The 72,089-nt window shown below is 34.3% G+C and overlaps 1 protein-coding gene across 1 annotated transcript; it reads right to left on the bottom strand.

Annotated features, from left to right (window-relative positions):
* Positions 1-38,362: 38,362 nt before the first annotated feature.
* On the bottom strand, positions 38,363-63,768 carry LOC129265593 (pleckstrin homology domain-containing family H member 2-like). The gene is made up of 23 exons (XM_064101723.1): positions 63,687-63,768; positions 60,856-60,937; positions 58,838-60,126; positions 57,964-58,042; positions 57,426-57,520; positions 55,745-55,994; positions 53,505-53,680; positions 52,753-52,869; positions 52,190-52,346; positions 51,285-51,457; positions 49,864-50,043; positions 48,466-48,696; positions 47,843-48,013; positions 46,633-46,784; positions 45,283-45,460; positions 44,678-44,833; positions 44,215-44,312; positions 43,579-43,720; positions 43,091-43,233; positions 42,469-42,598; positions 41,077-41,154; positions 40,471-40,614; positions 38,363-39,874 (listed from the first exon to the last, which is right to left on the bottom strand). The coding sequence occupies exons 3-23, from the start codon at positions 59,762-59,764 to the stop codon at positions 39,659-39,661; spliced, it is 3,993 nt and encodes a 1,330-aa protein (XP_063957793.1). The 5' UTR covers positions 59,765-60,126; positions 60,856-60,937; positions 63,687-63,768; the 3' UTR covers positions 38,363-39,658.
* Between the last annotated feature and the right edge of the window lie 8,321 nt (positions 63,769-72,089).

Genomic DNA, 72,089 nt, shown 5'->3' with positions numbered 1-72,089 from the left:
TGGCTATAAAATACATTCAATTGTGCTGCCGGAGTGATATAATAACTGAAAAAATGATTTTTGGCAAAATATTTATTGTCTTGATATTCAAAATGGCCGCCACAGATCCCTGTACAATACAAATTGGGAAAATTAATTTTCACAAATGTGAGCACTGAAATGCAAGTAATAATGATATATGAGTGAAGTAATGCCTGGAAACATGATTGCTAAAGATATATCTAATTTTGTATGTCATGTATGTGATAAATCCTGTATTTTTATATTCAAAATGGCCTCCAAAAGCCATAACACTATTATGTACAATGTGAATGGTGACAAAAAAATCACAATAGTGAGCACTAAAATGCAATTTGTTAAGATAAACAAGTAGAATACTGACTAAAAACATTATTGTTTTAAAACGAAATTTATTATTGAACACGTCATGTATGTGATAAATCCTGCATTTTGAAATTTAAAATGGCCGCCTAAGGCCCTAAAATTATGATGTACGATGTGAGCGCTAAAACGCATGTTTTTGTGGTAAATTAGTAGAATACTGTCTTAAAATATAATTTTCAACGAAATACATTATTCGGGTATCATGTTTGTGTTAAATATCGTATTTTGACTTTCAAAATGGCCGCCAAATACATTGACTGTATGATGTACAATCGATCTGGGAAACCAATTTTCACAGGAGTCAGCACCATAAAATACATATAAGTGTGATTTAAGAGTAAAATATTGTCTGAAAACATAATTTTTAACAAGATATATCATTTATTCTGCCAGGTAGGTGATAAATAATTTATTTTGAAAGTCAAAATGGCCGCTACAGGCCCTAACGGTGGACCTATTATGTACTATGTGAATGGGAACATACAATTTTAACAGAATTTGGCTTTGCCTGACTAAATGGTGTTGCATGTATGAGTGAAATATCGTCTGAAAATATGATTTCTAACGAAATAGATCATTTCTTATGTTATTTAGGTGACAAATGCTATATTCTAAAATTCAAAATGGCGGCAATATGGTTTTTTGTGGAAATTATCTTTCCCCATTAAAATTTTACATATTAAGATAAGGGTCTATGGCGGCCATTTTTCAATCTTAAAATGCAGCATTCATCACATTTTTGACACAAGCTATGATATATTTCGTTAGAAATCATTGGGTTTAGACAATACTTAACACTGACATAAAAATGAAGCAATTTTCATAGTAAGAATTGTCAAAATTATCTGTCCCCATTTACAATGTACATACTACTGTAGGCTATGGCAGCCATTTTGAATTTCAAAGTAAGGCCTTTATTACCTTCTCGACCAATATGCGATGAATTTAGTTAGAAATCATGTTCAAGACCACATTTTACCTATACATCACATAGTTATGTGCGTTTTTGGTTCTCATTCTGGTGATAATTAGTTTCCCTATACGCATGTTACATAATTTAGTAAGGGCTTGTAGCGGCCATTTTGAAAGTCAAAATACAGTATTTATCACCTACATGGGAGAGGAAATACTATATTTCATAAAAAAATCACGTTTTTAAACAATATATTCCTTATACAACAGAATTATATGGAATTCATAGTCAGGCAAATCCTAATACTTTCAAAAGTATTTGTCCCCATTTATATTGTAGATAATACTGTAATGACCCATAGGGGCCATTTTGAATTTAACAATACAGCATTTATCTCATGCATGAAAAAGGAAATGATATGTTTCGCTAGAAAACATGTTTTTAGACAATATTTCACTCGTAGATTACAATTACATTCATTTTATTGTTCTTACTCTTGTGAAAATTAGTTTCTTCATTCGCTTTATTCATAATACAGATAGGGCCTATGGCAGCCATTTTGAATGTCAAAATGCAGCATAATTACCAAAATTGCAAGGGAAATAAAATGTTTTGTTAGAAATCATTGTTGTCAGTTACACCAATATTTCGCAGTTATTGGCATTTTATAGTCAAGCAAATTCAAATATTGTGAAAATTATTTGTCCCCTTTAATATATTGAACACAGTATAAGGAGTCTATGACACCCATTTTGAATATCATAATACAGCATTTATCACATTAGATAGTATACAAATGACATAGTTTTGTTAATAATCATGTTTTCAGACAGTAGTCTACTCGTAGGTCACAATCACATGCAATAATAGTGCTCTTGTTTAAAATTTATTTTTCCCCATTCATATTCTACATAATAAAGTATACAGGGGTTATGGCGGCCATTTAGAATATCAATAAAATAAACATTTTGTCAAATATCGCTTTTCCAACGAGTATTTCACTTCTGCACAACAACTACATGCATTTTATAGTTAATGTGTGTGCAATTTTATGATTTTCATGGGTATAATTTGCATATTTTGGCGGCCATATTGGATTTTGCCAATTTGCGGAAAATGCTCAAGGTTACAAGAGTGGCATCATTCAGATTCGGAATCAGCACCCTCGAATTGACAAGAAACCATCAAAAACATTGTATATCTAAAAAAACAAGGTTCGACCCCTTCTCTATGGGGCCTATCCTGGACCTTGGGAACCTTGATTTAAGCTACGCCTACCATTGTTCTCTTCGTTCATTTCTTTCACAACATACTTAAATACAAGAGTTGCCAAAGCTGTTGTACATGTTTAATTTATCACATTATATATACGAGGGTGTGTGTGGGAGTGTGAGGATGAGGATGGATGTGTGTGCAGTGGCGGATCCAGGGGGGGGGGCACAGGGGGCGCGCGCCCCCCTAATAAAAAATAGTAAAAAAAAAGAAAAGGCGCTGCTTGAAAAATAAAAATAAAGGAAAGAAAAGAAAAGGCGCCGCTTAAAAAAATTATACACTGATATATCATAATTTTAGCAACAGTAGAGGAAAGACTATCCCCCAGCAAAGCACAATCATATCATCTTCCTTATCTTTCTTTTAACTATACCCTTTTCCCAACAACTTCGCCGGTTAAAAATAATCAGCAGTGCGCTGCCTGCATATAACTGGCGCCAATCAAGAATAATCAGCACCATCTAAATCGGCGCCGGACAAGAATAATTAGCGCCATTTGGTTATAAATCGGCGCCAGTCAAGAAAAATTGGCACTGCCAGAGTCTTAACTGGTGCCGATCAAGAATAATCAGCGCCACCTAAATCTAAATCGGCACCGGACAAGAATAATCAGCGCCATCTGGTTATAAATCGGCGCTGCCAGAGTCTTAACCGGCGCCGATCAAGAATAATCAGCTCCACCTAAATCTAAATCGGGGCTGGTCAAGAATAATCAGCGCCATCTGGTTATAAATCGGCGCTGCCAGAGTCTTAACCGGCGCCAATCAAGAATAATTAGCGCCACCTATATCTAAATCGGGGCTGGTCAAGAATAATCAGCGCCTCCTAAATCTAAATCGGCGCCGGGCAAGAATAATCGGCGCTGCCTGAGTCCTTAACCGGCGCCGATCAAGGATAATCAGCGCCACCTATATCTAAATCGGGGCTGGTCAAGAATAATCAGCGCCATCTGGTAATAAATCGGCGCTGCCAGAGTCTTAACCGGCGCCAATCAAGAATAATCAGCGCCACCTATATCTAAATCGGGGCTGGTCAAGAATAATCAGCGCCTCCTGGTTCTAAATCGGCGCCAGTCGATTTTGAATTGCCGCTGCCTGAATCTTACGTGACGTCGGTAAAAATAATCAGCACTACTTGTTCTAAATCGGCGCCGGTCAAGACAAATCGGCGCTGCCTTTGTCTCAACCGGCGCCACCTAAATTTAAATCGGCGCCGGTCAAGAATAATCAGCGTCCCCTGGTTCCAATAAATAGGCGCCGGTAGAATAATGAAGAAGGGCCTATTGCCAACCAAATCTAGATCGGCGCCGGTCAAGAATGATCAGCGGCACCTGGTTATACATTTTATTGTTGAATTGTCATAACAAAGCTTATCGCATGCCCTTACAGAGTGGACTGGGGCGGGGCAGTTGCCCACAGATGTCATGAAATCTTTAATTTGTTATTTAAAAAATCCCAAAATCATACAAAAGCGTAGAGCAAATTCTTTAATTTTGATCTTATTTTCCAATGCTTTAATAAAAAAAAGGTCAGTCACTTTTCTTCTTTACACATTCCACATTGTGCCACCTCTATGGCCTTTAGTGTAAGACAGCTACTATCATGACTATAGTGTTTTATGAAGATGATTCGATATTTTAGTCCATAACTTTGCTAAAACCCGTTGCTAATACCGGGAGTGTATAATTACGCAACCAGACGTATATGAGTTAGACCTTAAACCACTAACTATCATTTTCAATGTATAAATACAGTTTGTCAATACCTTTTTTTAACGTTTAAATGTTTACGCCACAAAATTTGATTTATTTTCATCTTCCATAAAGTTAAATATTATTCATCTGATCACTCAGGAAGAAGTTAAAAACAAATATAACGATACCTGTAAAACTGGAGAACTATTTCCAAAGCTCTGTCTTGAAGGATCTCTTTCTGAATTCAGGTCATAAGCATCATATCCAGTTTCATCAAAGTAACTACAAATTGCATTAGATTTAGTGAAAAGCATCACAATATATACCAAATTCTGTATATAGGCCTATTATAATACATCATGTACATGAAAATTGAATGATAATATATAAACCTGGATTGGTGATATATTCCGAATGATTCATGATGTAGTATCATTGTATATACAGAGGCGTCGATCCTGGGGGGGGGCAGGGGGGCGATCGCCCCACCAATGAAAATATTGGGGAGGCAAACATATCGTTTTGCCCCCCCCCCCCCAATAATTCCGCATGTGCAAAAATAAAATAAGATGGTAATGTTACAGAGAAATTAGCAAGCGAGATTGAGCTACACACTCGTCCTTTATTTAAAATCGTGCTCAAATTGTCCGCTTTTCAGATTGGAATACAAAAATTTTCAGCTCGCGCTTCGCGCTCGCATAATTTCTGTAGCAATACCCCATACTTTTCATGATTAAATAGGTGAATAGAATGTCCCGTTTTCAGTTCTAAACTTCAAAAGAACTCCCGCTTCGATTTGCAATAATCTTTTGTTGGATATAATCTTGTTCTTTATTAAAAACGTCCATTAAACTGTATTTTTTTCAGATCGAAATATCAAAATTTTAAGCTCGCGCTTCGCGCTCGCATCTATTGTTTTTTAGATACCCATCTTAATCAGTGGTACCAAAATTGCTTAGAATATCAAGCTTTCTGGTCAGAATATAAAGAAAGTTCAGCTCGCCCTCGGCACTCGCATTATCTGTGTAGTGAGATATGTATCCTCCTCATGAGTTACTACAAACAGTCCTAAACAGGCACCTTTTTCCTGTTTTCAGGTCAGTATACTAAAAAATTTCAGCTCGCGCTTCGCGCTCGCATTAATGTGTTGGTGAGATATGTGTCTCTATCTCATGAGTCATATAAATAAACATATACATATTATATATATATATATATATGCATATGTGTGTGTGCGTGTTTGTGTGTGTGAGTTTGTTTGTTTTGTGTGATCGAGCGCCTTTGGAAAGTTGATTCATGATTTTGCCCCCCCCCCATTCTTAAAAAGGATCGACGCCCCTGTGTATATATATATATATATAGTAAAAAAACACCTGTATCTCAATTAATATACAAAAGTATTGGCCTCATCGCAATAAAAGGGTTAGTACACGAGATTTTGAAATCGCACATAACATGCATAATTTGTGTTACTTTTTGCTTGTTTCTTTCTTTAATAAGTTTTTTCAATCTCTCTCTATATATGTTTTTAGAAAGATTATATGTTTAAATTGATGTATATTTTCTGTCGTAATGAGATATGTTTTAGTGGAATTTAGGGAATGGTCGTACGCAGCAAGGCGAAGGGGGGGGGGCAAAATCCCGATCAGCTGTTGTGAAAACACTTTTTTTTTTCTTAACATTTCATGAAAACTATGAAAAATGTGCAAATGTGAGATGTGCACCAAATACTTTTATTACACTTGTAAAAAAAATAATCGCCCCATTGAGCAGCTCGGTCCGTTTACTCTATCGTTTTTTTTTTTTTCAAAAATATGTTCGAGTCTTGCCCCCCCCCCCCCGGAAATATTATCTGCATGTGGTCATGCAAAATGGCACGACTGGAAATCCTACATTTTGAAAAGAGCATTTGACAGGGTCAGACTTTACCCCTTTTTCAACATTTTCTTTTATGGCGCCGGTGAAGTGCAAAAATATATGCGCCGCTCGGCAGTGCGCCCCCCCCCCCCTTTCGCCAAAAGCTGGATCCGCCTATGGTGTGTGTGTGTATTGCGTGTCTATTGCATTTTGGGCTGACACAGTGTTTGTTCAATGATGGAGTTGCGAACATTTATGGTTCAATATCATTTGGTACCAATTACACAACACCAAGAAATATCGGAAGCTCAACCCACGCATTTCTTGTAGACATTTCAAAACAGTTTAATCCATTAATCATGTGAAGTCTTGTCTTGTATAGTCCTGTGTGATTACACTTGGCCTCCCGTTCTCTCTGGGGCCTATTCCACCCATTAAGGTTTCCTATTTGGCCTTGAGGTCCATTTTATCTGTACAGCGAGGGTGGATTTAGTTCGAAAGCACTTGTCGAAGCTGTGTACGGGATAACATCTTCTAGATTCAAATACAATAAAGATTAAAGCTGGGCACTGAAATGAATATTTTTCTCTGAATGTCCATGGCTGTGAGTGATAATCCAGATCATTGATCTTGGATTCGTCTTTAATAGCATTTAATCGGATAATTGTATTCATTATGCAATGACGTATACAAAACTTGTCCACAGGGACTTATTCGGAAAAAAATTAAGTGACACATAAGGCGAAATTTCCACCATCTATCCATCAACTAAAGTCTGCAGATGAATAGTGTTAGATTGTAATTAACAAATAAGTAAAATCACTACCAGAAACCGCAGAAAATGAAATTTTATGACCTTTCATTAACAGTAATGCAGAATTTTTGTTCGGAAAAAAAGAGCAAAGGTGGATTTCTGAGACAAGTCGCAAGAATCCCAAATATCAATAACAATAAACATTTTGAAATATAACAAAATTTAGTTTGGACGCCCCAACATTTATCTATTCTATATGGGTTTTTTTTATCTGTTTTAATATGAATTATTGTAACCTCCCATTTTTAGACTTTGGATTTTTTTTGCGCATTCTGAGAATAACCTAATTGAAATTGAAATATGAGGTTGGGTCTTACTTTAAAGACTTTTTTATCCCCTCCTATATACGTGATACAATCTTTGTATTCGTTTGAAATAATTATAGATAGGACTACAGGAAACAGGTTACAGAGTGAATTACATGCACTACCAAGTGGAGTTGATTCTGTTTGTTTCAATCTTTAAAGATGTTTCAGCTTTGTTACATTCTCTTTCGTATTTAGCATGGTAATTCAATTACGGACGTTCTGAGATGTGCGTGGTGAATGGGTGTGAAACACAATTATGCAATTGTGAACCTTTATTCTTTTTTGAAAATTGCAAATCTTGACCTCATGGTGTATTATTCAATTTTAAAGATACTGTTGATTTGTGGGCAGGTTGCTCCAGTCATTTCATGGTAATTCTACAAGATTGTTTATCCAGACAAAGCTATGTAAAGCCCATTGGTGCAGTTTAATAAAATTGTTTCCACTCATTTTCTTTTCACATTTAGAAACGAAGAACGCGATTCCAATGAACTATTTGAAATCTGAGTACGCAATTCCAATGAACTCGGATATTTTTAATCGTCTCAGATCTTTTCTGTTTAATTTCAACATATCAGACATGTTTTTGATGTACATTTTACCAGTCTAGTATGAATTAGTTATTTTGTCTTCATAATATGTAACCAGCCACACTAAAACCAACAATAAGTTTGTTATTCTCCATAAATAGCCAAGAAAGTACTTTCGTCTTCAAAAGGCCAAAAATAAAATGGCTCATCTGAAAAGATTTATTCTTTCTTCATACAGTCAAAATTTCATGTTCTGAAGTCAAATAGAAAACAGGGTACAAGAGTTTCTTTGATACGCAAGTTTTGCGGAGTGCTTGAAAGTTTCATTCAGAATGCACATGGTGAATATTTCATGCTTGAGTGATTCCGGACTTCAAAAATAGTTTTTTTCCTTATCTTATAAAGCTCTCGCTGAGTTTCCTCTGCATTCAATCAAGTACTTATGTGGACTATTGTTGATCATTTTTGACAAGATTCATATATAATTTTAAAGCTCAGGATTTGACTTTTCAAACTCAATAAAAATACCAAATATCAATTTGGACGACTTATTGTTGGTATTGGGATGGCTGGTGACATATCATCATTTTCATTATCCTAATATAGTTTTTACTGTAATAATTAACTATATGATTATTTATATTATTACTTTGTTTTGTGACTATTGTAATTCTAAACTTTTTATTTTTTATCAATTCATATTCATATTTCACAAATCATTTAAGTACATTTTTCATGAAAAATCATATTTAATGGACAGAAATACAGATTTTGACACGTACCAACAATGAAAAAGCGGAAGAGCTTCTGAAAAGCAAAGCTTGTAAGATAGACTCGACCAACTTTTATATTGATAATAACTATAATACAAATGTATTATTAAAACTGGGCAAATTAAGAAAAAAAATATATAAATTTATATAGAAATAAACGCTAACGCTAATGTATTTACAAAGTTCATAATATATTGGATTAAATAAGTAAGAATTGAAAATATGTGAGTAATTTCAATCGGTTCTGAGTATAGCTGGCTCCTGTATTGCTTAAATTATTGCTGTCAGTGTTGTTATTTCAATAATATAAAAGATATAATAATAATCATCGTAATCATTTTAATGTTATTGATATCATGATCATCATTATAATCATTTTGATTATCCTGAAATACTTCATTTTCTTTACTACTATTATTAGTTGACATAACCTCAGATTTACATCTACAGTAGATGTAGACTTAGCAAGGTAACCAATACATTTAGGCCAATGCTTAGTATGGCCCTGCATCGCATATATCCAGATCCAAAATATAAATAAATTCAAAGAGACAGCTGGTTGAAACTGTTAATAATTTCCTCGTCACATTTTACTCGAACACAATTATCTCTGACCAGAATGTATTAAGGATTATTATCCCTCTTATGAATATTAATGAGTAGGCCTATTCTAGATAAACGATCGGTCAATTCATGATCATGTGACAAAGTATAATTTCAATAGGAAAAACATCGCTGCAAATTGTATCAGCCTCTGAGAAAGTATAGTTGGAAATTATTTATCCGAGGTTGGACTGGCAAGTGCTATTTTCCGCGAGGGGCGGAGCCCCGAGGGAAAATATTTATATTGCCAGTCTAACCGAGGATTGATAATTCCCACTATGCATTCGAAGAAAACGCCTGAAATATCTGTTTTATAGCCCTGTTTAACTTGTAGACCTAGTCCATGCTGATGTGTAACCAGGCTAGACCGATTCTAACGTTGCCGGACGTAGTCCTAGCCCTGTCGAGATAATGCTAACCAGGGCCCCGTCTTACAAAGATTTACGATTGATCGAATCAATCTCAAGTTTTCTCAACTGTATAGAAATCCATCCATACTATAAATTTTTCTACAGGAAATTTGCACCTTAGTAAACAAAGAGCATCACACTGATTATTCACGAGAACGATGAATGTATGAATATAGGGGGCCTACATCATTATTGGAAAAAAAATTTTTTTTTTGGATGTTGGCGTTGCTGGCCGTCCATAGTTGTGGTTGATCAATCGCAACTCTTTGTAAGACGGGCCTATTTTCTGGGAAGGCTGTGCGCGGCTCTTATCCGACTGCAATTAATGAGAAGTCTGCTGCGCTGCGCCGCTGTAGTTGCTCTCGAGTTAATTTTGTAAGCAGACTCATCTTGTTAAGAATTCAAGTATGTCTTCTATGAATGGCCATGATGGAATTATATTTTCTGCATGATAATCTACACCCAATTCCTCACTGTCGGTAAGTATTTGAGCGAGAGCTTGTATTGTATTTTATTTATTTATTTTTGCGGATATCTGTAGGCCTACGCATCTGGATCCGGTCTATTCAGGGAGCATGCGTACTTCAAATTTGAGAGAACATATCGAGCATTATATAGCATACGCAGTTCTCCCCATGAAAGTTTATCGAAAAATATACGGAGCTAGAAGAAAACTATATGGAGCTATTTACAGGGATGTGCTTTCCTACTGAAATTTTACTTTCTCACGTCACATGATCGCGAATCAACCAATAGGTTATAATTTTCGATATACTTTCATGGGGAGAACTGCGCATGTTCATGCTTTATATATGTCCTCTCTCAACGTTGAACTGCGCATGCTCCCTGACTTGACCGGATCATATCGACCCAGATCTCGATCAAATTATTTACCGACAATCTGAAAAGTCAGTGTAGAATTAGGTCTAGATTATCATGCAATAAATTATAATTCCATGACGGCCATTCATACACGACACCTAGATTGACGGTCAATTACCCTATACTAATAATGTGAGTCAAAGTCCGATACGAGAGTCTTAAAAAATAATGTTAGCCTGCGCGCTTACAAAATTATCTTGAGACTGAGTGCAACTGCAGCGGCGCAGCGTACCTCTCATTAACTGCAATCGGGTAGCTCAACAGGCCTAAGACTAGTTAGAACAAGGTCCGTACGTTAGAATTGGTCTAGATTGCTTGCAAATCAGCAAGGACTAGGTCTACAAGTTAAAGAGGGATATAAAACAAATATATCAGGCGTTCTTTCGAAAGCATAGTGGAAATTATTAATCCTCGGTTGAACTGGCAATGTCCAACCTCGTCATTTGATCTAGTCATTTTAATTAGTTTTTATAGTTTGTAAACTAACAGATTAAAAGCTACCTTAGACGTACACCTACTTGTGTACTAAACATTTCTAGTGTCTAAGCATGGTCCTGGGAAGCAGGGGTGTTGTTCAGCATCTCGAGTGTTATGTATGTTACACAATAGACAGCACCCTCTGGAAATCAGGTTGGTATCGTATGCTAAAATGTAAAAAAAAAAATACAAAAATCATTTTCAACTTCACAAGCGAAAACCTTGTTTTTTCTTGTCATACTGTTTTCCTAATCACCGTCATTTTGGAGTCATAACGTCAATTGTTTTGCTTATTTTTTTCCAATCCAGCCAAATCGTTCCCAGGCTACTGTGTCTCATTAAAACCTTGTTATGATAAAATGGGTGTGTCTTAGTGTGTCTTTTATACGCTTGTCATCTAAACTCAAATCATCATCGAGGACCGTTACCACAGAACAATTCCTAAAACTCTGATATCCACGACCGCAAAGACGTTCAGACTTTCATCTTAATGGTTATATTACCTTTATAGTTATAATAAATGGTTTTAGGAAGAAGGAAACCAGTCGTATAACAAAAATCTGTAAAATAGATTGCTCTTGCAATTAATAGAGAGGTAAATTTACTTCGATGAATTTGTGATGAAAAAGGACATGAGGATTTAACCGGTAAAATGACCAAATTTTATGGATATAGAAGTTCTAATAATGCTTGAGTAAAGGTATAACAAAAAGGGGAACATGTTTTGGTGTGTGATTTTCACCAACCATTGCAAACAAGGGTTTGGCGTATCTTACGATATTTTACCTATAACAAAAATGAATGCTCACTTTTTACTCAATAATTGAATTATTTTGGTTAAAATTTATCAAGTTATAAATTGTGATATAAACATCAAATAATGAATAGAGATATTCAAATAGCGATACCAAACACCATGAAGGCCCATCAAAGGCAGTTGGGGAAATATATATCTAAATTCACATAAATGTCAAGTTAATTCAAGCTATAGTTCTTGATTGAACCAAGGTACTTTCCAGCACAGTGTCAGTTACAAAAATGATGTTACCATTATCATTAATTCGTAAAATATAGCCGTTCTCAAGTGAATATTAGATAAAAGTAGAGAATTAAGATTTTTTAATGTAACATAATCGGATTATTTCAAGTCGGTAGGAGCTAAAAAAGGAATTCACGTAGTGACCCTAGAGATGTTGACATCTACTGTTTTCATCACTTTTTCATTTGGTATGCACACACCATACAATGACAGTCTCAATTAGCCTTCACTACACTGACACTCGTAGGGGAAGCAATCTATTTTTCGAAAAGAAGTTACGCAATATAAAAAATCTAAATTCACAATGAGGCAATCTAGAAAGGATTTAGAAAATGGTGACAAAGAAAAGGAAATGTTTATGATAAAGCTTAACGTTGAAGGGGACAACACGAAAGTAAGAGTGGTTAGTGATGATTCATGTGTTCAGACAGGTAGCAGATCAATTATGTTTTAAATCAGTAATGATTTCATTTTATCAAATTCAACCAAATATTAGGTAAGCATAGATAGAAAATAAGAGAGAAAGCATCCTATAGGTTAAAACACCAAGAGAAAAAGGGTAAAGTTAAGATGAATATTTTGGTTGAAAGCTCAATGTTATTTGATAGGCCACACGAGACGCTTTAATAGTACGACTCGGGCAACCTGCTTGATCAAATGGCGACTAAGTGCCTTTACACCATTATCAGCATTTCAGAGGAAACTATGAAGTACTTTAAGGGGAAGAACTTGTGTCCCTAGTCAATCCATTCTTTCTTCATTTCTCGTATAATTTTTGTTTCCCTAGAACTTCCGTGATCTTCTTTAAAATCTGATTGTCACCGTTCTCCATACGTTGTTACACCCCTATACCCAGGGTCTCTCTCTCTCCCACTTTCATGACTCTTTTTCCTTTCCCTCTCTCTTTCACACAGGCTGACAGACAGACATACACAAACACACATCAAACACACATACTGACGCACCCGCTCACGTGCGTCTACCCACACGCATATTCACACACACTCTTTTTTTTCTTTACCCCCCCTCCCCTCTCATTTCTAAATATTTTATTTTTTTCCATCTGTCTCTACTACACTGTCTTCTTCTATATAGATCGCATGGACTCCATACCGCCCTTATTTTTACCGGTTAATACTCATCCCAGAATATCATACCCAATCCCAACTTTTTCTCCTTCATTGTTTGAAAAGCTGTTCAACTTTTAGAAAATTAAATGAATGTGTACAACTGGTAGTGATCATGGGTATCCAATCCCTATGAATCTGATACTCTATTTGGTATATCTGTTGTCCTATTTACTCCTCTTCGTATTCCTTCCCAATCGTCTTGGCGGGAAAGTAAACCAAACTTACCACGAAAATACCTTCGATATAATATATCTTCAAAATGATGCTTTATGCTTTACATAATGACAGGGCAAATCTGGTGGATAAAAGTGAAGTGAAAATGGAATGTTTATTATATTATCGATATATGGGGAAAGAAGTTGATCATGATCTCTTCATCTTGCTGGCTGTTGGAGCTGTTTTGTTATTGTTAACACCACATTGAACATTTTAATAAAACATTAAAGGTCGGTTGTTGTCTTTTCATAAAAAAAATGAGAATACAAAAAACAAACAAAATATATCGACCGTCTGGAAGTTGCTAATATCTTCTTTTTGGGGCGTGTCAAATTTTCGAGGGGCGAATTTTTAGACCGTTTTCCCCTTGTCTTTGCTTGTCAACTTTTCGAGTAGCAAAAATTTCGACCCATTCTCCCTCCATGGTCGACCAGAGAGAACAACACTTTTACACGAAGTAACTCCCCTTAAAAATAAGCTTGATAGGAATATTACAGACATAAATTAATACTATACTAGATTTTCGACACTATTTCTCAGACATCTAGAAATATTTCACTTCATTCTCCTCTTTCTGAACTTATATAATAATTTTAAAGAAAGTGATGCATGGTATTTCTAATGCTTGAGTTTTTTCTCTCCAGGATTTCTTCCCGAGTCGTTTACCGGTTAACCGGTCGCTTTTTATTGCGAGGACATGTTTTTATCCGTCCCTTTCAGAGCCTCAATCTTTGTCACAAATTCAAGTCTGGGTACTGCTAGAACATGCACTTTGTAGAGGGTCAATAATTGCTCATTTTACGATGACGACTCATTTGCGATCACTATTCAAAGGACTCCCTAACCTGCAGACAGTATTGTCATCAATCAATCATCATTGTCAAAATGATAACTGCTGTGTAGCATCATGAGCATTATTGGCCAAATATGACCTTTTGTTACGGTATGCCTGGGTTGTATTGTGCTTGATACTTAACGAATCGGAAAAGTAGTGATACTGACAATAATCTTTGATAGGCACTTATAGAATAGCGAAAAGATTGATGAAACAATATACCCTGAAATCAATAAAAAGATTATAAATGGCTTGAATATATTTCCTTAAAAATTATCATCTTATTGAACTTATATGTAAACGGGTGAGACTAAATTTATCTGCGTGCGATAGACATCTTTAATAACAATCTAATGCAATAAAAAAGAATATTATCTTCATTTAAATTCTCAAGCACCAAACAACCATCATACCTTTCGAACCGATTAGGAAATCCATCTCTGAAAAACACGTTTTCCCCCCTTTTCCACTTCCATTCTAAAATCCTGACCTATATGTCATTCTAGCCGAGTCCTTTTCTAAAGAGAGAATGGAATACCTCATGTCCTTTTTTTCCCAACCGAATTAGTTTGCAAATGAAGACAGCAATGCGTGTTCAGCCTGTATACTCCCCTGACTCGCTCTAAACCCAATCAGAAGGGGCTGAATCAGTGGTAATTTTTCTCGACATTTTCGGCGAAATGGAAGACTTGAGTTCAATGTGAGATTGAATTACACGGTTGGGGTTCGGATTCATTAGTCCAGGGGTGACCGAATATTACTTGAACCTAGCGAGTCGAGAAGAAAGCATCAACTGAAGTAATCCATAGCAGCAGACACTGTCTTTTATGACCGGGCCCTGTCACACAAAGATATGCGTTCAAATGTAACTGTAAAATATCAACAACATTAATAAAATGCTTCCTTCTGAGCAGTTCTGCGACGTGCAACATGTACCCAGAAATCAATTTTTTTATGACTCAAGATATATCGGTTTATTCGAAATTACACAAGTTAAGTTCATTCATTTATCACAATGTGTTGCATAATATGACGATAATATATTGATACATTCTTAAACATAACTTTATATGCTTCATTTTCATCTCCTTTCAATAGGCATCTTATTTCGGTAAATATTCTGCCTGATGTCAATTGTGTTCAAATAATTAAAATTAACAACATTATGCCTGAACTGATTATGAGAAATGTAATGATTAATGTTTTGAAAGAAAATGCTTATTCATAAGGAACGGTCTTTTTTCTCTTTTCTAATTTTGGTGCTTTCCCGATTTATGCAAGTATTTTTTAATACATATTTTGCATAATTATCACAATTTGAACGATCAACAGATTATAATACCTTTTGTGCACCCAAATTACTTTTTTGCGCATAAGAATTGTACAATCAATCAAAACAATTTGTGGGAAGTTATTTTGATTTGAATGCACATTAATACCATGCACCATGGCTGTGAGCTTTACCAATACTTACCGTGAATAAATTCATTTCATTTTTGTATTGAAACGGAAGCAGAATATTGGAAACCTTTGAGTGAAATAGAGTTATTCGGGATAGATTTTCAATTCGCCATGAAATTACCGGGCTTACCATGATAACTGCTTTCCTTTATATCTTCTGTGAAATAAGGGGATTTACTTTAATTACAATCTTAATGAGTATCCTACTTGGATTTAATTGGTATGTAAAAGAAGAGCCAATAACAGAGGCATATCTGCTCACTCTCCGGGGGTTCAACATTATGTCTTCTGTATTCAGCTCTGCTCACCAAATGGTCTCCATGGTCTTTTGGGCTTAAATGTGGGACCTTTTGAGACTTATAGACTGTATAGAACTTTTATTGTGGGGGGCGGGGCATTGGGTGAGGTAGGATAGCTCTATTCGTTTTTCTTTCCTGCATTGCATCAAAATAAGTATTACTTTCATGTGTTACAATATTAATTCATTAATAGAAAATGAGCAGTTGTTGAATATCAGCTATGTTCTATTGGTCCCTTTTATAGCATTAAGTTGCATACATAAAATGTAACATTAGAAATTTTTTAAAATCCTTTAGAGTTGATAATGAAAATAAGAATTTGGAAGAAAAACTGGAATGCAGGATATAACAGGAGGTAAATGTTTGGTATGGGGGTTTATGAAAATGATAACGCTAAACTAAAAAAAAAAGAATAAATAAAGTGAAATAACAAGCGTTACACCATGGCCATAGGTCTACATTGATAATGTGTTGTCTGTATACATGTGGGAGTCGCGGGTGTGCGTCAGTATGTGCGTGCGTGTGTTTAATGTGTGAGATAATGTGGTAAGATCGAAGTTCTTTGGGTGTATGTGAGTGTGCGAGTGCGCGTGTGTTTGTAAAATATATTCTTGATATTTATTATTGGTATACAATCAACTGATAAGAAAAGTTGGGTATGCTGTTCTGTTATTCTGAAATTCCCCATGACTTTGCTTTGGTTTAACTCTTGTGCTCGTTATCCTTTTAAATCAATATGGAAGATAAGGCATGAGGATACATGAGCTTGAAGAGGATTTGGTTTGGTTAAACTAGTCATTGAGCCAAATTTTGTATTGGTTAGCATATTCATCTCAAAATGAAAAATGTAATTATTCGACACTCCATTTTAAACTTTTAGAATGAGATATGGTACTAATGATAGAGTTCATCATGCATCTTAACATTTGAAAATTGTATTTGTTTAAAGAAATCATACATGTATTTGCTTGCATAATCGCAATAAATGAATTTTTAATATAAAATGGTGAGATCTACAGGATGGAACAATGTCTTTAAAAATGTCTTGAAATATCGTTTACTCGTTAAAAGAGATTACAATTAATATTGACGGAACACCGAGAGCGATGTTATCAATATGGATGCCTGTTTTATAAAGCGTTTATAAGTTATGGATCACGTCTTTACAAACGACTTTAAATAATTGGTTTGATTAATCTCTCGGCCTCCATTACAACCATGTTAACTATGTTGATTTACATTCTTAATGTCACACATTTTTTGCGCAAAGTACTAGTATATCCTTTTGAAGAACATGGATAAAAATCAACTGTATATTATCTTCCTTATCATTAAAATGCCTTGTGTTGTATTTTATTACCAATTTCGGGCCACTATTTCATACACTGATTTGACGTGAATATACTCAATTAATACGCGCATAGCTTACTGTAAATTAAAGATACGAGGTTTTACTTGTAAAAACAGTAACATTTGTTTTTACTTACAATCACCCATCGTGTTATTGCACACTCTCAGGGGGTTACTGGGGTAAGCAAGAAAGAATTCTAACTTGGTTGTGTTACGCTCCTTCGCATACAACAACCTCTCCACTCCAGTCTTATTGCATACTTTGTTGGAATACCAAGTTTGACTGGTGAAAACAGGCAAAAAAATTACGCTCGGACGCTACGCTTCCTCGCATATTTCGGAGTTGTTTTCTCGTTATTCTTTATGATTTTACAACAACCCCAACAAAAATTAAAAAGAGAGAAAATAAGTAAAAGTGGAAGAAAAACAAAGAATAGTCTAAAGGAGAGAAGTCGGTGCCCTGTAATTATATTATTACTCCTTTTATTTAATAAAGAAAAAACGAAATGTTCGGATAGTCATGCTTCCTCCTATTAAAATACACTGGCGCTGCCCCTGTGATATATATCAAATATGTTATAAAACTGAGATGTGACAGTCACTAATAATTTGAGTTTCTTGTAGAATGGTATTTTAATGAATTATATCTCCAATGAACTCAGCTGAAATGACAAAAACGAATATCTTCATAAGATAACCTTGGTTGCTGCGAGCAAGTAACTTTGCTGAGCATGGCTTGAAGATGACATACTGAAATAACACCAAATTGATTATGCAGAAATACCAACACTGATGAAGAGAAATCACTGTATACTGCAATCGATCGCAATAGTTTTTATATTAGCTTTTTGTGTGCGTGGTGTGGGAAGTTGTGATGCTGTGTTAATATTCATACGCGGGTTCACACCTAGAAACTGTGCCTGTGTCCACACAAAATTACCAATCGATGACGGAATCTAGGTACGTGTTGGTTTAATCATCCTTTGTGCGCGTGTATATTATGATCAAGGATATTCAATGCCAGTAATTTCGAACGTCAGGAAAAGTAGTAAGCATCAGACCTGACTTATCACAACCAAGTAGTAATGGTATAATCTTTACGCTCAGCCTTGTAAGAAACCGAGACCAAAAATTGAGAAAAAAAAATCTACAACAAATGAAATATTAACTGCAACTAAGAGCTAAAACAGATACATAACCTTCTGATTTAAATGAATTTTTACGTTGAGTAGCAATTTAAAGGTGAGTATTAACGTCTAGTTGTTTTGGGCGTTTTTTAAATAATGTGAAAGTAGAATTTTGAGACGTACATATAGAAGCGAGCGATCTTAGCGACTGAAGTGATCTCTAGGCATCGTTTTGTATTTTGTAATTGAAATCGAAAAATCTGATGAACACTTTTGTCGAAATTTTGTGAACAGGTTTCTCGCTATTCATCTCTCCACCCCTTCTCTCCCTCGCTCATTCTTTCTCTTTCTTCCCCTTCTATCTTCTTCTTTATCTTAATTCATTTTTCTCTCTATATATCGTTTTGTAGAATAATGAGATGGGCCAGGTGCAGGGGCCCAAAAGGAGTAAATGAACCTCTCTATAACATAAAGTCTCAATAAAACTATTTTAACACTAAAAGGACTTCGCGCGATATTTCCAAAACGCAAAGAGATAGCGCCGCAAAATTTTGTGATTTTTTTAAGTCTTGCGCAACTTTTGAGACCAAAAACGGTATAGCATCGCGACGCCACGTGACTTTTTACGTGACAATGTCGTGCCGAAAATGGCTTATTTGTATACTCTTTGTACACAGTCTATGGGAGGTGAAATTCATAAATGGGTGATTATTTTTTCATTCTAATTGTTTTGCTTAATTAATTTAGGGTTTAATTTAGTTGTTAAATGGTCTGTAATACTTTCCATTGAAAAAGCAATGAAAAACAAAAGATGGGAAAAAAAATGAAATACATAAGAAATTCTAAAAATAAAGAAATACATTGGCTTTCGCAAGATTTCTTTGTGGAAAACTTTAAATTAGAATACAAAGATTACATCTGAAAAAAGAAAAAAATGTGAAGTGAAATTGGGTATTAAATATGCAAATTGATGATTTTAATGAATAAATTTGCATATTTTATTCATAAGAAATAAAAGATTATCATTTTGAGGATTTTTTTATACTGGCTTGTAGTTTATGTGGTAAAGAATATGCATGCCAAATTTCGGCGCGAACGACGGCTGAGATCAGAAGGGGGCTTCATGCCCCCCCCCCCCCAATTCCTCAATACATCTCAAATAGCCCAGTCCTTTTAGGGTTAAACACATAACCGCTGTTCTGATTTATCCTTTTTAGATGAAGATAAATATTTATTCATCCTCTTATGATTTTCCCACTTAGTTCTTTCTTCATCCCAATACAAAAGAAAATTGATGGGCGTTTTTAAGGTATTGGAGAGGTTAAGCAGTTGACAGTAACGCTTATTATCTTCGTAATAATCTGGTTCGAAGCACCTAAGCAGATATGAAAAAATGATTATATTCAATTAAAATAAACACAAAATAAAATCCATGTCCGCTACATGATTTGAAGTACCTTATAAAACCTCTTAGTCACAATTTTAACATGGCTAAGTACTTTGTTGTCACCTTGCATTATAACATAACTTTATTTACAGTCAATAACGTTTCTGGTATTTACTTGACCTCTCTATCCATTATGGGTCCCCACGTTTAAATTCAAGAGATGTTCATACTTTCAAATCCATTTAGTGTTTTATGAAGACGGGTGACTGGAATTCTTTTAATTTAATGTAGGAAAGGAATTGTATGAGAGAAAATGGAATCCACTGATCTTAGTTATTGCCCTTATGAAATAGATTTCATGGTCACTGTTGAAATGAGACTAAGGATCCATGTAACCTTGGCATTCCATTTAGGGAAAGGATAATGGTTGAGTCCATTTATACAGAATACCAATATTACCGAATCATTTTTAACCAGTAAGCTGGCATTAAAAATTGTATTCGAATATTGATACCTACTTGGACACTGGAATACAATCTCCCCCTCCAAAAAGGGCAGAGATTGGAAAATATAGAAAATAGTCATGTCAGAAAATAGTACTGCAGCATCGGTAATCGAATCATTGTTATCATGGCGAATAATCGGTAATCGAATATGATGGGATCGGAAGTTCACTCAATATACCCTCTCTCAAGACATGATAAGACGAGATATCAATATTTCAAATGATTCCCTTGTGGGAGAATTTAGTTCTGAAAGGGACATGATTATGAAAATCAGGATGACAAACGTGAGGCTGGAACGAGGGAAAACCTTGTTTTCATTTTCCATTTTAATGAAGAAGTGCAAAATCATGAATTAAGAGGAAAAATGCATCATTCAGTAAAGAATCCATTTATAGATAGATTTAGAATAAGAAGGGAAGGTATTTTGGCCGTTCCTGGGAGTGCAACAATATGCATGAACAATTTTTGTAAAATGTTTTTCACATATACCGTACTTGAAACACAAACATATTGAAGTTTGGTTTAGATATGTCGACAGCCCTATAAAAATGCCAAAGAGAATATGCATTATATTGAAAGTGTATCTCATTTAGGAAGAGTGAAATATTTAACATCATTAATTCGCCAATAATCTGAAAAAGCAGCATACTAAAATGCTCCGACTACTTTTTATTAGGTATTGTTTTATGTTTGTTGATGATGTAGGGTATGTGCGCGTATGTGTGTGTGGGTATATGAGTGGGTTTACGTAAGGAGTGTGTGTGGGTACGTGATGATGTATGTATGCATGATTTTGTGCCGTATTCCCCATCTTTCATGTACAAATATCATGTAGATAGTGACATGTACATAGGAACATAGGAAATCCGAAGTTCGATAATAACATTTAATCCTAAATAACATACACTCAGGGTGGATAATGGGTAGGGAATTGCACGAAAGTGTTGTCTATTGCGAAAATTGGGGTTGCCGGTTTTAGTTTTTTATTCATTCATTCATTTTCTAAACTTTACATTGTAGACTTTGAGCCTTTTCAATGTCGGCGTTTATGAAAAATTCACAAATTATATAGAAATCAAATCATAATAATCTTTATCTTTTTTAAATACATCGCCAAGACAACTTCTTTAGTGCGATATTTTTAGACTGTCATCGATTCATTTTTAACTTCTAATCGCTCCGTTCCTGGCAAAATATAAGAATAACACAAAGAAAGGAAAGAAATAAAACATGGAATATATTACATTGGATAGAGGGATTCCAAGATTAAGTACTTGATATTCCTTCGGTTTCCGACTTCTTAACACCCGGCTTTGGGGCAATTGCTCCTACTAAAACCTATCATCTTTCCTATATATACCACTTAGCGTGTCAAGGCTTGGTTATGTCTACTTCTGTCTAACAGTATTAAAGTAGTATGGGATTACAACAAACCGTAATCTAAGCTCATTTGATTAGACCGTGTCGCATCAGTCTAAGTGTTAAATATAGATGTAATAAGCTTTAGGGTCGGGATGCTTTAACAGCCCCTTGAGGCCGGATACATGGTTTACCATCGGCAGGTAACGGTATACTTGAACAAACTTTATTCTATAATGCATTTAGCAATAGAACACGTATCCTAGGCTCTGTGCATCAACATTCGCCTTGTTTTTTAATGATTTGTTTCTGGTTCTTTCATAATAATATCAAATAGGTTCGAATCTAATGTAGATGAACATAATTTGATATTCTTATGCAAAAAGAGATTTTTTTTTTAAGAACAATTATCCAGTCATCTATTTTTATATATTTTTTATACATTTATATATATTTTTCTTTTTTGTACTTAGCATACAGTACCTTTTGTTATTTTGAAGTCGATACGTATAATTTCATACCAGATGTCCAATTTATCAGCCTACTGAACGCTATAACGTTAATAAGTACGTCTATTGGTCTAGGTAACTGCCGCCAGTTGGCTTAAGTATACTGACATTGATTGGAACTTTATCTTGAAAATCTTTAATATTGACAATTTCAAGAAAAGAGTATTGAATGCAGTCTATTGTGTCCTTTATGTCTTCAAATTACCTGAAATAAACCGCCTTCTTTTCATCGTCGACAAAGGACAATACAGTGCGTCTAGCCTCTGGCCATTTTTGTCAAAGTTGAAAACTTACACTATTTCAGTTTGTTATTTAGTCCTGAAACATCGGGAACATAGATACTGTTATGATGAAACCCAATATAATGGGAAGACACTCTGCGATTCGCTTGGGATTATAGTTACATAATATATATTGGTTAATATGAAAAGTTAATGCAATAAAATCCACTATAGATACATAATATGAATTTATATCTTCGAAGTCAAAGGTAACAAATAACCTTCTATGCGATTACATTGGCTTCTGTTTGTTTTTTTTCAGTGCAATTCGAAATAAGACGTCCCCTCAATTTTACATTCTTCTAGTCGAACAAGGAATATTTCTCTCATTGTATAAACCAAAACGATTTTTATTTAAGCATTAGAGAAAATCGCATTGATTTCATTTTTGGATTATTTCAAGAGAATGATACAATCACTTGAATCTCTGCACCTCATGCTGTCTTCTATAGATATGAAATTACTATTGTCGGCTAGCACTGTGCGATTTCTTTCGCTATTGTTACGTCACATCAACACACGATTGACGAGAAAGATGTTATGAATCTTGCCAAACTTTAAGCAGAGCTAATCATTCAGACTGTCCACGATGTTTTATTCAGTTGATTCAAATGAAAAGTGATTTATTTAACAAGGGTACTCTGCAATCTGTTCGAGTTACTCAAAGAATGGACGTCCAGTCAGGACACTAAGCAAGACAAGACAAACAATTTGGATTACACGAATCAATCATTGAGGTTATTCATAACATGCATAATACAATCAAGTAGTTTGACATGAGTTAACGTCAAATATTATTTTATGGAAGCTACCACTTTGGTTGAATAGTAAAAAATTGCAAATCTTATTTTATTCCCTTTCAGATATATTATGAAAATGCAAACAAAAATATTATGATAAATCCCTTCCATGGTATATGACTTAGTTTGGAACATTTTGTGAGAGGAGACTTCCATTACGTTGATTGAAATAATACTTTTGAAAAAAAAATCAATCTGCTATCCAGGGCCCCGTCTTACAAAGAGCTGCGATTGATCTGATCAATCTCAACTATGGAAAGCCAACAACGCCCACATGTGAAATACATATTTGTTCAAAACGTTTTCTAGATATGATGTATATTACATAAATTAATTGTTTTCTTGACGATTTGGTGTGTTCCCCTTTGTTTACAACGGATATTTTGCAAATTTCATGTAGAAAAAAAATTATGACACGGCTGGATTTTCATAGAGATACGATTGATTGGCTCAAACTCTTTGTAAGACGGGGCCCTGAAATGATAGTCACTCTTCGGCACATTGTTGTGTGATAAACCATTGAAAGATGTTTGCAAAACATCGCTTACAAGAATTCATCTATTCTTTGTGTGATGCATTTATATTAGAAGCTATGCTTTTTGTTTGTAAAAAAAGCAAAATTTTACATCTGATTCACACCCACAAAACTAAATCATCGAAACCACGTCAATATCCCAAGAGCCTGCCGCTTCAAATTCCCTTATGACTACAGGATTGGCAGTAGTTCCAAAATGTCCAATAACCAAACAGATTATAAGAATTCCCCATCCTTCCATAGACGTTGTTGATCGTTAAAACACTTAGCAGGTCATTGCTAAGGGGATGCCCTCTATGCATACAGAGGATGATTTAGTCGCGGGATTTAGTAACTAAGTAGGAATGAAATCCTTTAAAGAAAAGAAAAAAAATTAAAGCATTTCCTTTCCCCACATCGGCAGGGCAAAATAAAGTGTCGATTGAAAATATTGTGAGAATAAAAAGGTCAAAAGCACTGGATGCAAGGTAGGATCTATTAGCGGCAATAGAGCCCCAAGTCGTCAAATACTTGTAGCTACCCTCGGGCTGGTATAGGCCAGGGTGTTGCATTTCCCTTGACAAGTGTTGGATAGTGAGCTACTTTACTTCATTTCCTGATCGCTGATAATTGTTGTCAACCTGAGCTTGCAATAAGGGACTAATATCATTTATTCAATTTGGATCTGTCTCGTGTCCTGCAGCACTTAATACCCTGGACTCCCTTGTCAACACTTGAGACGATCCCTAATCTTACTTCTAATCCATCCCTTTTACCTTTATTTTCCTGTGAATTCACAATCTACCCCTCCACCTTTCTCTCTCTCCCTCTCTCTCTCTCTCGCTATCTATTCTTATATCTACTATGACCCATTTTCCTTTATCTTACGCAATACAATCACAACATCTCTTTGCCTGATCTGTCATTATTGCTTTTCTATCCAACGAAAATAATATTTCAAGCACTAGACAGAAGGAATAATTTGTTACATAATTATTTTAATGCGATGGAAATAGGTGTACCTGACACCTTGCTATATAAACCTAATTAGCTTTGATTTCTATACAAGAGTTATTGAAAGTTTACATAACAAACAACTATTTTATAATTGCATTGCAATTATGAATGGATCATCGCCAATGAATATGTCCAACCAGTAGGAAACTTCAGAATTGGAATGCATGAAAGAGAATGTGAGTAATAGGAAAGGAGATCATATCACACACTCTGTTTTTACTTTGAATGAAACTATACAATCTCAACTTACTTTCTGCAACGCAATCGAAAATCAATTTAGATGGTCCTCTTGGACTGCCATTTGAAAATATCCACACACCAAGACGAATAATACTGATCCCCAATATCACTGCAAATGTGCTAATATCTTAGGTTACCATAGTAACCACTCACTAGACGACTACCGGTATGTTGATATTACCTAAAGAAAGAAATAGTGTGACTGATTTGACCTTTTTTGTCAGCGGAAATAAGTAGATAAAACACATTCCATGTCTCGAAGAATAATCTTGATGAAAACACAATGATCTCACAATGTTTCATTTTCCCCACACCACACATATGATTATTTCTATACAAAGTCTATGATGATTAATATATTACAGGATACCATATATTTTTCGGTTAAAATAGTCATTTTCGAGCTGAAGTGCGGTCGCGACGTTGTAATTAAAATTGGAGATGACTTCATTGACGGACAAAGAAAATCATCATCAGAGAAGCAGATGCGATAATAATAATAAAAAAACCTCTCAAAATAATTCCCATCATGTGATAAACTTATTTTTATTGCTAACTCAAGGGTATATGACACACATCAACCAAACTGTACGTCCAAATTTACCTGAGAAATGATTGAAGATAATTTTGACCTATTATGTCTTTCTCCCTCTCTCTCTCTGCATGTTCGTCGGTTCCTCACCCTATTTTCCTTTTAATTTATTTCTATCCTTCCATCTATTCATTTTTTAATCTTCAGAAGACGTGTGCCTATGTATTTCTTCTGGGTTTTTACTTTCTTTTACCATGAATTTTGTGCGTATACCGGTGTGTGGGTGAGAGTAAGAGTATATATTTTACAAACAAAAATTTAATATTGCAGTTTTTGGAATAACGAAAACACAAAATCAGAAAACTCCCCTTTCGAGAATTTGTTAACAGAAAAGAAGATTGAGAAATTACATTTCCCCTTTAACGTCAAAATAATGCTAGATAACAGCGGAGTTGAATATCATGAACTAATTTGTTATTGTTTGATAAAAGAAATGTACATAAAAATCAAAAAGTGAATAAATAAATACCCAATCATTCATTATGACTTTTCAATAAAAGTGCTAATCGGAACAATTTTGTCCCGTATTTGGAACTCTCGAGAAAAAGGGTTCGTGAAAAGGTTTTTCATGTGCTCAAGAACCTTAAATAGTTTCATAAAGAACCTATAGATGCTCCAAAGTGGCTGTTTAAGGTAATTTAGAACCTATAATATAGGGAACCCTTAAAAGTTTCGAATACGGGACAAGCGTCTATTTATAAGAACCATGATTCATAAGCGTGTGTAATTATAGGATTTGCAATACATTTTTTTTTGCTTTACAGGCTGTTCAATAATATTGGTCAACGTCAGGAAGTCTAGCGAAGATACCAATTATTGTATTTAATATCGTTTTTATGACAGCGTGAGTTCTTGGTATGGGAAAGAAACCCATCATTGTGATGTGGAAAAAAAGTTTGATAAATATTTGACAACCTTTATGGATTAACCGGGCTTGCAAAAAAACGTTCTTTCATCTATCACACACTCTTCTCCTCATTCTTCTTCCTCCAATGCAGGGAGAAAACGATTGTTATCTATAGCCACAGCGGCGTAATAACTCAAGGCATCTCTCACACCACTTCCCCGTCAATCTGCAATAAGAGCCCTGTGCAAAATATCGGGGACGGCACCAATGATTTTGACACGGCGCGGAAGAGATGTTCCGAAGTCGAAATAACCTTTCTCTCTGAAAATAGGGACGTTTAAACAACCCATTCGTGTTCTATTTTCGTTTTCTCCTTTAAACAAAATTGAATTTAGAAAATCGTTAGAATATGATCTCCCCTCTATGTTATTCTTCTGATTGGTGCTTTGGAAATTAATTTTATGATATCCCTTTAAATATAATTTCAAGTTTTTACTCTGTTTGAAATCACACTGCAGACAAATAAAACATACAAACAATATATATTAAATAAAAAATGTAATCCATTAAGATATTTTCCAGTAAATACGAGGAAAAACAATAAAATATGAAACTACGAGAATATAAAATCTATAACTATGAAACAGAAGAACAAAACCGGCAAAATCTCAACAGACACTTAACAGAAATGAATTCAAATTCACTGGAATTTATACTGTTCATTATTTTGAGTAAATTATAATGTAATATTGGATGCAGATAAATCAACTGATTGAGATAAAGAGAAAGAGAAATAAAGAGAAATTAATAGAAAGTGCATATTATTATATTCAATTGAATTCAAAACGATTTTATTTTCCAATTCTTTAAAACATATATACATGAATATAATTATATACAAGATTTTAAAAAATCCATAATCGCTAAAATTCATTAATGGGAAACTGCAAGGTTGGAGAGGGGGAGGGGGCTGCAGAATTAAATAGTACACTTAGTTGTCTGAGCAACTATATTAGTGATTATATCCAGAAAGTAGGATGAGTTTCATTCTATATTTGAATAAACTGAGACTATGCACGTCGTAATATTGTTTAGAGAATTCCATATTTTAAGTCCCATGATGTCTAATTAATTTTAACGATCATTCGTTAAGTATTTTTGGATAATGGAGCTAGATCGGGTATCGTAAGACTGTATATATTCATATTAAATTTGAAGAATGAGGAAATGTTTGGGGACAAATTGCAATTTTATTTTTAAACGTAATAAGGGCAATTTGTCTCAACAGATAGTAACGATGATGATGGTGGTGGTGATGGTCATGATGGTCAAAATGTAGCAATGCATATTTTCAAAATTGTGTATTCTCCTTAGAGTGAATGTAAGTTACACAAAATTATCGGTTTGTGAAATAATATGGGCGATTCCACGGTAAGTCGCATTACACTTTTACATGTCTTTTCTAATACTTGGTGCTGTCAGATTTAAAGGGGGAGATCTTTCTGTCAAGTTTATATTGCCAATTTATCTTGACATATGAGGCTTTTAAATGATACATACAAAAAGGTTATATGCTGTACATTATGGACGTCATAAAATCCCAAAGATCGGTCAGTTGCATTACACAAAAAGGACATGAAAAAAAGTGACTGATTACTTGTTAATAGTTCTTTCAAATCAAAGCACTTTTACCAATTTCAATACCTGCAAAACATGACTTAGAAGTTTCAAATAAGACACTTGAATTTGGAAAGCAAGTTAAAGTTTCTTTCTTAGATTTAAAGATTCCGGTAAGTCGCATTACACTTCATCCGGCACCACAAATTTGACATTTTATATCCCTTCCCGGAACTTATATTTGAACATTTTCTTTTTAACATGATGTAAAATTATGCCTTTCAGAATGTCCAAAAGAAAATTTTACAAAACAAACACTAGTTTTTTGTTAAATTAAAATTAAGTAATATAGTCCCATGTATAGTATGGTACGGATTTTCCTATAAAAGGAGGTGCGTAAGGAAATTTGTTGTGGCTAATTATGTTCCCCTTTTGTATATATGAAATTTCATACGAGTTTTGATAAAAAATTTTGATCCAGATTTGAAATAGAGCCAAATTTTTGGAAAATGTCCGCTTTTGCTTGGAATCGCCCATATAGTTAACCTTCTACCAACATAGTATTTGTGAATAGATAAAAATTCATTTTACCTACGTTTAGTCCATTGATTGTAGGGAAATTCGGGCATCAGGAAGCACATAAAAGAAAACGATGTCAAAATGAGAAGACAAAACTTACCCTTACATTTCAAGTATGTGGTACGTGTTCCTTAAATAATATCGTATAGTAATTCAGATTTCATTTGAATATTAGCCACGATTTGATTAATATTTTATCAAAATATATTGTGGCCTTTTAGGGTGATAGATGTTCAGTATTTAACATAAAGGAAATCTATATCTGTAATTTATATTTCGAATCTAACATCGAAATCAGGTTACCAAACGCAACGCCTCAATTTTAGTCGAATTTATGACAATAAATAATAAATAATTATTACATTGGATCAAACTTTAATCTAGTTACCGAAATACATAACTATAATACAAGAAACAGCCATTTCAATTTTTGCTTACCAGAAAGGGTAGGTAGTATTGGTAACTCATTTTATTACAATGCTATAAAACATTGGAATTCCCTTCCCAATGATATAAAGGAAATAGGAAACTTTTTGAATTTTAAGAGGAAATTGAAAGAATATCTTTCACTTGAGAGTCAAAAAGAAGATGCAAATGATATGTTGTACGGTTGATTTAGCCTGAATACTGACCTAGTTCTTTTCTCTTCTCTACTAGGTATTATTATGTATTTTACATAGTTTGATTGAAGCTTCGATATGTCCTTTCTTCTATTCTTTCTATTTATTTTATTTCTTCCTATTCTCCTCTTCTTGTTGTTATTGTCGTCACGTTTATGCTGTTGTTCTTCTCCTTATTTATTTCCCTTCGTTATCAGTTTCTTCCGTCTCCTTCTACTCCTCGTCCCCTCTCTTCTTCTGTTCCTCCTCTTCCTTCTCCTTCTTTTCTTCTTCTTCTTCGTTATATTCTTGTATATATCTTATTTATTGTCTATATATCTTATTTATTGGTAATAGTAAATTCTGATTTTTTTTCTTCATTTTTAATATGTAAATAGTATAATTTTAACATTTTATTATCTTAATTCTGTATATTGAGGACCCCACTGGAAATAAGCTTTCGAGCTTTCGTGGGTCATCATGTGCAAGCCTGTTGTTTTAATGCTACTGTATATATGTTATGGTGACTTGCCAAATAAAATCAATCAATCAATCAATCAATCAAAATATTGATCATTCGTAATGGTTTCATTGAGGCTGAAAGGAATTGCCATATTTTTCAATAATATAAATTGAACATGTAATTCATGTAATTATACGAAACATCATGTACGTAATGTTAGTCTTTTTTTTGGGGGGGGGGGTGAATGTCATGAATATGTCAGATATAGTATGACCAGACTATACGGGTCTTTGAAACTGCGTCTGTCCTTTCTATTTTAATGATTTTGTATCGAATCCTTCATATTCAATTGGGAAGTTTTAAAATGAAAGCAAAATCCAAGGTTCATGCATCTTTCCAGCCAAAAATTAAGATTCGGATTCAACTTTATAGATCACCAGGTCACGATTACCAATTTTTTAGATAAGTAATAAAGAAATAAAATGCACTCATTAGGCGGATATGAGACAAAGAAGGAACCAATATCAGTTGGTATATCAATTTCAATTGTCAAAGAGGTAGCCTATAATGCAGTTTTGAATAGATGATGATACCAAAATATTCGTGAAACAGTCCTGCACGAGTCCTACTGCTAAAGCACAATAAATAAACCTGCATGATTTACATTCATATCAATGGTTAATTATTCTATTATTACTTCTTTCATGAAATAATATCGCTAATCTGCTGACCTCAAAATTGATATTCCCCTGGCTTCGTTACTTATTGTATCTTCTGACGTCAAAATTATAGGGCCTAGAGAGGAAAGAGAAGGAAATTGGATTTTCTATTATGGTTTTATGATTATCAAAAAACCTGGATAAAGATTGTTGATATATGGGGATTTTAAACAGTCGAAATTCAGATTATTTTTTTTAGCGATCTGAAAAAGCCTAAAATGGCAATTATGAGAAAATCCATGCCTATGAAATGCGTATTTGCCTAATAATTTTGTTACAGCATTTTCACAAACCTCTGAGCTTTCCCATTACCCTTTCTCTCCTATTATTTTATGTATTTTTAACACACAAACACACACACCCCCCCACACACACACACATTCACACGAGTACATCCGTCCCACTCACACGCAGTCACACTCATCGTCACCACTCCATGATGTTGATCCACGTAAGCAAACCCACACTCGCCTCTTCCACACGCACCCTCAGTTGAACCCACACTCACACTTTATTTTCCTCTGCATGCTGTTCTTGTTCCAAACTTTCAACTTCAACAAATTTCTCTTGTTGCTATGTTGAATTTATATTTCTTCTAGAAAAGGAAAGAAATTTGTCTTTGAAAGTTTCCCTCAATGCAAAGAAATTTATTCCGGACATCTTTTTATTATTCTTTTTTTCTGCGGGAGGGGGGGGGGCAATTATCTAAAATATACTTACCTGCTTACATTGTTGTATACATGTCTGTTTTTTGTTCATTTATCTTGAGACTTATTCTGACTTATGTTAAGTCACTTATCTCAAGTTTTCGTGTTTTGAAATTTGTTAGTGATTATTTTACTGAAGCCGGTCTTCTTGACTTCACTGAGTAACCTGGAGTGGTTGTATTAATCTATTATTTTGTTCACTTCACTTATGTTTGCATTTTATTTTACAATGTATAATTCGTTAAACAAGGTTTTCGTGTCAAGTAGTTTGATGTAAGATCACTTGGATGGAATGAAACCATCGCATAGATTAAAAAAGGACTTGATAATCAAATGCATAACCTGTATGCATGTAAGAATTATGATAAATGACGTGTTTTTTTTATTTGACTGAAAATGATTGGCCTAGGATCTGACATCTGTCACTCTGCTGGCTGGTCAACTTCTGAATTGACTTTCTCGCCGTTCACAAGAAGTGCAGTGTTCTGTGATAGTCATTTTGATAAAGTATCAATGAAAAAAAGAGTGCTTCATCAGTCAGCTAAGCTTGACCGGTCAAAGCGTAGAGAATGATCGGGTATGATCAATAACAATTTTTTTTCTCTTAATATAAATAAAAGTTGCCTTTACTATTGGGTTACTTGGATATAATGGGACAATATTCATATCCACAATAAAGAGATATCCTTACAAACATTCGTCAAAACAGTTCCGTATCATGAAAACTCCAATACTTTCAACATACTTCGAGAATCAATCATGGGATATACCTAACATCCCATGAGAATTCCTCGTTTAAAGCATTATTCAGATTTTTTAAATGTTATATACACGTATGATGGAGGGAGAATGTTTCGTTTCATCTCTTCTTATTCATGTGCATTATGAACCGATCGATGTTTAATCTACCAGGCATGAAGACATTCAGCTAATACAAGACAAGATATAGAGACATCTGGCATTGAAATAATCTTCATTCATCTCTTAATTACTGGCGCGGCGGGAAAAAATAACAGTCATTATTTTGAGGGAACCAAGATGGGAAAACAAGAACTTTTTTCTGTAATAAGAGGACCAAATAAAGATAGCCGGTGGTTATGACTGTTCTGAAATCAATATCATTGTGAAGGAATATTTATGAAATATGTTGTATACAGCGATGATTTGAAATAATAAAGATTATAACAGGATAACTTCATATATGACAGAGAAAATTACAAGGTGTAGATTCAGGTGTAGATTATAGGGAAGGACACATACACGATGATTCTGAATTCATCGTATTTGTTTGAATTTTCCTTATTGCTGTTTTGTAACCATGATCCAGTGATAGGTAGGTAGTCATTTTGCAAACAAGTCTCCTGCTTAATTATTTCCAATCCCGTGCAATTTTAGTAAAAATTGTAATTCCAATATTTAACAAGAGTTAGTTATGGTGCTGACAACATGGGTTTTCAACGTGAATAGGAATCTCCAAAGTCAAGTACATGTAAAGGAAAATTAACTTTTTTTTGTATATGGAGAAAATAAAGCGAGCTTGCTATAAAGATTATTGCTGTGCATCACACATATTGCAATGGGATGAAAGACACGGGGCCTTCATTTAAATAGGAACACGCCAAAAAATCTCGCGCTCAAAAATTAGAAACAGATGACCAGAATACCGCTCGGTAGCTGCCAATCTCTAAATCTATCCAGCTTTGCTTAATCCCAAATAGAAATGTCGGATTTACAAAACGGGCCGTTTGGTATTAGTGAGATTGGACCCTACGTTGGAAAATTGATTCTTGAATATAGACTCCACTCATCAGTTTATGTTGATTGATCTTGCGTAGAAGCCGATGATGGATTTACAATAAAAAGGCAAACGGATCTCAATTAAACATCTACCTCACTGGTTTTCCCATGATGTCCTCAAACATTCACTAGCATTTCCAAAATGTGTATACTTGAAAGTAAAGGTAACTTTCGGAATGTTAGGGCCTACCATGAAAATATTTTCTGTCAACTAGAACATATTAAGCTCTTCATGATTAACGGGGGTAGGTTGTTTACTCCAAGTCGTACAGGTAGCAAGATAATTATGAGGCTATTTGATTTGCTTCAACTGTCATCATTTTCGTTAATCATACCGGTATATCAAAGATTTTTTTTTATTCTACTTCAGTCGGTATTAAGATATGATAACCCAGTTTTCATACACTGCACGACCCCCCCCCCTTCATAACCTCTTTTGTCATAATCGGGTTTCACTTGAAAATAAAGGTTTAGTCTGCATACAACAATAAGTTAATAAAATATTTATTTCAATAAGTCATACAAGCAGGCAACTATACTCTCACCATCACTATCATTATCATCATCATTGTCACCATCATCAACACCAGCAGTGGCGGCAGTCATAAAAGCACACGTATTCTCCTCATCAATCATCCTGACCAATTATCTCTACCCTCCTCATTAGCATCATCTTTACAATATTCTTTATTATCCTATCAAACATCACTATCACCAGGTTACCAATCACAATCATTATATCTATCAGGCATTATTCAATATACAAAATCTCTGAAAGTGATTGTCTTTAAAAGGTTTGTTGATTTGATTACTACTTTATATTTGATCAAGAGAAAAAGTGCACATTTTGCTTAGTCTTATACAAAAGAGAATTAGTGACAAGAATATGTCTTTCTTTTTATAATTCTTTTTCATCATCAACATTCTGACCACCATGAACATCACCACAACCACCATCATCATCGTTATTATCTGCTGAGATTTCATATTTTCCCTTACAATAATTCAACATTGTGACAAAATGGTTCTTTATCATGTTATTAAATTTCTAAACATTAGTTTTTTATTATTATTTATGCTTTTCAATTCAAGGTACATTGTGTTTCCCCCAATAAAATTTTCTCTTCACCATTACATGATTTAAACTCAGAATTTGATAAAATTGCAGTCATGACAACATAAATTTGCTAGATATTGAACGTAGTGGATTTATTGCAACACTCAACATTATCAGCTGTACAACAATACATCAGAGCTTTCCATCATAATAGCTTCTGATACCAACAAAAAATTAGTAAAATTAAATAAAATCAGATGTTATACAATATACAATTACAAGTATGTTGAGAGTCAAAAGGGCATTAAGTCTTTATGAAAGCATGTCATGAATGATTAAAAGCCCTTATGATTCTCATTCAGATATATATGATTTGAGATATTTGCATATATATGTACAGTATATATGCATGATGGAAACACTAAATGCCTTGGGTTTTAAAAGGGAGTGAAATAGCCAAGTGCATCTCTAAGAGGTTTGATCCTGCCTATGTAGTAATCATGTACCAATAGTATAACATGTGAGCCACTGTAATTATTCAAACAGTACATGTAGGTGCCATTGAATGCTACATGCATGAGGGGCCATCGGTGACTGCTTTCTTTCACATATGGATGAAAGATGAAATTGAAGACAATACCCTTGTTGGACCAATATGGACGTTTAACAGGTTTCTTGAGTTATGTCAAAAACAAGATTGCACATGTGGGAGCACACTTGATACGAACCCTGGGGTGCAAATATATCACATTTCAACAGAGGAAATCATCTAAATCTCCTAACCTGGTTTTGTCAATTATTCCTCACCTGATTATTTATTGCTCCCATCTTTACTGTCTACACTGAGAGAAAACTTTCTATTTCATTGTCTTGTGTGTAAACTATTTCAGGATATGAAGTAAAAATTACAGATGATAACAAAAATTGAAATCAGATAGACCAATGGCAAGCCAGCGACACATCTTATCAAAATTACTCATATTCATATACATTCATATGAAGAAGTAGGAGTAAATACAAAACCTGAAGATGTAATTCTTAAAGTAATCTTGAATGAAACCTTGAAAAGGTACAACATGTATACAGTCTCATAACATTAATTGTTTTACATTCAAGAAACTGACTATTTACAATTATTTTGATGATAAAAATGAAATATAAAAACTGCTATTCATATAACTTAGATAGGATATACAATATAAAAATGAAATACACACATCCATTGCACTACACATTATTACATTAATATTTTTGCTCGGGTGATATAGCACACAAGTCCAAATACAAAACAGCACACTAATTTGGCAAAGATTGAGTTTGCTTTCCCTATCCAAAATAGATTTTTAAAATCATGATAGGTGCTTACGAAAGATTTAGGGGTACAATTTGAAGAACATTGATCTAAGACTGTAAGACATGTATGTTTTTCGAATATATAAAATAGATGATAATTCTATTTTCAGGCTATAATTAAGAATAACGCGTTTTCCCCAAATATCTATTTATTTTAAAAAGATTCTTAGAGTCTGATTTACGTAATCAGATACTTGATAAGATGGCAATTACAAAATCAAATCACATGAGCATGATGGACTGATCAGAAAAAAAGCTGAAAGAAAAAGAAAACAGAAAGAGAGAGAGAGAGAGAAGGCAAATTACCACACTATCATTTTGTTGTTAAACCCTACAATATACTTATCTTAAAAGATAAGATATCATCATTATACAAAATATACATACACATTTATTTACAAATTATATAACAGTGTAGTTTACAACTTTCACAAAGTATTAATTCAATATGTCTCAACTTTTTCATCATCTCGTCAGGATGATTAATAGGAACCTTTCATTTATTTCTCAAACTTTATTTTTACTGGGCAAAATATATCATAAAACATCAAATCATTATGTATGATTTTTTATATAAACATAATAATAAATGAGACCCACCACACATTAAGAATGTATCCAGGTTAAAATACCTTACACTGAGAGTGTTAAATAGTAGTATATCTACTCTAGAGACAATTGTCATGATTTCAAGATGGGACACAAGATATTAATTAATTATTACTGAAATACCCAGTACAGTCCTGTGTTTCAATGATGATATATATCTTTATAGACAGGAATGAATATTTATGACGTACAAAGGTTTGATTAATAGTTATCTCGGTGGGAATTTCATATATTTTATATCTTCACACTTTTAAATTGTCCACATTTTGAACAAGACTCTGCCAAGTTGTTTTCCTCTCTTTTTTTCAAATGTAATGCTATCATCATGCAGCAATAAATTGTCCCGTCTAGACAAATTGTGTTGATCACATTTGCTTGTAAACATTTACAAATATCAGAACGATACTCTGAAGTGATGTTCAACTATGGATAGCTAAAAGTGACACAAATCTTCAGAATAATTTTGTAAATTATTTGCATATTTGGCACTAAATTTATTAAAAATTTGGGGAATAATATCTTAACAAATTGTGAAGAAAGAGACAAGTTAACATAAGAATCATACCTCACAGAATAATTAAAACAAATACATCACAGAATAATAAAAATACAAAAAAATTTACTTTATTTTTTTTAGCATGTATTAAGATCATGGATTAGGAACAAGGGCCTATGGAATTTAAATGTTATCAATGTTTTGTATAAAACATTACTTAAAATTCCCATACTACATGTAGTACCAGTAGTCACTGATACTCTATCACTGATCCTAATTGTACAGGAAAATTTTGTATTGGAAAACAAAAATCTCATTAATGATTATATCATTGCAAACCCTTAACATATTAACATAAGTTATTACCTTAGTATCATTACCTTGGCATATGCATAGGCTTAATTTGGCTTTAAATATGCATAGATAAATGCTGGCGGTGCACCATGCAGAATTCCTTTGTAGCTGTTGTATTCATCAATATCATATTACAGTGCAGCTACAGAAATATGCATATTGAATATCAATTTTAATAGAATTACAGTGATTCTTAATCATTCATAGCATTACCAATATATCTGTAATTATTCATGGCAACAAACACAGTCAGTAATGCTTTTGAAATAAACAATATACATAGTACTTTGGAGTTATTTTATCATCAAGAAAATGTTTATGAACGTAGAATGTACTGCAGAAGGGATGGTAATCATCATGTTCATGAGAGCTAAATTTTCTGTCACCATATGTAGGTTTGGTCAAAATATTGTCTATGAAAAGGTTAATAACTACTCATTGTTATAATTTCAAAATAAATTATTTGATTGTGCCGAATTGAGGTTTTCAATGTCATGCAAGAATCATTACAAATACATGTAATGTGAAATCAATGAAAATGATTTGAAAGACTACAAAAGTTCCATACTATGAAAATGCCTGATGTGTATTGAAATAAACAACTCATTTCATTCAAAGATATTGCATTATAGTAGATGGTACGATTCATAAAATCAAAGATTGCTCTCCTGTATGTATCAGTGTATTTGTTGTTTACTATCCCCATTGCAATTAACTTGCATTAATGATCCTAGTAATTGGGTTACCTATCTATGAGATTCTTTTATAGAATTCCTGAGTTGTTTTGAAATATTCTGTTGGAAAGCCTTGCCCTGGAATGGAGGTACTTTGAACATACAGCACACTCCATAGATATATTTATACAGTCTAACCTGTGTATAGTGGCCACCGAAGGAAAATGATAAAAGTGGCCACTACAGACAGGTGGCCACTATCGTCAGGTTGGCGGCCATCTTCGATTTAAAATGTATTGTACTGTGCAATCACTGCACTGGATATACACTGTGATTTTAATGACTTAAACCTTTTTTTTGGTATAGTCTATATTGTGTACACGCATTTATATTAATCCATCAAATACTTTATGTTGATTGCAATTTGCATATATAATTGTTATTTTATAGAAAAATTAATGTTTAGATGCAGGACCAGCAATTAAAGTACTGTTGGAGTCCAAAGATTCTGTGAAGCTGATTTTCAGTGGCCACTATAGAGGGTGTGATATTGACTAAGGAATGCAAAATGAGTGGCCACTGGCCACATTAGACAGGTGGCCATTATAAACAGAGTCTACAACACATTTCCTGTGGGGGGATTTGAATTGCCACTATAAGCAGGTGGCCACTATAGACAGGTGGCCACTAAGACAGGTTTGACTGTATAAATAAAGATAGAGACATATGAAACCCTGTGAGAATGAAAACCTTTTAAAGGTGGATCTAAATATAAAATATGAAAAGCTTGTGTAATCTGAGTAAAAACATGATGTAACAAAGACAAATGTAATATTATTTGCATCTAAAAAACTGAAATAAGGAATAAAGATATCATTCTTACTGTAAAGGCAGTAAAAACCACCTACAAGCCTTACATCTGGGGAGCGTTTCATCAATATTTTCATCCGACAAGTTGTCAGATCTGACATCTTTCCTTGATTCTGATTGGCTGAGAGGCACTGTTCCTATGGTAACTGTCGGATAAACTGGTACTTGTCGGATAAAATGTCCGACAAGTCCTTTCATGAAACACCCCCTGATATCATGAATACCCTGTGGTATTATGAAGATTATTTGTAATACGCACATACAAAATAGAGCAAGCTAGATTCAGATGGTTTGATGAGCATGTGTGTTAAAAGCATGTTCCTCATATTCACTGATTCAGACACAATTCTGATGTCAACATGCACTTGTCTATAATTCTATTTTAAAAAAAGAAGTCATATTTGTTAACAGGATAATTGGCAAGAGGTTTGATGAGATATGTCATTGCATATCCAATAAAATATTACAGAAACAAATAATATTGCAATATGGTGAGTTGATTTGCAAACAATTTGCACAAAAACAGCAAAGCGATACAAGTACTTGCAAAAAAGTGAGTTGATTATAATTCACAATGAAAAATAGAAGGGAGTATACTTACTAAATTGAATATTTTATCAGATATTTTATCAAAATGCAAGTTTGTAAGAATCAATCAATGAAAAAAAAAACAGAGGTTACAAGAAGATATGAGAAGTTATTTCAACTTGACTGCTACTCAACACAAAATGGCACTGTACTATTTGTTTAGTATTTTTCAAGTTAGAATGAATTCATGTACAAGCAGCATATTCAATCCATTATGGCATAGCTGTCAGAATATTTTTTTCTGTGTGTACTTTTGTTAAACATAAGTATTAAAAGCTGGTTCATGGTGTCTCCATGGTCTAGTAGGAAATTTATCATGGCAATACTTGACTGCTATTAAAATCAATTCCCAGTTTAAGTAGCAATATATTGATCTGAATCTGATTGAATGTCAAATCATGCATTGTGAATATCAAGACATTCTCAAGAATTATATTTCTGTGCAATGAAAAGTTAATCAGCATAGTACTAACCTCCTCTCCCATTCACTTAATTCCTTGCTGCCTTTACACCTAGTCAGTATGTTGTTGCCTATTAGACATTTACTTGACTATCTACCTGTAGTCTTAATTGGGTCAACATGATAGGTTGCGCTTTCTTTAATTTTTTATCAAACTCATACTATCATTCTCTTGCTATCCTTACTTTTAGCCAATGTCTATGCTACTTAGGTCAAACTGGATTCTGTGCTCATTGTTTGTTAGGTTCGAGGAGATGGTTAAGGACTTCTTTAAAACCAATCATTCTCTTGCTAAACTGCTATTCCAATCACCCCATCCTTGCTATCTTTACTCTTAGCAGATGATGATGATGCTAGTGATGTTTTACTTGATTTAGTGCTTGATATCTGCTTGGGTTGTGGTGGTGGCTTTCTATGTTTCTCATCGGCTAATGGTCCTGGGGGTAGACCTTTAGCTTTGACCATTGTCCGAATGAAATGACTGATCAGATGGGTCAGTTGAGATACCTACAATGAACAGTCAATATTAAACAATCACAATATATACATATATGTTCACTTTACAAATATAGGTGACTTCTTTACCTACTGATTTTCTCTTAATTGAATCATATGGTTAGTACAATATTGTATGTAGTATTACCATGGTTTTTTAAAACAAAATTCTGTACCATTAATATTTTAAAGGAAAATTACCTGTCAATGACTTCCTATTAAATACCTTACAATACTTACTTTGGGTACATAATACCATCTATTGGAAATGGATCAGCAATGTCAAAACATTATTGATTTAGATTTACATAAAATCAATGCTAACATTCATTATATAAAAGTAGAATTCAATGTCCAACTTCAATATATCTTATTCTAACAGTTTAGTTAAACTAAATGTGCTAATCTCCTGTTTTTATATCTGCAAATATGTCAAATAATCACCAGAATACATGTAACAAAATGATATTGTCAATGATTCTTTTCAAAAATTAAAACACAATAATCAACTCTATGCTTATCTTATGCAGGTCTCAGAAAGCATGTCTAAATTAAATGATGAGGGTCTTACTTCTTTTCAAATTAGCTTTTGAGAAGTATGTACTGACCTTTGCTTTTGTCATGTCAAACATCAGCTTATCTGTAGTGAAGTCAGAATCATCTTCTGTTTGTTTTCTTACTACCAGCATGAAGTCGTCACGACAACCACCAAACGTAACAATGGATGATAAGGGATACGAGATCTTATCCTCCTGCAATGAAAAAATGAGAGCAAAGTATGTGTTACAAGGTGGGTGTCCCCACTATTTCAGCTTTTACATGTATGTGTGATCTATTAAGCTGATAATGTTTGAAGAGTAATATAATTTAATATCTGATTACTGCTCAGAGGAAAAATGATATTCAGTAGTTATTTAGGAGGAAGCCTTGGAGACTCACAAAAATACCAATGGGAGACTTGCATAAAGGTAGCACTCTCATTTAACACTCATTGTTTCTCATTGTTTTCTTGTATAATTTCTGATTATCTGCATTGCTAATAAACTAAGTTATAGATGCTATAAATATGATTGTGGTTATGATCCTTTCAAACTTTCATCAACAGCCATTGTTTCGTAGCCAAGTTGGATTTACTGTTTAAATGGTTGAGGAAGTAAAATAGGGATCTACTGCTAGAAGAGAATTGTAAACAACTCTTGTGATGAGATACTCACAAGTGAATTGAACTCTAAGATACTGAGACCATTCTCACAGACAGTCAGCCAGACTCGTTCCTGTTTTCCATACTTGCACTGTAAACACATAGAAAGAATAATATCAGTCAGTATGAATAGATGAAAGGAGATTCATATACTCTGTATAGATGCTCATGCATGTAACAGATTAGCATGCACAAAGAACAAGATGCATATCCCTATCATACAGTCAAAGACCCTCTGACAATGAGGTTGATGACTTGATAACACTGCCATGTTTTGTGAATTGAGAGTGCAGCAGGAGAATGGTGGAGGTGAGGGTAAATACCCCCTTAGTTAAACCAGGATTTATACTTTATCAGGATAACCTCCTCAGTTACTAGATCCCTCCTATCAAAGCTTCTGAAGCAAGGTTACTTTAAAAGCTCCCTTGAATCCAAATTCCTTGTGACAGTTGTCCTATAGAGAAGCCTATTCTTTTTATAACAATCAAGGGATACCATAAAATGAAGACAAGAAATGAATACCTAAATCCATAATGCACATGCACAATGTCATTATATTTTGAATTAATTAATCTTTACCTGAAGTGCAACATGAGCACTAATCTGAGTTGACAAGATTCAATAATATATATAAAAAATACATGTGAATGAAATTAGAAAATTATATTAAACATTCCATTTACCAATTTATGCTTTTGACAATATTACATTCATAAGGCCAGATAATAAAACTATCCTCAAAACGGAAGAGAAATTGTACATTAATTGAAAAATTAAAAGAATTGTAATTCGTTCTCTAATTGTAGGCAGGATATTTTGAAAAATACCAATTCCTGAAATCATAAGAAATTGCTGATAGTTTAAAATTGAATTGCAAAGGATGGCAAATAATGTAATCTTATTCAATAAGACAACAATTTCTATATATTTCTATAGAGAACTTGTCTGAAAATAGAAATGAGGATTGTTATTTCATATTTTAATACTGATGAATCGCATATATATAGAACGACAAGTGCTTTCATGAGAAAAATTATCTACAGGGGCTATTATCTTCCAAAAGAAATTCTCACACTATCAAGTATCTTTATATTAATATCATTTGATAATCACAGGTATACATGACTGATCGACACACAAATTCCCAAAGAATAAACACAAATCTTGACCTCTTTAGAAGAAACAAATGATGACTGACTTAACCTGAATTTACATCGATGTATAAAACCTCTCCCGAGGCAGATCTTAAGTGGCTAGGTTTAATTTGTCATCCAATCCAGCCATTGAGCTCCATGCAAGTGTCCATTACCCATAATGCCTCAGAGCCATGATGCCATCCGATACCCCAATCAACCCCCCTCTACCCTACCTGTATACTTGGAAAACTGCCAAACGAGAGACTCACAGTGGCGGGTATGACGTACGCTCCAAAGTGTCTCCATTTCCTGAGGACTGTCACATAGATACGGATACACTCAGTCTGACTACGCCCTCTAAGTTCATTCCACTTCTCGTTTATCTTGTGTTTCAGCTTCCTGTGACATGAATGTAAAGGATGGTGATAATTCTCTAATTTGGTCATAGGAGTGTATAGGAGTGTTTAAAGGGCAGATCCAATGGGTAAACAATGTTCTTTTTCACAGTATATTTTGATGAGCAGAAAATCATCTACCTGTAGCCCCATAAACAGTAAGTTACATGTACCACACAAAAACAACACATGAAATTTAGAAGAAATCTAGAAAACTATATGGCTACAGAAAATTGTGTAACAGGATAACAAATATGCCATAGTCATATGCCCATGATCGATGTTTTTAGATAAGTCAAACCTGTGTTTATAGTGGCCACCTGTCTACAGTGGCCCCTGCCTTTAGTGACCCATGGAGGCAGATTGTGTGTATAAGAACCTGTCTATAGCACCCACCTGTCTACAAAGGTCACATTTTGCATTTCCCTTGGGTGGTCACTATAGATAGGTTTCATTGTAATATGCTTTCTTCAAATTTATTCAAGTTTTATCTTACCTTCTTTCATTTTCTGCAGCTGGTTGATACCTAATGGGATAGAACCTTTCCAGGACGGTTTCTAATGTTTGATTACTAGCTGAGCTGACAGAACCAGAGGAAGGTTCAGAAGATGAACTTAATTTACAATCACCTAAATCAACCTAGATACGGAGAAAAAGAGAGATAGAGAAATAATATCATAACTATTAGATTAAAAAAAAATCCTCTTGGAAATGACTTAGGACTTGTAGCATGTGAATAATATTTATTACAAAAATGCAATGTAATAGCATATACATACTTAAATGCATTTATGACCCCCAACAAAATCACTGCATAAAATTTAAAATAGCAACATACAAGCTATTTATCTTATAACATTCAGATTTTATTGTCATAAATAAACAAAGGCCTGGGATCTACATGTAGCAAATTAAATTTGTGAATTCACAGACAATCCCAGAAAGAAAAGGAGAAAAGAGAGAGAGAGGAAGGGGACAGCTTACCTGAGCCATTAATGATGCTAACTCCAATGCCATTTCTTTACTAATGGGAAACCTTCCAGCAACAAGGTCTGAATTAACTTGATATGCTAATAACAATCGTTCTCTATCTGTCTCACTGTGACTGCATTGTTTCTGGTATTCTCTGAAGAAGAAACAACAATAATGATACAAAGTGAATCTTTAAAATGGACAAGCAAAACGATTTGATGTAATTCGTCCACCTGGTTATAAATATGTAGAAATGAATATGTATGTTTCATTACAACTGCGATGTCTCTGACAAAGTACAAAGATTCTACAGAGAAGATATGTATGTCCTCTATGTATTTTTTCACATTATATCAGAGCTCAATATTTTGTTAGTAGCATTAATATCAATGGGTAATCAAAAATGAATGGTAATAATACTTAGTAGACCTTATTAGTTTAATGACCTTAATGGCATCATTAAAATGTAAATACTTCTTCAACATGGTTGAAATTCTTGCAAACATGTACTGCACCATGTTGTTTATATAACTCAAAATGTACTGAATAAAAAATAGCTTTAACTGGGAATTTCATTTCCAATTCTCAAACATGGATAAGATTTGACTGAAACATAGCTTGTGGTATCGTATGACAAATTATTCTTACTTATGTTTGTATGTAAGTCTGATGATCTTTGAGCCATCTTTCTTGCCTGCTTTGCATTCCTTGGAAGCTTGTTCCCACTTTGAGATGACATCACATATCTATTCAATAAGATGGAAACATAAATAAAATGAATTGACAAGGAGCAACATAAAACTAATTTAGCATGATTGTGTAAATAAAATAGTCCTCTATGATGACGAGATATCATAACATAATCACACATACAAGTCAACCCTGCATCCCCAAGATATTGGGATAAACGGGAAGGAATAGACTGAAAATACACATAATGCAAAGTTTCCTATACATTTAGTACAGACAGATTTACATTAAAATGTGGACACAAAGGTTGAAATGGCTCCCAGTAAATCTTTCACCCAAAATCAGGTGGTATCTATTCAAGCTTATATGAATGACAGAATAAAGTATTCAATTAATTAATTGTTGGAGAATAACTCATTACCTTGACATTTGTTTGTAAGCAATGCTGGATCTGTTTCCCAGATGGGTCATCAGAGAACAGAGCAAAACCTGATTCATCTTCTGATCTCATTCCACTGTGATGGTTCAGCTGACGTAAGAATTCCTTGATAGTCATTGAACTGTCAAAGCCTACAACCTGATCAAAAATAGACAATTCATAAATATTTCTGTTATATGACATATCAAATATACAACAGAGTTACAAAGAATGGTAAGATATGATACAAAGTAAGAAATAATGAAAATTAGCTTCCCCCATCTCCTGAAGCTGTCTGCAAGAAGAAGTGTAATTTTATATTTCAATGACCTGTGAGTCTTATTCCAAACTTTAGAAAGATATTCCTTTGCATATTTAGAACAAATGAAACAGCAAATTCATCACACCACATATTATTTAATAGTGTGACAGAAAACAACATCATACAACATGATAGACAAGACATTTTCTACCTACTTCTGTCTTCTGTTCTAATGATATTGAATTAATATTAATTTTAATAACACTTAATTCCAGTCTTGGACTCATTGAAAAAAAATCTTTATTCAAGAAACTTTCTCAAAGTAATTTGATTTGATTTACCACACCTGATAAGTATTATTAGCAAAGTGAACTGGAATGCTGATAGGTTTAGAGTGATAATATGGATGTCTCTGTACTATAGATAAGACCTCAAGCTTAGATGGTCTGGCCTCTCGTCTTCCATTCCTGTTAGTACGTTCTACTGATCTCTGACAGAATATGGCATATTTCCCAGCTTCAGTTCTGTTATGGAAGAATGAAAGAAAGATTGCTGTTATCCTTTATCCCAGTTATCAAAACTGTATCAAGATCAGTTATCTAAAAGTTAAAACATGATCCATTCCCCCTTGGAAAAAATAAAAAATAATTGATAAGCGTAAACTGCAATAAAATTCAAATAAATACAAAGCAATAAACAAATACATAAATTACAAATGAATGAATTATGCACATTAAAGCAAATGAATAAATAAATAATACATAATTGATAAAAGAGATTCACAAATTATTACATAAAATACATGAAATGATTGAATGCATACATACATAATTATCAAATTTAAAAGTTCATATGACTGGCTAGATCCACATAATTTCCCAAAGGAAATTTCTGACACTTTTCAAAGATAAAAAAATTGAAAAACTTTAAAGGACAAGTCCACCCCCAACAAATAGTTGATTTGAATAAAAAGATAAAAATCCAACAAGCATAACACTGAAAATTTCATCAAAATCGGATGTAAAACAAGAAAGTTAAAACATTTTCAATTTTAGTAAATAAAGAGGCTTTTATAGGAGGAAATCATAATTTGTAAACAAATTTTTGGCATTACTCCTATGTGTTTAAGATCGCATACTCGATCTGTGATGAAAATCATAAGTCAGAAAAAATTGGAACCATTTTACAAATTTTTTAGTTTCGCTTAATTTAACAAAACAGTTATATTCACATCCTGGTCGGTATCCAAATAACAGGACTGATGACATTACACACTCACTATTTCTTTTGTATTTTATTATTTGAAATATTCCAATTTCCTCTGTATTGTCCTGTGAATTTTTTTTATTCCTCCCTGAACATGTGTTATTACCATTGTTCTAACATTTTGATGTTCAGTCAAGTTGGTCCTTATTGTCATATCTGTAGGAATTGAAATATTATATAATTCTAACAATAAAAATCAAAAGAAATGGTGAGTGAGGGACATCATTGATTCTCACTGCATTTCACCGAGTTGTGCATATAATTGTTTTGTGAAAAATAAGCAAAACTTTTAAATGTCATAACTTTCTTATTTAACGTCCAATTATGATAAACTTTTCAGTGTAATGCTTGTTTGATTTCTCTCTATTGATTAAAATAAAAAATTTTCTGGGGAGGACTTGACCTTTAACAAATGCTGTTTGATACTTACTTTGAGTTAGCTAATCTTTGTAGATGTGTTTTGAGAAGCCACATAAACTGATGAGAAGGAAGAAAGAGCTGACATATCATTGCTAGTAGCTGCCATGCTTGACTGATCACATGATTACTGGATGAATTATCTCCTGTACTATCATCAGCACTCTAAAACAAAAACAAAAGAAATAAAAAGTAAGTTCTCAACTGTGCAAAAGCCAAATCAAAACCTCCACCATGCCAGATATCTATTAACTTTTAAAATCATCATCAGATTGTCACTCCTAAAGGTATAACTGAATAGCTTATTTTGATTATACTGGATCATTTAAGGTTATTGTGACAAGTCATGACCTCTAAGACCTTTGACCTTGTGACCCCAAATCACTCACATAGTGATACATGAACCAATTTTGAGGATGATTTGTGAATAGTTCCTTATTTACTGCAAGATAAATAGATAAATCCAATCATTTATCTTGCAGCTACCTACTGGAATGACCAAGAAATACAAAAATCCTAAGTATGGATTTTTACTAATTTAGTACACATCTATCTTTTAAGGCCACCGCACACCTTACGACCCGACTGGTCGGCGACTGGCTTGCGACTGAGAGAGGGGAGATGAATCGCAAGGCGGTCATTAAGCCTCGACACCGCACACCTTGCGATCCGATCTGCGACTCACGCATGCGCTTTTTGCTTTTTGGCATTGCAACTGAGAAAGTGCGCTTACTACTGCGTATGCGCGTTGTTTATCATAATACGCATCGTGCAACTCTGCTGTGTGATTGGCTGGAAGTCGGATTGAGCTTGCGATCCAGTCATAAGGATTCGACATGTCAAATCCTTCCGATTTTCCTTGCGACTTGTCTCTGACCGGTCTGCGACGCACAAGCTGACAAGAGCCGTGACGTCACATCTCCCCTCACTCAGTCGCAAGCCAGTCGCCGACCAGTCGGGTCGTAAGGTGTGCGGTGGCCTTTAAAGATCCTATATAACATGGTCTGTTAATTTTTTTCATTTATAATGAAGACATGTATGCATTAAACAAAGTAAAATATTCTCATCAACAACACTTTTTCCTTGAAAATTCAATGAATAGAATTATTCAGAATTATAATAAAAATGAAACCGAAACTTTTTTCATTGTTCAAATTAAGATAGTACACATCATATCCTACGTAAAATAAATGTGTATTAATCAATGATTAATAATTTCTTACCACTGCTTTTGTTAATGCTGGTCTGTGATTGGTTTGTTTAATCAGTTGACAGTACATTTCATTTTGAAGTTCGGTATGAGAAAGGCCAGTTTGCAATGCATTCTGGGCCAGGTTGACATGATAGTCCACAGCAGGCATGTCCACTGATGAACTAATGAATAAATTACATGCCTGGAAAAGAATGGAAACATTTACTTATGATTACCATTTTAAAATATACAATCACAAATTAATTTATAACCTGCCAAACTAGGAATATGACAGTTTCAAATAAGGTTTTGGAGCTCTAATATAGATTCTTTTTTTTTTTTCAAGAAGCCTGCAATGTAAAATCTGAATGTGTTTCTTTTATTTACTGGGCCCATCTCTCAGGTCTTCATAGTAAAATATGCTATTTTATTTATCGTTCCTGAATAAGCTAAATTGACTTCCAAATTAGATAATAAATTGGTCTATTTTTATCACATTTAGTTAACCACAATTAAACCATGACTTAAGACCTATCAAAGTTAAAATTCAACAGGAGTTTTGAATACAGGCAATTTAGCTGCAATATCTCTGGCATACCAGAAGTTAAAACTCATTCCAAATCTAAAGTATTTCTTTATTTTCCCACTACTTACCTTACTAAATTTGACAGCCTCTCTGCTAAGAGCATCAGATAGAAGTGTGGTGAGGGGGCGATCCCGACTCTCCTTTGAATATAACATGACAGGATGCTTCCAGAGTGGACTAGAGAGGGGGTTCTCACTGTTCATCAACTTCTTGATGATGTTTTCGAATTCCGTACCACCATCAGGTGAGTTGCTACCACTCCCACCGCTTGCAACCATAAGATGATACAACCAGGAATCCTAATACCAAAATAATAATAAACATGCAACATTTAAAACTTAATACAAATAATTCAAAGTGCTGGGAATCTCATTATTCTGGCTTTAGCACATGGTACATGAGCATTCAAGTAATTTCTTTCAATGTGGGGTACCTAGTTACTTCACCTTGGTGGAGAAAGGCAAATGTACATGAAGGCTTTGTTAAAAGAATGTTAATGCTTGTAGTTTAAACTCTGGAGACTTATCAACCAATTTACAAGACCTTTACCATTATCTTTCAGTTTCTAGATGGCATTAATGAATGATGCTCTATACTTATATCACTACTATTTACGCCAAGTAGAAATATAATGCCACGTAGATGATAATAATTAATTCAACAAGAACAAATTATCTTTACAAACAGAAAATAAAACTTGCATTTACAAAGTATGCTTACTTGAAATTAAGATTATCAATATGCAATACATAAATTTTTTTCCAAAAATAAGATAATGAAACCAATCACAGAATATATAATCGATAATGACACATACATGTAATGAACAATTAAGTTTCAATAATCCCTATATGTCTCCTTTCATCAACTGAGATTAATTTAAAATTATAATGCACCTGATAACAGATACCAAAAATACAAATGACTTTCATATACTTAGCCTATAATCATAATTTATAGAGTCACTAAGATATATGTAATATATGCTAATAATTAAAACCCTATCATTACATATCAAATAACCACAATAATTACATAATAAAACCACCACCATCACATGACAAAGTTGCAGATTTAAGATTCAGTTTTATTATAATATTACATATTATCATAAAAGCATTTGAATTAAAAAAAAAATGAATTCAAGTTCTGCCATTTCATGTTATAAGCCATTTCCATACACACTTGGGTTGCTTGATCCTATTCTATTCTGAACACACACACAAAAGTTATATTGATACATAATATCAACAAAATTCATGATTAATCAAAACAATAGGGAATTCCATGTCTGTACCAACAATGTTATTAAATTTCTTTACTATGAATAGTATATCTAAATAGCATTTTTTTTTACAGGATACCACTTGAAACCAATTCAATATGTTATTCCTTATTCATCTTGAAACATTCTTTATAGAATAAACTAGCATGGTACTTTGCAAATAATAAAGATGTAAACAAACCTTTTCTTCTTGTGATGAATAGTTGAGGAAGGTTGTACTTTGTTTATCTGGCTTACGAGAGATAATTGAGAGAGTAAACTTTGTTGGTTCTGTCTTCTCATCTCCTTCATCATCAGATACAGCTGATTGGTCAACCTCAGACACAGATGCTTCTCTCATATCTATTGACCCAAGGGGAGACTGAAATAAAAAAAATGCAGTGTATACTTGTAATGATAATCTGAGAAAATAACCAAGGAAGCAAATACATGTCAATAAGAAAGTATATAATACATATAAATCCCACAGAGATGAATTCATTTTGCATGTTAAATATATGTAAAGCTATATCAAATAAAGGGAATCTGGATTCTATACAAAGATAAATAGAGAGTGCAATCTTTATTACTTCCCAAATCTGTAAATCTTCAAGAATCAACATCAGGTATCCCCTGATTATTTCTGAAATTGTAAGATGTGATATTTTCTTCAATAAGTGCAGTTGACTTATTTTTTATTCTTTAATGATAATTGCAAAAGATGAACATTGTTTGACCTCTTTTCAACCTCAACTGCTTTTGTAGAGAGTTCATGACTTGAGAGAAATGTAACTTACTATCCTTCAAGAAATGAACACCTTTGATCCAACATTCCAAGTAAACAACAGTGTTCATTAGAGGTACCATGTTTACATGTGATCGGCTTTTGGTTCAGAACCGCGAGCCGATGCAGAAACGGCTTTTGGGTTTATCTTGCACCGCGTTTACACGCTGCATCGGCTCGCGGTGCAGAATTGGCTCGCGTGGCAAAAACCTCAAATGATCCGCCACCAACAATATACATCATATTAAAGACAACGCTGGATCCGTGCGCATCGAACTACGTCATAATGGTAAAGTAAATGAAATGCGCGCCAATTGCCAATGCAGAATCGGCTTTCTGTTTACACGCAACAAAAAAGCCGATTCTGCATCGGCTCGCGGATGCAGCGTGTAAACACGGTAAATATGACACCTGTTTCATTATTGTATATTTCACTAAAACATGTCATAATGGGATGAAATCTACAAATCAGAAATTTACAAACTAGTAAATGATTGCCAATTATCATTCTCATGTCAGTCAGTGTTAAATACAAGTCATATCAATATTTTGAAGATACTATTTCAAAGTAAAGACTCACTAATGGTACTAATGACACTTAAAGTTAAAGCAATAATTCATAATCAATTATAAAATCAAATGAAGATAAAGATGACATCAATAAAATGTCCTCTTGTGAGATAGCTTGATAACTTAAGGTTTAATATATATATTTCACAAGAATTGTGTAAGAAAATATTAAAATGAAGAAAAAAAATCGGCACTAGGATATGAAATATGTCTCTCAATATTCAATATGAAATAATAGGCCTACTTCCTATAAACAATTAATAATTTACCTTATCTTTGTCTGATTTGAAGTACTTGAGGTTCCTATCAGCAAGAACAAACCAACACCTCTTAGAGTTTCCTAATTTGACCTTTGTGACCCAGCCTTGCATAGTAACACCTTGAGGCAAAGCTAAGGGTAACTCACTTGGTTTCCTGTATTTTTCCAACACTCTCTCAATTACTGCAAAGATATACAAACAATATTACAGCTCAAACAAAAGCAATGAGAGATTCTACAAACATAGTCTGCACATGAGGAAATCTCTTAAAAGAGATAGAACTTAACTTATAAAGCAGGGTTTAAGGTGTCAACATTCAAGAAAATGAAATTACAATAATACAATTTTGATGAATGGAAGGTAGTATTTACAATAATAAAGTTTAGATTTTATAATTCATGTCAAAGCAAAAAATCTGAAGGAATATATCTAAAAATAGTCTTTTTCGATGGAGGAAAAGGGGGTGTGTTGACTTATTCAGAGGAGGAATATCAGTCCTTACAAAACAATCATTAGTATTGCAGACTGATTCCTAACTTGAAAATACAGGAATAAATATTTTAAAGAATATTAAAATAATTTGGCATGATACTAGAAATTACAGTTTGCTCCTTAATTGTAGTGAAATTGTATTTCTCATGTTCACATATGTCAAGCAAAATTTGATGACATATAAACTTTAAAATGTTTGCACTATCAGTCAAAGAAATAATATAGCATTCAAATCAAATCCCAGGCAGACACCAGTTTATCACACCTTCGCAATGACATACAAAAAATCTCCCCTTCAAATAAAAAAACAAAACCACCATACATTACAATGACATGTTTGCACATGGATTATGTATCAATTTTGCCAACCTAGCAGTCTTTCTCAAGATCAAAATAAAAACACTACATTAACGAGAACTCACATTTAATCCATTCCTCCATGACAGCCGGTGATTCTGCAGTAAGGTAGTAAGTCCTCTTAGATGTTGCTAGCTCAAACGTCTGTAGACCCTCAGAGGGTGCTATCTTACAGAACTTGTCAAGAGGAACCTGGCCCCGGGGTTTCCTTGAAGTGTCATTCTATTAATTAATTGTCCATTAAAATTTATTAATTCATGAGGCCACTGAAATGCCAAGGTGCACTTCCTTGATTACAGAATAACAAGACATAATTGTACATTTTCTTTCCTTCCATTTAATTTAATGGACATGGTATCACTAAAACGCAAGTAAAGCTAGTGTGCTTGAATGATACTTCTAGAAAAATGCTCAGCAATGCCACTCTAACAAGCAAGGTTTACATGAAACATTCAAAGAAAAATTGTTATTATTCCCCCTCTAGATCAATTCAGTAAGCAGATAAGTTAGATATCATATCAAACTTTAACTATACTTTCGAGCTAGGAGGGTATCTCTCATAATTTGTCTACCAAACAAAGGACGTACTGTATAGACTCTGATGATATTGAAAGAATCATACACTTACTGGTGATTTGTAATAGAGCAGCTCAGACTGTCCAACTTTGAGAACAAACCATCGTCTCTTCCAAGTCTTCACCCGACCACCTAGTTTAGTCAACCAACCAGCCTTCTCTAAGGGCTCCTGCAGAGAGCAACAATAAAAATTTACATTAAATAAAAGACAGTGCTGCATTACAATGACATAGTTTCTGAACTTTCCCCCCTTTCTATTACATTCATCAAAGCAAATTAGTATCTCAATGTGACTCAGAAAAACAATCAAATTCAGAGGATATGAAAGAGGAAATGGTTTTCACTGGACAAGCTACTAAAATTACGTCTAAGTCTTGGTTAACTAATAACAATCATATACTGGGGAAGATTGTTTTTCGCATTTACCAACAATCACCCCTCCCCCGTAGCACCATCCCTAGGAAGATCTAACAATACTAAATGTGGAGCTACTTCTTCATTAAGAGCAAGAATCACAATGATTAAAATATGTTACGCTGTAAATACACTCACTATGAATGAATGCCTAATAAGTATTGGACAACAACAAACAAACTACACATTTACGCATTCTATAAAATAAAAGATAGCAAAGTGTAACCTACACAATATGGGTCTAAATAGGTTGAAAGTGTTTGGTTAAGACTGCCATTTTCGGGGTAGAATGTGAATTACAGGCATAAGGATTAAAATCTTAACTTTGTGAGCATTAAACACAATGGGTACGGAAGATGGGATTTGAACAACAATATCATAAAGAAATACCTTGTCTGACTTATCAAGGGAATCTGAACTTGACTTTGAAGCTTTGTCTAGACTACATGTCTTGAGAAGCTTAGCTTTAGGTTCTGGTTCATCAGAGCTGTTTCCATCATGTGACCTTATAGCATCAGGCGGTATAGAATAATCAGCATCAGAAGCTGAAGATTGGGTTGAAACACCTAGATAAAGAGAATAATACAATAGAGAGGTTAAGCCCAGTCAACCAATTACTTGTTCTTATGTTGCTTAATAAAATGGATGGCCAATCAGTTTTTACTGGCTATGCTGCATATAATACCAGTATTTCATATTGGGCTTATTGGCTATCCGAGTTATGGTAGGTTATGTGTAGTGCAGGAGCAAACGCTGAAATCAAATTGAAAACTATCCAACATCATGAGCATGACATTCAAGGGGGAAAAATGATGTTGAAACACCTAGACAGAGGTAGGGACAGATTGGAAACATAAGTTTCTCCTCTGATAATATGGATGTCCAACAAGATTTTACTGGCTTTCCTGCTTTTTCATTTCACTTTTCAGATCCCCAATGTCAGTACTGAAGGAAGATTAAAAAAGAAAAGATGCTGACATTGATTTAGGAAGAAAGACACAGTCAAAATTAGCTTATGGGGTACCCTTGCTTGCACCCTCAATATTTAGCCAACCAAACTGTCAGGTTATTAAAATGAACCTCTTATATGCCCTGTCCCTCTGTCATATTCTATCAGGGGTTTGTCACATGAGCAGTTATTATGACTGAATCACATTTCAAATGTGACCAAGAAAAGTGTAGTGTCCTTTCAGATTTGACAGAAATCTTCCTTCCCACAATATAGTGTGTAAGAAAAATATCAATACTGCATCAGGATTTTATCTGGAGTACATTACATGCAGTGAAAGTAATCTAAAGCTTTTCCTGAAAACTCTCAGGAATGTAATGACTGGATTTCCTGGTTATTACTGTTATCTGTGTTTTCTTATGATCATTTGCAGGGTCTTTTATGACTTATGAATGAATTTCAATAACCAGGCTTTCACTTTCAATATCTAACACTTAATAACTCTATATAGCATTTACAATTTTGACTAATTAGGCCCTACCATACAAAAGTATTATGTACTTGGTAAATAATGCAGATAATTCTTAAACGTTTCAATTAGGATGACATGTTATTTCATCATGCATTTAAATTTCCTAGCTCCTGTGTAGAGTTTAAAGAATAATTTAAATTGTTTATCTAACTACAGGTGGCCAAAAGTTATACGATTCCCAAACAGTAGATATTTGTCAGCATTTTTGTACATAAATCTATCAAACACTGCAAAGTTATGATAATTACAATTGTTTTCTTGACATAACAAGACAATACCAGGGCCTGTCTAACCAAAATAGTTGTGATGGATTCAAATCAAACTAAAAATTGGAATTGATTTTAATTCACATCATTCAATTACACAGTTTGAGATCATTCTCAGGTTGAGATAGATTCAAATCTATTGCAACTTTTTGTAAGAAAGACCCCTGAGACAACCTCAAGAACTTAAGAACATAAATATACAGTTGTCATATCTAACTTCCATCACACCACTGATCAAAACCATGGTTCAACTTTTGTGCATGTTTGTGATACAGTGGTGCCGTATTTCAAATTAGACAAAATTTTGGAGGAGTAAGCTATTGTAAAGACGCAGAGTGTTTGCCCCTTTAATCTTTTTTCTGCTCAGAATGTTCAGGCATGACTTTTTAATTGCAGGCATTGGACCTACAGTTGTTATTTGCAACTCTCTTCTAAGTCTGACCAGCAAATTTTTGTATTTTTGTGGAGCGTTGTGGCCCAGTGGATTAGTCTTCGGACTTTGCAACAGAGGGTTGTGGGTTCGAATCCCAGCCATGGCGTAATTTCCTTCGGCAAGAAATTTATCCACATTGTGCTGCACTCGACCCAGGTGAGGTAAATGGGTACCCGGCAGGATTAATTCCTTGAATGCTTGAGCGCCTAGGCAGCCCAGCTAAAGCCGGGGTAATAATAGCAGGGCCCGCTGGGAGAACAGTTTTTGGAACTGAAGCGGCTACCCTGGGTAAATATACCGCTATTATTATTATTATTATTATTTCCTCAACTACAAAAGACCAATTTAATGAATGATGAGGGAAAATTAACAGCTTTACCACTAGGATCTTGGTAGCTCATTTTCACAGCCTACTTGCATGAATCAGTAAAAGACTGATATATCACCTACCTCTCTTCTGACCAGCTGAAGGTAGGGTAGAAGATGATCCTGCTGCCATCTTCTTCTTAGGACTACCCATTGAGGAGGAAGATGTGAGCTTGAGACTTCCACCGGTTACTTTACTTGACTTGAGGAACTTGAGAGATCCATGGGGACTAGAGTGAGAGGCAGGAGGAGGGGGTGGCTTGGAGCTTGATTCATCATCAGAGGAGTCAGAGGATTCGCCCGTGAAAGGTGTGGAGCGGATCAGAGTCAAACGCTGTGTGAAAAATTGAAATAAACAATCCAATCACTATAAAATATACAGAGAAATTGTACATATCCAGATACAGCAAGAATCACATCCTTATTACAAGTTCCCATAATATATAAGAATAAATCTTTTACCATTATCAATACCATCATTTTGAGGGAATACCAAACTTTTTAAAAGCATAATGAGAGAATTACGGGTTTAAATCAGTGGGAGAACATAGTATACAGATATACCATGATGGTCAGGGGTCTGGCTAAAAAAAATTGAAGGAACATGAAATACTACTTGAGTGTTTATTCAAACTATTCATTTCTTCTTGTGTACACTTTAAATGTAAAAATCCTAAAACAAGGGACATATAAAGAAGTAAATGAAATAAATGCAGATATGAAAGACATTGAGTGAAATAGATTTTCATCATACATGTACAGAAAAATAACCAATATATTATTAACTTTACTCATGTTGCAAAGATTTACTGTCATCTTTGACATTTTAATTTCTTTACTTCCTGAACATCTTGAACACATGAAACAATCCTTCAAACCTAATTAGGTGTAAGATTGAAGGAATGTGCTAATAACTTCCCCTCAGTTCCACTTTGACAGATAGAACGAAGTGGTTCCTTCACTCAGTTTCTGAGTCATATCATGTTAAACTTAACATAGTTGTGAAGACTCTTCTATTATCAGCATATAGGGGTTGACTTTCTTGAGGATTTAACTTGTCTCATGAAATATTCAAACTCATCAGGCCAAGGAATTTGCAGTTCTATATGATTTATGTGAGCATTATATGGAGCCCACAAAAAACCACAATCTGGGGGAAAGAAAGGAAACTAACCTTACTAATTTCAGAGGAGTGGAAGAAAAGGAAGAAACCGTGGGGTACATAAGGACATAGATAATTACAGACTATTTTGACAATTATTGAGATATAGATGCTATGTCAATAGGATGAAGGGGCACATATTGCACAAATGGGTAAAAGAGGGACATAAAGGTTAAGTAAAACTGACAAAATGTTAAGATATGAGAGGAATACCTGTATTAGGAAAAGTACTCTAAGAGAACACTAGTGGCAGTGTAAAAATATCAGAGAGATTAAGCTAGAAAATACTGGCCAACACAATCTACATCTGCATGCATGACAATTTCTTGAGATTTTTGGTGTGTCTAGGGAGAATGAGACCAACCTCTCACACAGGCTGCTATAAAGAATTCAGAATTTGAAGAAGGGATCATTGCCCATGTACATTGTCATTTTAGTTATGTCCCATTCACTTGTATACAACCTTTGTGTATTTTGGCCAACTACTCATTTGAATATCATCACTGAGTTACAATGAGCCCAACTATTTTACGAGCAGCGGGCCAAAAGAAGACATACATGGGGTAAACTAGTGTCTTTCATCCCCTTTTAATGATATCTTACCCCTCTTAAAGTTGTGTACACTGGAACATCCACATCTCTAAAGAGGCTGTTTGTACTTGATCCTTCTTCCACAAGACATACTGGTACAGGAGTAACTGAAAAAAAAACATCAAATATATATTTTGAGTTTTCATATTTAATAATATTCGTATCTTGACTATACATCTTTAAATACATGGGTTTCCCCATCCACCCTTTAAGAATTGAAATGCTAGGATTTGAATGATCTTAGAAGTAATCTGTTTACATCCTAAAAAGAATAGCCTCTGTATTTAATAAGAGACGACAGCTTTGTTACATAACGTTATACCATGCCTCAAAAGGAGACGTGACTGTATGACGCAAAAAGCACAATTCTACTTTATACACAAAATTAGAAAAAAAATCCACAAAGATCTGACAAAAGTTATTCTGTGGCAAGGTCACCATTTAATGCCTGTGAAAGGAATTAGCACATCGACCCTTAAGAAAACCCCTCAGCAAATTAGGAAGGAGTAGCATGCCCTATTATATGGATAACAAAGCACAGTCTACTTACCTACTGAAGAATCTATAACAGGTGCGACACTTGGAGACATTTTGAGACCATTTTCAGCCAAAGCATAAATTCTGGTTTCCTGTAATTTGTTCCAAAAGAAGAACAAAGGGAAAATATTAATTTCTTTGAAAGTTTGAACCACTTATTAGATACTGCTTAAGTAGTCTGGAGGCACAAATTCCTATGGGCAGTCTTATATCAACAAGAGGAGATTGAAATAAATCTAGCAAAGGTTCTAACTCTGCTGTGTTAAATCAGGTTTGGACAAGCAACAATATAAAGTCCCTATATCTTTCTGAGAGTTTCAAGAGAAAACGATTCAAGACTGCTAAAGCATATTCTAACAGACTAGAGTTTGAACCTGCAAACTACAGATCATAAGAATATCAATTACTGTAAATGTCTCAAGATTCAATTTAAGAAGCACATCTCATTGATACCAAATCAAGTATGAATAATGTTAGAAATTGTTAATGAAATTGCTGGTTTCACAAAATATCAGTACATATTGTGATTAAACCTCAAAACCCAGACCTACTGCCAAAGGTCTGATTGATAAGACCTACAATATTACCTCTCTTCAGTTAAAACAGCCCCAATGTATCTGTTAACTGCAGTATAAAAGAAGTGCATTATGATACCTGTGTAGAAAAGATGCACATTTCTCAGATGCATTTTTCAAACTCAATGAAATGTTCAGTGAGAGAAGGGGTTTTGCTGTGTGTAACACATTATCTTCCTTCACTGATATCTAAGCAACACTCTTTAGACATGGTAATAGTGTGTAAGCTTGATTGAAAAGGAATACAGGGATTGGAACCAGGTTCTATACAAACCCTATTCTTGAAAAAATGTCTGACATATTTTAACTAACCCATGACGGTGCTTTCCTTTCTGGCGGTGGTGGAGGTTTACCAGAGTCAACAGACTCCCGACTTCCAGCATTATCTGCGGATTCTTCCATCAACAACGAATCATCGTCCGGAGGCTCATCATAGTCCAGGTCAAAGGCTGGATCAAAAGCAGGGCTACTCTTCTCATCCCCGCCCCCTTCATACCCACAAACATCAGGTAGTGCCTCTACAGCATCATTCGCACGAAGGTTGTCAAAGTGATCGTGAACATTCCTGAGACTTTGATAACCTTCTTCTGATGATGGTAGCTCTGGTACCTCAAGGATGTCTTGACTACCTTCCATTAAAACCCCATTTTGCATCTTTTTCATCTGAACCTTCTTCAAGCTCTGGTAGCTGTCATCCTGACCAGACTGTTGGCTCAGGGAACGTGTCCTCAACAACTCTGCATAGTCACTGCTGCGAGCATATCCACCCTCTAAGAAGACATCATCATCAAAACCTTCTAAGGTGGAGTCAAATTCTAGATTATGGACAGCATTGGAGACTGTTCTTTCAAAGGTGGGAAGGGATATATCAAGGGTTTCACCGTTATTTAGCTCCATGATGGGAAAATGCTTAGGCTTGACTGAATTCTGAAGCATCTCGGCGGTTGCACTGACAGAGTCAGCAATAAGTGATAGAGCAGATGGAATGACTTCATCATCATTCCTTGATGATTTGCGACGTGGTGGCTTTGTTCTCGTGTTTGTTTTGTCCTGTGCTTTGATCAAGCATTGTGCAAGGTTTGCTCCATCTTCTCCAACAGGTGTGGACGGTGTTGGAGGAGGGGCAAGTGTGGCTAGGGGTATATCAGGTGACAGTCCACCACTTGACGTTGATAACAAAGACATGGAGTGATCAAGGTCTGCACTGTCAATCAGGTTGTCTTCCTCCGACCCTGACATTTCACTTCCTGGGGTCAGAGCTTGTCCATTGTTTGAATTGGATTCATTCCGGTTTGTCCTCCAGTCTTTCTTAGTACCATCTTCCGCGTGATTGATCACTGGACCAACGGCAAAAAGAGGCTCTTCTTCAACATTGTCATTTATCTCAGAAGTCACTTCCTGTCTGTGGTGGATATCATTTCCATTCAGTTCTGTTTCCGTGGTGACTGCTATAAGATGGTCTCTGATGCTTGATGAGGTGGGTCTGGCTGGTATAAGAGGTGGATCTTCTGAAAGGGTGGAATCTGGTCTAACATCTAACACATCATCTGATCCATTGGAACGCCCTGAAGTGTCCGCATGATATTGACCATTCTCTTGATCTGGGCAAGTGAAACAGAAACCATAAGAATAATTTGGGACATTAAAAAAAATATATTGCTATAAAATATCTTAGTAATCACAGGGTATGATGTAATTTAATCAATTTATACAGTGATAAAGGCATAACATCTATCAAAAAAACTCTAACTATACATATTTCTAATGATTGTTATTCTACAGCTAGTTCTTCATTTGAACTACATCAATATCTTACTAGGGCTCTAGTGACAAATGGATTATACATATACCGAAATTCCTAAACAAACCAAGTTTTCTCTCTCTCCATCATGAACATATAAAAATACTATACTAGAGGCATACAGAATTGTAAGAGAAGACACATTCAATCCTTTGATTTGTATTGAAATGACATTTGCCATCCTCCCCTTCCTATCACTCATTGTCTTCATGTCTAGTTTAATACTGTTGAAAAGAAAATCAATTCAGTATTCAACAATGCACCTGCTCTGGTGAGAGGATACAATATGAATTTAATTCTGTGATATTTCATACACCTTGTCTTGTTGAAATTATTTCATTGCCTGATGATTGTTTGCCTACACATATGAATGATATCAGTAAACTTCTGTTAGCTACTTCTCAATTTGAAAAAAAAAAGATAATACTCAACAAGAGAAAATATATCCCTTGGGAAAAACGTATGAATATCAAAGCACAACAGATTTATTGTCATATTAGAATAAAGTAACTTAATAACAATAGCTTACTTTTTAGTCTGAGTTGTAGTTTTCTGATTGTGTCATTTGCATCTTCATTTAGAATAACCAATCTTTTGTTCTCTTCTTCAAGCTGAAATGAAAATACAAAATAAAATGCTTGAAACAATATAGTATTACTATGGCATTAAATTAAATAACATAATTGTTCTAATTGTAGTTGATGTGCGTGGTAGACTACACAAAATGTAGCACACATTTCACTTGAATGGCAAGACAATTAAACCACAATAATATCAAGATCAACCACACTTAAAGGTGGCATACCACAGAGGTGCAAAATTTTGCTAAGATTTGTCTAGATTTTAAGTTCTTGCTTTTTCTTTAGGCATATTCTGCTAATAGTAGAGCGGATTAGCTGAACAATTGTGCAAATTATGACTAAAGCATGAAACTTTCACAAGTATTAGTATATGACGTAAGATTTATTTTAAAGATGGGAGGTAAATTTATAAATGCCATTTTCGGCCGTTGCCATGGCAACGGATTAATTTCTCCAAAATAACATGCATTCCCATGTAAATGGTAAATAAACATGGTATAGATGACCAAAATAATAATTTCAGGCTCCCAATTGAATACATATGATATTTAGAAATATTCAAGATCATCAAGATAGTTCCAATTGGTCTGTTGTCATGGCAACGGCTTGTTTTTCCCCAGCAAAGTAAAAAAATTGATAAAAAAACGTTGTAGAATATGATTTATCTTTAATTTCCCCTAACTTTACAGTGCTTATCGGAGATATTTTGGTTGCTAAATGTGTAAACTACATCTTAAGCCATTGCCATGGCAACCAAATAACATCTAATTTACAAAAATAACATGGTTGACAAGACAATGGACAGGTAGAAAATGCAAGTGGAATTAACTTAATATGTATGCTTAAGTTTTGACTCCTCTCATTTGAACAAAAAATACAGAAAGTGTTCTGCAGGAGTTCTTTATAAAGATAAAAAATCATGTTGCCTTGGTAAAGCTTGAATTAAATTAAAAAAGAAACAATTTTGCAAAGGGCCCGTTGCCATGGCAACAGCTTATTTCCCTCTTGAAAGGTAAAAATATTGATAAAAATGTAGAATACATGTACGATATATGATCATCATTCCATTTTCCCTAATTTTAAGGTACTAATCGAGATATGTTTGTGACTAAATGAAAATGAAATGAGCTATGTCCATTTATATATCAACAGCCATTTAAAACTCCATTTTTGGAAGCCGTCTTAGGGTTTTGGACACGTCAGACCACTGGCTGTCCTTGTAACTAGTCCCAATGTACTACTTCACCCTGAAAACCATTGAATAGAAACCAAATTAAGCCACTAAATTAGATGTTATTTGGTTGTCATGGCATTGATGGCAATGGCCTAAGTTATTTGTACATCGACAGCAAACATATGATGATCATACCGTACATGTATTCTACATTTTTATCAATATTTTTACCTTTCTAGAGAGAAATAAGCTGTTGTCATGGCAACAGGCCCTTTGTAAAATTGTTCCTTTTTAAATTTAATTCAAGCATAACCAAGGGAACATAATTTTTTATCTTTATAAAGAACTCCTGCAGAACACTTTTTGTATATTTTGTTCAAATGAGGGGGTCAAAACTTAAGCATACAGATTAAAGTCAGTTCCAATTGTATTTTCCACCTGTCCATTGTCTTGTCAACCATGTTATTTTTGTAAACTAGATTATATTTGGTTGCCATGGCAATGGCTTGAGATGTAATTTACACATTTAGCAACCAAAATATCTTTGTTAAGCACTGTAAAATTAGGGGAAATTAAAGATAAATCATATTCTACAAGGTTTTTCTAACAAAAATTTCTATTTTTCTGGGGAAAAACAAGCCGTTGCCATGGCAACGGACCAATTGGAACTATCTTGATGATCTTGAATATTTCTAAATTTCATATGTATTCAATCGGGAGCCTGAAAATTATCATTTTGGTAATCTATATCATGTTTATTTACCATTTACATGGGAATGTATGTTGTTTTGGAGAAATTAATCCGTTGCCATGGCAACGGCCGAAAATGGCATTTAAAAATTTACCTCCCATCTTTAAAATAAATCTTACGGCATATACTAATACTTGTTTCATGCTTTAGTCAAAATTTGCACAATTGTTGTGATTTTTGGAGCTAATCCGCTCTACTATAACAGAGATGTCCTCTAAATAAAAGAACATTGATCATAATTTCTTCATTGATACAAGCTTTATTACCCCTTCTCCTGAATAAATAAAAATTAATGCATAAAATATTGAATAAACTTAAAAACTGTAAAATAAAAAAGATAATTAATGTATCAATCTAAATTTCTTTTTAAAAATGTAATTACTCTCTAGGTGAGCATCAGGTGTTTGTAGATTAAATACTAAAGTTGGAGCCCCCTTTTCATCAACCATTATCAAGTTCACACAACCACTAGCTAAAAATAAATAAGCATTTGATTAGTATAGTGACTAGTGAGCTTATTGAATTACCTTTTGTGACCTGGAGGCCTAGGAAATCATATTCAGGGGGGCTGATGATTATAAAACACTTCCCAAATAATTAACTAAAGTCCTTTGGTAAAAGTGAACCTGTCATTTGGTTTGATCACTGCAATACATCACACAATACAACAAGTGAATACAATTTGATTTGATCATATTATTTTTAGTTTATAAGTGTAAAATCATTTTTCTTGTCATTTTCTTGTCAGCAATTGCAACTATTTTGTTAACTAAATATTGATATTGTATGCTGGTTTCAAACATCTGACAGAAGAAAGACTAAACTGAAAACATGAGTGTTATTGAATTCATTACCTCTCCTACAGTTGCAGCAACCCATTTCTTGATCTTGGTCACTTTGCTCTCAACTACAAGGCTCTCCTGGGCTCTCAAGTCTTGCTGTAAATATAAAGAAAAAAAAGAAAAACAATATATCATTAAAAGATATGAAATGTGATCAAAAGCCCAGAAACACGGACAAAGACAATGGTAGTGAGGGATTCATAGAAGTTTTTGCATCTCAATATATGTACCTGTGAAACTGTTTAAGTGCAGCTACTTTTCTTAATTCCCATGACAGGGCCAACCCAGCTCTTGTAGATTCCTCTACAATCTGGGTACTCTAATTTCACACTGTACTTTTTTTCCTTAACCCCGGGAAATTGGTGGGGCTAAGGTGGGGCCTTAGCCCCACCAATTTCCCGGGGTTAAGCTTAGCCCACTTCGTTTTCACACTACGTTTTAGCAAAGTGGGCTAGCACGGTACATAGTACGGTACTATCTGGCCCTGCAAAAAAGCAGGGTTAGCCGGTTTATTGTGGTGCTAGCACCACAATTGCGGTGCTAAGAGATGTAGTGTGAAACGAAACTGGGCTAAGGAAAAGTGGGGCTAAGCAATAGCCAATCACAGAAGTCGAAATTGCACGTTAATCATGCTCTGTATGGTAAAATCATCAATATTCATGAGCTGTTGGATAGTCCGGGGTTAAGGCGTTAACCCCGGCTAAGCAGATAGTATGGGGTTAAGAAAGACAGTGTGAATAAAAAAAAAGATAGTATGGGGTTAAGGATAGTATGGGGTTAAGGAAATGCAATGTGAAAAGCATATAACTTTCCTGTGATATGAAGTCTAATAAGGTCTCTCCAATCGAACAAAAAATGCTGTTTTCATCCTGGATGACATTTGGTATTTCTCAAACTGTTATCCATTAGAAATACATTTACTCTCAAACAAAAACCACTATGAAAAGGTAAATGTACTTTGTATTGGTAGTGCTCCTAGCAGATTTTGAATTTTGTGTCATTTTCATGGAACCTGTGCCCCTTCTATTCCTCAAATCATGGGGTAATGGAAAGAAATAATCAGCTAACAATATGGGAACATGAAATATCCTGTGGGGACTATTTTTGGGGGTGGGGTGGTATGTTTATATGAGTGTTTTAAGGAAGACACACTTGTAAAATTCAAGAAAAAGGTTAATGAATGGCAATGAGGGAATTATGTGATCAAATTCTTATTTCTTATCTTACCCTAATTTGATGGTATTTCCCAAAAAGTGATTTTAATAGATAATCTGCCAAGTTTAATTTGGCATACCATGTCTTAACGGACAAAGGTGAACATGAAATTATATAACATGGACATTTAGGAACAGTTGTTTCAAAAATATTTTTGTCTCACTACTAAGTTTTTCAAATTCTTTCCTCCTTTTTTTTTTGTCGATTAATTGCATGCATAGGGCCACGCATCTGGCAATCTCCCAATAACACACCCACTCATTTCCCTACTCTTTGAATACTCAAGAATAGAATACCCTCTTGATATTTACAAGTGCATCAGCTTAGAGCAAGACGAAGTTTAAAGATTTCACCCCATTAGTGACAATTTTATTTCAATTTCATTTATTTCTAATGAGAGGCTTAGATTTCTTAAGATTTATTCAGAGATTGCAGTATAGTGGCTTGCTGATTTTATACAATTAAGCAATCCGCATAAATGTCTGAACATTCAAAGTTTATCACATAAAATATACTTCTTATATCAAGGGTCTGAAGAAATATTAAAATGAATTAAAAAATAAAAAATTGTGCACGAGAAAAGTTTTCCATTGGAGATATATTGCACTAAATATGATGTATTGGGCATGGAATACCTGTAAATGGATTAATCATAATATGCAACATTTATATAGCGCTTAATACAAATGTTTCTTAGCGCTGCATACTATTTCCACGGCTTTAGCACGGCTACCCCGATCGGGCGCATCGGGGCGATCGAGCATTCAAGGAATTCCTTCCTACTGGGTACCCATTTACTACACCTGGGTCAAGAGTGGCAAATGCAGATAAATGCCTTGCCAAAGGACGCTAGTACTGCGGTGGGATTTGAACCCCAGACCTTGTGATTCAAAATCCGAAGACTTATCAACTGAGCCACAACACCTCTGAACAAGACCTATAATATTTCTTTAAAACTATGTTTTTTCTTACTCGGCCTTGAAGGAACCTTCACATCAATTATCTAAGAGATGAAACTGGCAGAGATCCAGCACACTTACACGCAAACATGACAAAAACATCATGAAATATGATTAATAACTTAAATACTCTCTTACATGCTTCCCGCTTTATGGCAAGGAAGTGACAAAATGTGAAAAATCATGACCAGGATCATTGAGTTGCAGGCATGTTGTTGCAAATGAAAGGTCAAGTCCACCTCAACAACAACTTGTATTGAATATAAAAAGATAATCAAACAATATCAAATAAATTACACTAATAATTTCATCCAAATCATGTGTAGAAAAAGTAAATTTTTAAAATTTCTAATCAATACATTGATGCTCAATGCAACTACATGTTAGAAACATTTTAAAGACACATTGGATGGTTAAAACCCAACTTAAATGCTCTGGAAAGTTCAATAATATTGGAGTATCATTCGATATTCCAATCTGAGTGTAGTGACAGTTTAATTCTTTGTAGAATACACTCTCTCAGTAAAGTTTTTATTATTTTCCTATCAATTATCATTTGATCACTATTTTGCAAATTTAGTGTAAAAATGATAATGTAATCTTGAAAATAACAACATTTGGTGTATTTAATAGATTTGACAAACTGTGATAAAAAAAATGTTGTAAACTCCATGATAAAATTACTCAGTTTACAATAACAATACAAATTTCAGAAGCCAGTACGCTATGAACTGTACAGTTACTGATAATAATAGCTGAATGCCTCTCTAAGCTCTTATTTCCATTCAAATTGATTCAGGCATATTTGCTAAAGTGCATGCTTATTGAAGGAAAACCAGTGCACTTCAAATTAATTAATTGCTTCCATTCACTATTCAACAGGAATTTAGTTCTCTTGAGCCAAGCTTTTGAAGGCCATCAAGCATAACAGCAGACTTTCATCATCAATTTTCAAATAGTTATTTTTCAATGAAGCTAGATATGTGAAGAGATATCAATAACAAACTACGAAACTGTAAATTTAATTCAACTAGTATGAGAAAACAATTCAACTATTTTTTCGATTGATTTTATGGATACAAGACGTAATAGAACATCCCACACTGTTACCATAAATGAAATTTAGCTTCTGATAAAAAATTCTAATACTCAATAAATTTAGGAATTCACTCACCTTCAAAGAAAGAATAAATGAATTCAAATAAATTTCTACTCCCTCCCCATGACATATTTTTTCAAAAAAAGATGAACTTTGAGATTAATACCTTGGTCACATTTGCTCTACGGCGGCCGTACGGCGAGTCGATAAACAGCCGTTTAATTAATTTTAATTCAAACCACCTATATATGAAGTTGGCCAAAAAATGTTAAAACGGCTATTTTCGACTCGCCGTACGGCCACCATAGAGCAAATGTGACCAAGGTATAGAGAAGAGACAACATTTGCTCTAAATAGAGCCCTATAATATTTCCACAGTCCTATCTTCTCTTAGTAACTCCTTGTAATTTATCGAGGAGGGGGGCACTTCCATAACAAAATGGGGTAAGTTTGAGGCTGTTCTCACTACGTTCCTAAAACTAGTTTACTGGAAACTAGTTTAGTGGAAACTAGTTTAACGCGTAGTGAGAACGGTCAAAGTGGTCTTGGAAGCGACCTTCCAAACCAGTTTGGAAAACCACCTCGCGATGTAGTTTTCAAGATCGCTTTGCCTCGTTAAACTGGTTTTAGCGTAAGTGAGAACACAACCGTTCTTCAGGAAGCGATCTTCGCACATTTTGAGCGCGACAGGTGTAGAATGCCTATGCTGCGGTTTCGAATTTCGCGCGAAACGTGTCCCCCCACTGAGAGCGTTTCCATAGCAACAAGAGCGCTTTACGTGAAGTGATTTTGAAAACCACTTTCATGTGATCAAGTGGGAACGCTAGCAAAGCGATCTTCCAAAGTGGTTTCCTGAATCGGTTTCCAGTAAACTAGTTTTAGAAAGCGTAATGAGAACGGCCTCTTTTATTTTTCAAGGAGGGGAAATGCATAAAAGAACAATGGAAAGTGTATCAAAATTGGACAATCATGAAAAAAGGCCATACTTTTCAACATTGAGGATACAGGTAAAAGGGTGTATAAACATCATCATGAGAACACTTTATTTGAGCAATTTTGGTAGAAAATATTTTGAAAAAATACTGATTTATGGTATTCTGGAATTAAGGGATGATTACTTGTTTGGGGTTCAGATTCTACTATGTCATTACCTATTAATGACAAAGTCCCCCCCCCTCCCCTGTGTAATTTCATCACTGAAACCCGTAACATAATATGACTTTCATCTTCTGTGACTAGGAAATGAAATTATCATCACATTCTTAAATCATAGTTTAAAAACAAATCATTTACCTCACTCCATCTCTTAATTCTACATCGATGTTGATTTTCTTCCTAGCTGGAATGGATGTGGTAATTTCATTCGCCTTGAGATAAGTGAACTTTTATGTCATCACTTATTCTTTACATTCATAGTCGTATTTCACCTCACCCTATCAATAGCCTGACAATCCCAAATATCACATGCACTTATAGTTTTATCAAATTATCAGCTTTAACCTTCTCCTGCACCTTCTCAACTACAACTACACAGAGAGCTAAACTAATGTTCAATATAGTTGTTTTGAATTCATTTATATATATTTTTAATATGATTAAAGTGAAGAAGTATAAGGAAGTATATACTGATGGATTACTGGTGAAAAGTGAAAGTAAACAATTAGAGTAATACCTGATAAACTAATGGCCAGCCCAAGTGCAAGACATAATTGTCATAATAATGTTTCATTCTTGATTGGTGATGTTCACCTGCTATTGAAATGAAATGACAAGATAGAGTAGTAAGCTGTCATTTTAACAACCTTAGATTATCATTGAAACCTATTGGCTATCAAGACAATAAGAATTGAAATATACAAAACTTCATGATACAGTGAATGTTAAACTTGAAATGCTAGAAGATTCTCATTTAACATCTGATTTAGATGATATTTCCAGTGTAGTGCTTGTCTGAGTTTTCTGTGCTGTACTTTGCCTTTCATAAGCTAAATTTGGCATTGCCTATGTGTAGAGGACTTTGCCTACTACTACCTTTATATTCAGGCCCCCTTTTTCATTCTTCTCTACTCGATTCAAAGGTGGGAAATAACCTACTGATACAGTCACATAAAAATAAACCACAATTACCAGAGGAAACTATTATATGACAGAAATGGACACCTAAAGCGACGAGGGTTAAAAAAGGAGGTTGACCACAGAATACATATCTTATCACTGAATGCAGCAAGCCACTGTAACAGCATGAGGCACTGGGAGTCATTTAAAGTGCAAGGAAGTTGCAACAACAAAATTGAAGATGACACAATTTTTTTTTAATGAGTAAAATATCATAAAATTGAGGCCCTGCAAATTCATAAATCTAGTTAAATGAGGCCTGAGGGCCCTAGAGATTGTGTTTCATCATTCTTTCAGTGACATATCATGGTAAAATAGCTGGGTAAGAACTGAATCATGCCTCCCTTCTAAGTGCAAGAGGGGCAAGTGTTGAACCCATGCCCAAAACTTATGACTTCAGATGTTCTTACTTTTTTTATGAGACAAGTTATTAACTTGTTTGTTCTTTACCCCACCCTCCCCTCCCTGAGAGGTATACAGGGAACCTGCCCCACCCCCATGCCCCATGTCCCCCACCCCTCTTAGATAAGCCATTGCATCCTTTGAATAAAACCCTTGCGGGTTGTGGTTTGCAAAAATGGGTGACATCACCATTGTCATATTAATCATTCTTTATTTTAATCATAATCTATATGAAATCATCTTCCTTCCATTTGGTCACATCCAATCACAATGTGGTAAAGCTTATTCAAACCAGAACTTACCAAAGAAAAAAAACTTTCAAAGAATAGCATGAACCAGGCCTAAGTCAACACTTCTTCAGATGAGTGTTGAATCAATTCATGAAAACAGTAAAATTCAGAAGCAGTAATCCAATTACTAGGGCATGCTTCAACCAACAGATAAAATTATCTCAATTTCTCCAAGGAAATTGTCGCAGGCCACAAATTAGAAGGAGCTGAGCAGGCGCTTGCCGAATCACAACCAGAAGCTGGATGAGCTAGGACAGGAGGGATGACAGTGTCTCATAAGAAGGGATTACTTTAATACATACCTTCATCGTTAAATTTTATCCTTCACACTTCATACATGATTGGCATACATTTTCAATTTTTGGTTCGAATGTGCATGTATTTATGTTTTCAGAAAGGGGTTGGAACAAGACTGAAGAAATTGATCTAATAAGAGACCTTCTTTTTCAAATATTGTCAACAAGAGCATATATTATCATGTTTAATGTATCACAAATACATCGTTTAACAACATTAAAGATTCCCAGCCCAACTCAGGTTATTAGCTTCATGTGAAGAATATGGAATTTTCGTGTAGGTGGAATAAGAAGGCAAAACAATTGGTATATTCAATTTTGAAACAATCTTCATACAAAAGCTAAATAATGGATTTGATATTTCATTTCTCAACAATGTCACAAATCAATCACCAATGGGAATCCTTCCCAGACATAATTTTATCCATCAATGGCCTTTAAAAATATTCTTTGTAAACGAGAATGAAAGAAATATGATTTAAAATCCTCAAATATCATTCTACCTATGATAAACATGAAATTGAAACAAAACTCCACAAAATGACTACAGGACAAACTAGTTCAAAGTTCAAGTTCTGTAACTTTTTCCATTATGTGAACACACCTTTACCCTAGATGAGTGGAATACACCCCTGTTTCATGAGTCATTACAAACTATGATTGGCATCAACAGACTGGTAACACATCTCCTACTCATATATCACATAGAGCCTAAACAAACCAATCCCTAAACTGGGAAACCAGTTTCCCATCACCATATCAAGTAACCCACTGTCTAAACTCCTTTCTGTGTATAAACAATGCAAGTCAGCAAGTGTATAACGTTATAGATCGGCAGACTGTCTGCTATCACACTTCAATGAGTAAGAAGATCCGTTGAAACAGATCAAGTATCTTCCTGAAGATGTTCATAAAAAATTTCATTGCAAATTGAAGTATCTAAAGCACATCTACACCAAACATGTTTCCTAGATGTAAATTCATGGAATAAATGGGTATACAATCAGGGAACAATCCGAAGCATTTCGAAGGAATGTGTATCTTAAAGAAACTTCTTTAAGTTTTTGATACGTGAAAAAGATCTTCTGGAAGATATGACTGGTGTGAATGCGCTTGTATGCTTGGACAGCATTCTCAAGGGAAGTAAGTGAAGAAGAAGATGTAGGCTACATCCATCTCAAGGGAAATAATTGGGGATTTACAGACATAAACTTCTTATGCTTATGAATTGCATAGTAATAGTATGTCTAAGATCAGAAAGACATTGCACTCATGCTAAATATGTCCTTGCTCTCATCAGAGTTAGCAGCCATGGGTCTTACTTCCCCTTCCCTTTAAACATCTTTCTTTCTTTTTTTTATCTACCAATTAAACAATAGAAACATCAGCATTACCTTATTTCAGTTTCAGTATACGGCCAATACCAAAAATATTATTATCTTTGCAGATGATATAAATTATTGTTTGCAAATATGAGAACTTGAGAACAAAATATTTTAAGAAAAACAGAAATATCCATCTATTTCTACTATTCAATATCACAAGATAAGAAGGTCTAGCCTCTAGGTCTATACATTTGATGTAAACCTATTACCAACTCTGGCTTTCTGGGAGATCCTCGCTGTCAATTTGAAATTGTATTGTGCCCCCATTTCACTGAAAAGTTCAATTCTCGTAAGTGTCAAGCTCATATTAAACTTGTAAAGAATTTCAAAATAAGGTTATAGAAAAGTGATGAATTTAATAAAAGGAGGGGTTCTGTACGATGAGTCATCTTCTGGCTATGTTTCAATTCTTGCCTGTCCATTTAGGGTGTGATCCTCAAGGTTTCACATCTTCCCAGTTTGGAACCAGAAGGGCATTAGCTAATGAACTCTACATAAATTTAATGACCTTCTTGCTCTAAAATGGCAATCTATGGTGTAAAGCTCAGTGACATGTTGAAATACTAAGTAAGTCATTGCTTTAGTTCTTTTTTTATCTGCTCCTGACTTTTCTCAACTTACCCCCCCCCCTTCCTAAACCCACAGATGCATCAT

This window comes from Lytechinus pictus, chromosome 7 (genome assembly GCF_037042905.1).
Source record: "Lytechinus pictus isolate F3 Inbred chromosome 7, Lp3.0, whole genome shotgun sequence".
NCBI lineage: Eukaryota > Metazoa > Echinodermata > Echinoidea > Temnopleuroida > Toxopneustidae > Lytechinus > Lytechinus pictus.
This window is presented reverse-complemented; position numbering and strand designations above follow the sequence as displayed.

Excerpts from the sequence above, each read along its gene's own strand:
- LOC129265593 (XM_064101723.1), bottom strand. The coding sequence starts at position 59,764 with ATGTCAGGGTCGGAGGAAGACAACCTGATTGACAGTGCAGACCTTGAT. Across the intron at positions 55,995-57,425 it reads TGTACACAACTTTAAGAGGG|CGTTTGACTCTGATCCGCTC; the intron begins GTAAGATATCAT and ends TTTTTCACACAG. Across the intron at positions 41,155-42,468 it reads CGTACGTCATACCCGCCACT|TGCAAGTATGGAAAACAGGA; the intron begins GTGAGTCTCTCG and ends ATGTGTTTACAG.